The following is a 72,089-nucleotide window of genomic DNA, read 5'->3' as shown; positions in this document are numbered from 1 at the left end:
ATGAATGTCCAGCCCTGAGAAAGGGAAGCAGACACAAAGTCCTGCCCCTAAACAAGAACTCTTTTGAAACCGATTCCCACTAAGAAAAGGGAGGTCAGTTTTCTCCAGTAAAGTCTTGCTGTGTATGTCAGTCTCACCCAAAGGTAACCCACATGCTTAGGAGAAACAGGAAAGTGACCCATGTTTTTTGTTTGTTTGTTTGCTTGTTTGATTCTTCTAGGTATTTAATTTTTGTTTTTGTTTTGGTATAGTTGTTGTTTTTGTTTGTTTTTATTTTTTTCTCATTTATATTTCTTTCATATCTCTTGTCTTGAAATAGAGTTTGAGAGGAGAAAGAACATACAGTTAGGTGGGGAGGATCTGGGAGAAGTTGAGAAAGGGGAAGAAAATATTCAAAGTGTATTGTACAAAAACATTGTAAAGATATTTTTAATATTTCTGTATCTGATGTTAATACAATGTCAATGTCTTCAGAAACACCAGAAGAAGAATCAGATCCCATTATAGATGGCTGTGAGCCACCATGTGGCTGCTAGGAATTGAACTCAGGACCTCTGGAAGTACAGTCAGTGTCTAACTGCTGTGCCATCTCTCCAGCCCCTGAAAAACTTGTTTTAATTAAAAAAAAGACTGCATTGAAGAAGGAAAATTTAGAGGCAAGGGTTACAACAATACCAGAGGAGAGGATGGTCCCTTGACTTGGTTGAAAGAAAGGATGGCTGTGAGGATGATGAGCAGTAGACTAGTAAGGAGAGGTGATAGGGACACAGAAACTGGGGATGGCTCCAAGTTTTTTTCATGTTTCTCCCATTGAAAGCAACATTGTCTCACTGATTAGCATATAAGTGGCATCCTAGTTCAGATTTTTAAAGCAATGTTTGGAAATTTCCTTTACATGTCTCTCTTTGAGCATATGTTTGTATGTGCCTATGTGCATGCATATTGTTTCGGAATTATAGTTAATATTTGTATTACTTGGCAATGCATTGAATGTGTTCACCCTTATGGAGCACAGTCAAGCAGACACTAAAGGGCTCTTTTAAACTTTTTCCCTCATTGGATCTAGGCACACTTGTTAATACTAGACCTGTGTTACTGCAGCCATGCTGGTAGGTGTGTGAGGATGTGGGATTGAAAAGCAGAAGTGGGCATGGCTCTGTGCTGTGCTTCTGCAATGTCCAGACAAGTAATGGTGTGAGAGCCTCTTACCCTCATCAGTTCTTAACAGACAGCTGCTTCTGTGAAATGCCTTCAGTAGTGTTCTCTGTTCTCCTGCAGCATCTGGTGTCAGGTCTGTGCTTTATGAATCTTTGTATGAATACTTTGAGTGCTTCTTTTTTGGTTTTCTGGCTTGTCGTGGGTTTTTCTCTCCCCCCCCCCCAAAACTGGCCTATTAAAGCAATTTTACCTTGGCTTACCTTAGAGTTTATTGATCACGTTTGATTCTAAAAATTCAATTGTTTTAGATTTATCACTTGAATTTACAGTATATCCAGAATATTGGGGAGGAGGGTTGAGGGACCTGGAAGTAGAAAAGAAGGGAAGAACTTTCCTGCTTGAATACAGGATTCATCAGCATTCCCTGGGAAAACTCCAATATCTGTGCATATTACACACAAGCAAATGTTTCATTACTATTACAATTATATGTGTGTGGGCCTGTCTGACTGACATAACTTGGTACACTTCATCTGTTTGCTTACTCTCTTTTTTGCATATGTCTGATGTGTATGTGTGTGTGTGGTTGGTTGTGTGTTTACATTTTTGTGTGCACCACTGTGTGTATGTATGTGTGTCTGACTGTCTGTCTGTGTGAATTTGTACGTGAGTGTGCTTAGTGACTGACATTAGATTATCCCTCAATTGCTTGCACAGTATTCTTTGAAAAAGACTATCTCAATTAAACCCAGTATTCATAATTTCAGCAAGTGTCAATAGCCCTGTTGCTCTGGGATCCCCTGTCACTACCTTCCCACAGATGGATCCAGAGTGTGATACAGCATGTGACCTGTCATGTGTTATGTGGTGTTTTCAGGAGTTATATGAAATGTTTTAGATATTCAACATGATCCCACGCCATGACTGTCATCAGCCTCCCCTGACAGACGAAGACACTGAGGAACTGGGAGTTTCAATAACTTGAGAAGTGTGCACAGCAAATGACCACTGAGCTCAGAAGCCACATACCAACCTTCAGTTATTTTTGAATAAAAACTAATACTTTTCATATTATGTATATTGCTTTTGCCTATATGCATGCTTGTGCACCATGTGTGTTTCTGGCCTATGAAGGTAAGACCTGGGAGTCAGATTCCCCAGAACAGGGGATAGACATAGCTTTGAGCTATCTGGTCCTTTGGAGTAGCACTCAGTACTTCACCTTTGAGCCATCTCCTCAGCCTGTGTCTTCCCTTTCTGCCTCTATTTCTGGCACATGTCAGGTGGCACATAGAATGATATATTCTCTTACAGCCACCACCATGTGGATGACTCTAGGACACAACCAAAGTTACGTTTCTGAGTTCATACTGCTTGGCTTCTCCAGGGACTCCACAACCAACAGCATCCTCTTCATTGTCTTCCTTCTCATCTACCTGAGCTCAGTCCTGGGCAACGGGCTCATCATCATGCTGGTCTGCCTGGACACACAGCTGCACACTCCCATGTACTTCTTTCTCTGTACCCTCTCCCTGTTTGATATGACCTATGTCACCACCACTATTCCCCAGTTGTTGGTGCATCTTCTTGCTCACTCTCAGACCATCTCTTTTGCTGGCTGCTGGCTGCAGATGTATGTGTTTGGTGCCCTGGGTATAACTGAGTGCACCTTCTTTGTTGTGATGGCTTATGACAGGTATGTGGCCATTTGCTATCCACTGCATTATACTGTCATCCTCAAGTGGAGCCTATGCATACGGTTAGCAGCAGGGTCTTGGATCTGTGGTTTCTTTTCATCTTTATTGAATACTTTCTTCACTATGAGTCTGCCATATTGTGGGCCCAACAGGGTCAACCACTACTTGTGTGAAGGTCCTTCAGTGCGCAGCCTGGCTTGCATGGATACCCATCTTCTTGAGATGGTGGACTTGGTCTTGAGTGTCCTTTTGGTTCTTATTCCAATCTCCCTCATAGTGGCCTCCTACGTTCATATTGCCAAGGCAATTCTCAAGATCAAGTCCACCCAGGGCCGCTGCAAGGCTTTCTCTACCTGTGCCTCCCACCTGACTGTTGTTACACTTTTTTATATTCCTGCAACTTACATTTACATGAAGCCCAGCTCCAGCTACTCCTCTGAGCAAGACAAGCAGATCTCACTCTTTTATAGTGCTTTTACACCCTTGCTCAACCCTGTGGTCTACACTCTGAGAAACAAGGACATTAAAAGGGCATTTCTCAAGGTGATGGTTTATGGCAGGTGTACCAGTAGACCAAAATGGTGAGTCCTTAGATAGACGTTATATAAAGTGTTCGTTGTTTAACACAAAGACAGTGGCTTTGTTTTATGTGAGCAACATTTTTCATTTGATCCAACACAAAACTTAATAACTAGAGACAACATTAATGAAATAGAGTTTGCTGTATTGATAAAATGACTACACCACAGTTCAACAGAAAATATAAATATTAGTGCTTCTAAATTCAAAGACTCCTTGGTGGTCCACTTTTTTAGTGGTAGATTCAAGTCTCCATGTGTGATGAGTCTCAGATACATCCATCAAATACAGAAGTAAAGAAATAGTGGATAAAACCTATAACACCTAAGCTTCTCAATAGTGATCAGCCTCTCTTTGCACACATTCTTTTGCCAATAAAATCATCATGGTCTAACCTGACAGCAAGATGTTGGTGTTTATTTTACTTCCACAGAGAAGCAATGAAAGTCATGTAACAATTGTCTTATATTTATACTTCCTATAAAGAGAGATGAGAAATTAACAGAAGTTTTGTAGCCTGCTTTATTTTCCCAGGAGCTAACTGTATGCATGTAAGACAGCAGGAAACATGTTATTAGTGATGTTGGAATAGAAACTATAGAGGCTGAGTTGCTGTTGGCTTAGTACAGCACAGGTTGTCATTATTAAAATTGAGATAATAGTGTGTGAAAAAGAAGTATAGGCCAGAGACTAAACTTTCTGCCTAAATTCAATGTGGTCTCTGGCTAAACATGATGAAGTTTGAATTGTATGTTTAAAGGGAATTTGAAAAAGTTGCATTTTATTGCAGAAGTCTCAGCTTTTGTTGCAAGTTTTATGCATCTTCTGAGGCCACATCCCCCCTGTGTCTGCTTATGTTGGTCCTTTTGTATACTGAGGCGGTGGTATCCTTTGTCTTACAGCTCCAGAGAAGCTTTTTTTGTTCAATCAGTAAATTCCCCTGTGATTTATGGCCTGAACTATTTTTTCTAATGATGCCTCCTTTATTGATGATTTTCTTTTTAACCATATTTTGAGGGGCACTGAATACAATCTATTCATAGTTAGGATTTATTATTTATTTTTGGGTTTCTTTTATGAAGATCTTATACATCCCATCCAAGCTTGGAATCCTCAATGTATTTAAAAACAGTCTTGAATTTTGGATCTTTCTTTCTCTACCTCCCATTACTGTGATTATAGGCATATGACACAAGACATGCTGATATTTTAGTTTCTGGACAATGTTTTTTGTAACATAAAGGTCTCACGTTGGTAAAATCCCACTCATCCATTATACCTTTGTCTCTTTTCTTAAAAAAATTTTGGTTAATTTTCAGAAGTTTGTTTTACTGTTTTCTCTTTTTTTATTAGATACTCTGTATTTACATCTGAGATGTTATCCCTTTACTCTTCCCTGCTCCCATCTCCCCCCCTCCAGCTAATATCACAAAGGTGCACTCCCTTCTGATCCCCCTCTCCACCCCATTGCCTTGTTATTCCCCTACATTGGGAAAACATGCCCTCTCTGGAACAAAAGCCTCTTCTCACATTGATGCCAGGCACTTCTATCTTCAGCTACATATGCAACTGGATCAATAGGTCTCTCAAAGTGCACACAAAGGTTAGTGTTTTACTTTATGGGAGTTTTGGAAGGTTTGGTTGGTTGATAATGTTATCCTCCCATGAGGTTACAACCCCTTTCAGCTCCTTATGTCTCTTCTTTTGCAACTTCATTGGAATCCCAGAGTTTAGACTGATGGTTAGCTGCAAGCATGCTCAGCTGTATATGACTCTAGCATAGTCCCTGAGGGGGCATATACCTCTGTCTCTTAGAATATATTCCAGAAGACATTTCCTGATGCAAGGTCATAAAAAATTCTCTTATATTTTTAAACGTTCATTTACATTTTAACTCAGTTTGTGGTAATTTTGTGCCCAGGGTCCAATTTCATTCTTTTCTGTGTGTATATCCATTGTCTCAACATTGTCTGCTTTATTCTTGACTATTACTGGTTGACAATACATTTCAGTGCTTGTGTTGATATGACTAACATAATGCTATCCTGTTGTGACTCCATTTTGTGTTTGTTCACACATGTATCCACCCTCTACCTTCCTCAATACAACCATCACATCTGCCTTGCTCATACATTTGAGGTTTTAATGTCCTTGACTATAGTCCAGATGTATTGACCAAAATAATTGTCAATATATGTCTAAAATGCTTGAAATTCTCTTCAGGAACAAGAAATTCAAGGTTACTCTGACCATCATCTAACTCTGATCTATCTCAGTGGTTTTTGCTTTTAAGATCTGCACTCCTGAACTTGGGCACCAAGAAGTTCTTCAGAGGCTGGAGCCCACACTTGGTCTGATCATCAATACAGGAACCTTAAAACTCTTAACTGCTTAATCAACATGGTTGTCAACAACACTATGTGTGTGTGTCATTACAAGGTCTGGAGTGTCAGATTCATTTTATTAAATTCTATGTGAGCCTTTTGCTGATGTCATTCTCTTCTGGCTGCTGTGGCTTTGGAAATCAGAAGCACTCTAGTCTCCCTTTTTCTAATTTGTTTTGCCTCTTCTGAGGTGCTTGCAATTTCCATTGACATTTAGGATCCATTTGGCAATTTCAAAAGAGTAGGAGCTATAAAAAAGGAACATAGAATTTGAAAGGGAAATTTGGGATGTGTTGGCTTCTTAACAATAGGAAATTTAGTATTAAAGGAACAAGAAGGCATTACATAACATACAGTACACAGTTATGAACCACAGAACACCAGTGTGCACCCACAGTTAACTGTTTACATGAACACATAAATATTGCTTGAGGAAGTGGCCTAAGTGTCTTACTGCTACTACATCCACTGAACATTCCAAAGTGATGATCTTTATGGGTAGTTCTCTATGGTGAATTGAGGGGAGGCACAAACTCATGCTGGTTACATGGTTAAATATATACATCATTCTGTATGTTATGCCCAGTACACCTGAAAGTGAATAACTTGAGCACTGTGTTGTGTGTCTTGGATGTGTCTAAAGCCAGTCAAAAGATAAAGCCTTTCAGGGAACAGAACACTGTGTAGGACATTTTGATGTTCCTTTGATTTGGAGGGATAAAAGGCCAACATGTAAGACTTCATATTGCCTAAGTGCACTCTGATCCATGGGTTGGTTATATAATCATGGATGTCTATATAATCACAATTGGAAAAATGGAGTGAATGGTTATGGGCAGTGAGATATAGACAGTCTTCCTGGAAGTCATGGATGGGTGCTCATAGGCTCAGTTGTTAATCTACTAGGGTCACTGTACTAACTGGACATGTGTGAAACTGCCTTCTTGGATCTCTATGCCCATAGCTAAGTGCAGTTTCCAGGACTCCTCAGAGGAGATTCCTTGTGCAGTGGTTGCTGGTCAACACATAAAATCAATCAGTAAAAGTATAAAGAGGTGTCTGTGGAATGTTAGGTCCCAAGTGATAGATTTTTACCACCTTCTGCCAAAGCTGCCAAACTACTGTAAAGGAGACAGTAAGACTGAATTAAACAGAGATTGTGGAGGACTAAGGTAGAGCAATGTATTACGGACATTACAGGACACTGTACTCATATCTCAGAGCTCTAGTTGCCTACAAAAGACCTAGTTGGCCAACAATCCAGTGTGTTCTTTTGAGCCCCTCTATTAACTGATCTGTTCTAGATAATTTATAAGTTATAGAGGATAAAGAGTCAGATTTCTTCATTTGAATGACCCCTGGCACATTGTCAAGCTCCAATGTATGGCCCCCACACCATGCTAAATGTGCAGCACAAATTAGAGCAAATGGAGCTTTAAAAAGCATACAAAGTGTGAGGCAGTGTGTGGTGAGTACTGGTGAAATTAGGGAAATGTTGGCATGAAAAAGATCCAGCTACCTTGTAATGTGCAAGAAATACTCATGAAAGATAATAGGCAATACAATAAAGGAAGATATGGTAAACATATTCTCTCATACAAAAATGTTCCTCATTAGGTGTCCCCAATAGGACAGGGTTTGAACAGTCCAATGGGTGTGATGTCATTCTCTTCAGACACTTGCCTACCATTTTCTCCAGCCATCCTCTTATGGCTTTCCCTGGACATTTTCACTGTTAACTGGATTTAGAGTCAAGGTAGAAAGTATCTCTAGCCTAGTTTATGAGACTTTTCCTGAACTGTTTAACAGATGAGAGGTGGCCCATATTGATTGTGGGTATCACCATCAGTTCCAGAGAGATAAAAGACTATGATGGCAGAATAAACACATGGCAACTAGACGAGGATGGTAAGGGCTGACATCTTGAACCCCAATCAGATAACAATGAGTGTACAAAAAATGGTGACTGACTTGGAAAGTTCAATGCCTGCCCCTAGTGATACAATTCTTCCATCAAAGCACCAACTCCCAAAACCATCTTAACAGTGTTACTAACTGGAGGCAAAGCTTGCAAGTTCTTTAGAGCACAGGGACATCTCATTTAAACCACCAGAGCATCCTAGGCCTAGGGTCCTAGGCATTGTACTAAGGAGAATTGTACTAAGCATTGGAATTGGTCGGTCTGCTTCCTGGCTGAGAATGCAACATGACCAGTTTACTCACCCTTCTGTTGCATGACTTCCATGTCATCCTTACTACGCCCTTATCTTGGACACGTTTTGTGTTATAGACAGACATGATGACCACAGCAACTTACAGAAAAACACATTTAACGGGGGCTTCCAGTTTTAGAGTGTTAGCCCATCACCGCCATAGCAAGAGGCTTGTCAGCAGGCAGGCAAGCATGATGCTGAGAGTTTACATCTGATTCACAAGTATATGGTAGAGAGAAAAGGGGAAACTGGGATTAATTTGGACTTTTATATCGCAACAGCCCCATTCCAACTCACCAGGAACATACTCACTTTAAGAACCTTATATCTAATCCTTTCCAAAGAGTTTCATCAACTGTGAAACTGTTTGTTCTCTTGGGATTGTCCTTTGAAGTCCTCTAAGATGGACCATCTGCTGCATCCTTCACTCTGGGACCTTCAAAGGACTGAGAAACCTGGGGATTCACACATTGGAATATTAATCCAAGGATCTGGGCATTCTTTCAGTCATTCTGGACACCCTGTGAAAGGCTACGTTTAAGAAAAGTAATAGTAAGCTTTTTGGGGAGATGTAGGAGTGGATGAGACTTCTGTTTGTTAAGTCATGGATGCCTTTTTACCTTTCTGTGACATTTTCTGCCTGGTTTCTGGTTATGTAACTCCTTGATCTGGGAACAGGGAGGGTCTCTTTAGGTCTATGCATCTATCTTCAGGGAAAAGGCAGATGTCCCATGGCTCACTGGATATTTTTGGTTAATTGGTATTCATCCAGAGTCACCACTTTTTGTCTTCTGATCTGCCTTGCAACCCTGAGGATGCCCCGGTGACACCAGGAGTCAAAGTACTTACATAAGCCTTTCATCACATTGCTTGTCATCAGGGTCCCAATGCCTGAGAGAGAATGTGTGAAGCTCATGGGTTTATACACTGTGAAGAAAGGAGGAAGTGGTCGACAATACTGAGGAACAGGAGATAAGAGAAGTCTGGGCAAATACCTGAGACCATAGTGACGTCTGGACCCACACTGCTGCTGGGGACCTCATCCAGGTCAATGGTCCTAAGGCGGGGTTAAGTCTGTGTTAATATCAGAGGTTCATATAACCACAAAAGGCCATGGGCATGTCTAAGCACTGTGCTGAGATAGTCCTGCTCCTAGGTGGCTATCAGTTCTTAAAGCTGGTCCTACTTCTTTGCCTAGGGAGCTTGGAAGGGCTGGGTCTGGGTGAGTGGGTTCATAAGAACTCCCCTGAGGATGTCAGTGGGCAGTGAAGCCTTGCCCCACATCTGGACAGCACATTAGAGCTGGCCTTGGTGGTAGGGATATTTGTTAACCTGCCCAAAGTGGAGATGAGCAGGGGGGAAATCTGGCCCCACCTTTTGTCTGTGGTGCTCTGCCAGAAGCACAGTAAATATGTCCTCTCTTGCCCTTTCCCCTTTTCAACCTATGGCACATAGAGAGGTGTTCCCAAGGTTATGAGAGCAGGAAAGTGGACCCTGAACCTCGCCTGGGAAACACAGTAGATGTGGCCCTGGTGGCATGGGTATGGGAGATGTGGCATGCTGACCAGCTCAGCTACCACCCATCCCCAAATCCAGTAATGTGGGTTGGGCTACACCAACATCTCTCTATCAGGTCCCTTAGAAAAAGCCCAAAAGTACTCTGAGTGAACCCTAAATTTAGGAATTAAATTCTTTGCATTGTTGGAGCTTGGTTTTGTCTTAGGGTTATGCCCTGTATATTCATTCTTGAAATAAAAAAATATTTATTTTGATATTGCAGAGTACACAGCTGTGATGTTTTAGACTTTTAAAGAGGAAATTATGGAATTTTATGGAAAAATTAAATTTAAAAACTGGATAATTTTAAGTAAGACCTTTTGCAGATATTCAAATATATAAGGATAGGGGACATTTTATATTTTGGTATATATATATTTTGGTATATATATATATATAATGACATTCTTATTAGTATATAATCTTGAGGACAAGTAAAAGGCTGAAGATTTAGGGCCACAGCTATGAACACCAAACCCTCAATACCAGAGATTGCGATATTCCTATCTTATGATGCAGAAAGACAATATCCTACCTAAGAGATATGGCAAATGGTTTCTCATATAAGGTCTATTCAGGGTAGCAGAAACTGACTTAAGAATGTACAGCTAACAGCTTTGTTTTGGCTAACACTGCTGAGCTGCAGCTCTCTTTGTAAACTGAGTCATACAAGAAACAGTTATATTATGTAATGATGCACTGTGTAAGTAACAGTCAGGAAGAAAGTCTTGCCTGCCCTTTTACAGATGATATCCCACATTAAAAACAACTTTTTATATTTAAAAGAGCTTCAATTCAGAAGTTGTTATTAACATGTAAAAGATGATTAAGATTAATATGTTCAGAACTATTCTTGTAGGCATGCTGCGTATTAATATAATTAATTAGAGGAACAAACTTTATTTGACCCTCTGTATGTGTTTTCAAGGTATAACCTAAAGCAAGTAACTAAAACCAACAAGGGTTATTTAGTTCAGATACATCTTACAGGTAATGGGACAGAGACAGAGGCAGAGAGACAGAAAAAAAGGTGACACAAAGAGATAGGGAGATTTCTCAAAGGTGAATTGCTATCATAGAAGTCTCTAGCTCTTTCCCTACACCTTGGGCAGGCTGAGTCATGTCAGTGTCATGGTGGGAGGGGCTTCAAGCCAAGTTCATAGGGGTTGAACTCAACGCCACTCAGTTGACTTTGTTCTTAGTCATAGAGCCAGCACCACAAGCCTCTACCAAGCAGCTTGCTTTAAAATAGGCAGGGACTTTCCTTTCTTTAGCATTCTTATCTATCAAGACTTTTAGAGATACACCCAAACTGCATCTCTTTAGGACACACCCAATTGCTTTTGACATCGATTTAAGCTTTTATATTTCACTAACCATTGGGATCTCCCTGTACAATAATCAGATATTCTGTAACAGTATTGGGATTCCCCACTTACTAGAAATATGGGTCTGAAAGTTCCAAATGTAAAGTTTTACTTTAAGTGCTTAAACTATAACTTCTAATGTAGTCTACATCTGTCTTAGCAGATTTCCACTTGGCTGGCAGAAACCATCCAAGAATCAGCTGTGGACATCAATCTGCAGAGCTCTGGAATTGCTGAATGCTGATGTGAATCACATCAGCCAATGTGATTTCTCCATGTTCCTTCAGCTGGGTCATCCAAACAGATGCTTCTGGTGAATGCCCCATTGTCCAGCATTTGACTAGCCATCCAGCCTTACTGAGCCCTGAGAATGATGCCTTAGTTTTATCTGGAAGTAGTTACAAAACAGATCACATCATTCCTTGTCCCCACAACATGTGCAAATGCCATGTCAAAAGGAAACTTCCTGGTGCCAGGGGTAAATGGCATATAAGAACAGTGACCCAGATTTATCAACATGCAGATTCATTAACTGAAATAATGCTACAGTCTGATAGGGCACTTGTCCTATTCTATGAAGAATTAAAAAAGGTAATATATGGCACTAAAAGAAAATTTTCATTTCCATACAAACCATTCAGGATTATAACCTGGTTGTATTAAAATATTTTAAGAGGGGAACCTAATATGAAATAAATGACTCTCTCCCATTCTCATTTCCAGCTTCCTCCTACATAATAACTATTGTGGGCCATCACAGGGGCTTAGTTCCTTCTGTTCATGTCTAGGTACCAAAACTCTGATGATTATTAGTTCCCAGTATTCACATGTATCCACAATAGAGTCGAATATTTAACTAAGGATACAACTCATGGGGGCAATACATGGACCAGAGGTACCCTGTACTCCCTACCTGCCCAAGGACAAGGTAATGTCCTGGGATTCTGGGAGATGTAGTTCTTGAAAAGTAACAAGCCACATTTTTTTCTCCATAAAGGCATGTGTTTGACACATGTGCACTGGATGTGCTTGATCACATGTGAGTGAGAGATACAGAAGCAGGAAATAAATCAAAATGTATACTTTACCCTGATTGAACCTGATAGTAAGTGCGATGAGTTGTGGGTTTTACGTTTTTAAGCCCCTGAAAAACATGATTCAGCAGTCACATCCTGGAAACCCAGAGGTGGGCCTGGTCAGAGCTCTTTTTACCTGGCTAGTTTTTTAAAGCTTGTTTCAAATTTGGCTCAATGTTATGAAACTTGCTTTTCATGTATGAGTCTCAGGATTAAGAGTTTCAACTGCTCAGCATAATCATACTTAATTCTCCCAGCAATCCCATATATGAAGAGGTTAGTGTTGACAGTTTACAGAAAAGAAAGCAGAGGCAGGGCCACAGTGAGCTCATGTGAGAATGTTCCAGAACAAGATATATCTGGAAACCAAGTTTCGTATGTGCTTAAGGGCTACAATTCCCTGGGAAAGATCTCTCACTCGGGAGTTAGGGGACTGGCACTGCTGACCACCAGTGATGACTTGTCATGGAGGACTCTTAAATGTCCATGTAATTGTCCTGGCACAGGTCCTGGATACACAGTTGAGGAAGAAAATCAGGCGACACTTAAACATGGTGTGACCGGAGGTCAGGGAGGGTCTCGCAGTGAATGAGAATGTGAGGCTTTGTCTGTCCCAACTCCTTTGCCCTGAGCTCCACACCTTCCCCAATTAGGCCCAAAATGGAGGTCATCATTTTTATATTTGCCAGATATTTTCTCCTGCTCTGTCCCCCAAGAGATTTTTCCAAGGAGTGTGCTTGTTGAGAGCATTCAGGGAATCCCAACTGGGAACAGAAATGGTCCTTTCCCAACTCTCCTGGGAAGACTAAGAGAGAAGGCAGGATCCTAAAGTCACAGCAGCTGGCATGTCTGAGACTCAGTTTGTTGTGACAGTTCACCGCCCTCAGAAGCCCAGCCTAGCCTTTTTGGAGACTCAGCTAGCTGACCTGTCAGAAACCTTGGATATGTTCTGCATACTGGGCTGCCTACACTATCACATCTCTGGATCCAGTTGTTTAGGGTTTTTTCTGGTAGTCTCTGCGACAAGAGCAAGAAACAGCCATTCAGTGACACCTTGCTGGACCCATGAATGGTAAGTTGATCACTACTCCTGGGCTTTATTGTGGGATTCAGGTATCACATAGGAATGAAGATCAGAAGTAGCTGGACCACCCTTTTCGACTGTGTGCACATCATCATAGACCTACAGCCCTACCCCCATTGCCTGCTTTCCTTCCTTCACCCTGTTCTATCTCACCCTTGCACCCTATATTCCTTCCTCCTTACCCTCCTACCTCCTCTATGCATTAAATGTTTCCTGACAGTTTGTTTCCTGCCATGCTCTAGGTTGGTATTAGACACAATGATGCCATGTTGTTCTGAGCTCAAAGATCTTAAGTGAGGCTGAAAGCCATGGCCATGAATACAGTGGTGGTCTGTTAGAAACAGCCTTCCACCACACAGGGGGACACCTGGATATGCTCTTAATGCAGTTTGGTTTTGACCAGTAGATTGATCTCATGCTTCCAGCCTGGCTGTGTAGCTTTATGGGTGATGCTACACTTCATATTCTCATTTTCTGAACTCTGGGAGTCAAGCTGAAGTTGAGTATTGCCAGGTAGCCTTTTTTTTTTGCTCAGAATTCATAATCTGGTTGTCTTTGCTTTCATAATGCTGGAATGAATGATCTCTATCATCAGGCTTAGTTGGACATTATAAATGATGACACAGACTGGTAGACAGGCAAATCAATAAAGACAATATTTGACTAAATCATTTTCCTCTGTCTCTGTCTCTTTCTGTCTCTGTACGTAACTGTCTCTCTGTTTTTGTATTTTTGTCTGTCAGTCAGTCAGTCTGTCTGTCTCTCTATGTTTGATTCTTTGTGTCTCTTCCTGGTTTTGAGTCTCTGTTTTTCTGAGTCTGTCTTTCTCTTTGTCTCTGTTTCTGTCTCTTACTCTCTGTCTCTTTTACACACAGACACACAGACGCAGACACAGAGAATGAGAGACCCAGAGAGAGAAAGAGGGACCCAGAGAGAGAGAGAGAGAGAGAGAGAGAGAGAGAGAGAGAGAGAGAGAGAGAGAGAGAGAGAGAGAGAGAGAGAAAGAAGGAGGAGGAGGAGGAGGAGGAGGAGGAGGAGAAGAAGAAGAGGGGCTTTTACCAAAATGTTCTTAGCTCCAGAATACTTCAGTTTACCAAATTTCCTCCCATTGTTTCCTTCTGACTTTCAGTACATCCCCCAGAGGCTCCCGCACTCAGACATAAGGGAAATTGCATCAAGTGAGCTGGTCTGTGGCTAGCGATCCACCTCTGTCCTAGGAGCTCTGTCCAATTAGATGGACACTTTGAAGACTTTGCCTTCACCTCCCACTTGAGATCCTGTGTGCCAGAGCAGAGAAGGTAGTGACAGAGAGCCAGGCTCTGAGACTACACCATGCAAACTCCAACTTCTCCAATGGCAAGCTTATAATCTAGAACAAATTGTCCTCTCCAGGCCTTAAGTTTTTTCATATAGCACTTGGGTAAAATCCTTCCTTCAGTGAATTGATGTGAAGTTAGCCTAAAGCTAGTGGAACAATGACTGGAAAATACAAATTACCCCAAATAAATATTAGTTGTTTAATTATTACAAAAAATAGGGAAGCATGCATGCTGCCCTAACATAGATAATTTGTTGTTACTTGTCTGGGAATTCAGTAACTAGAAGATGATGTAAGACTCCTCTAGGATTCTTCCAATTTCAACTGGCTAACACACAAGAACTCCAGGAGTTTGGGCTGGGAGGTGGCAGCACAGCAGGAAAGGCTTCCTGGCCACGTTGATTCCTGCTGTGTGGGCTTCATTGTGCAGGTGTTGGTCCCCACTCCATAGTGAGATGCTAGGCATGTGCCTTCAGTTTGAGAGATGCAGAGGTGTCCAGGGTACCAGGAGCTTTTGCACAGAGACTTGAGAGAAGAGAGAGAGGGGGATGGAGGAGACAGCTGTGTGCTGAGGCTAGTCTTCAGTGAGCAGACCATTGGGTTCTACTCTTGTCATCTTGGTAGGTGAGAGTGATGGAGGGAGCCTCATGGATGACAGCAGCCTGTGTGGCTGTTCATACTGAGGTCTCACAGATTCCTTGGTGCTTATTGAGACAGCCACATCGCAGAAGTACCCTTTACATTAAATAAATTAATACATACATACATACATAAATGCATTGTTCTGTTGGGAAGCCTGTTTTCTTGTAAGAGTCCTCCTCAAATAATTTGTTGTAAGAATTTTTGAGTATTTCTTTTTTTTTTTTCATATTGTCTTGTTTGTTCGTTTTTTTTTAACTTGGGAAAAGTAATTATTGTCCCTTCTTAAAGAAATCTTTGCTCATCCTCTAAGGATAAAAATATTCCTTTGGTTTTGATTCTAAACTTGGTTCTTGTGAGTGCAGAGGAAGGAGGGTGTGATACAGAAAGGAGAGTTTTCGTGCATGAATACACACACCATCCACCAGCAACTGGATACACTATCGTGTCTCCAGTCCACTGTTGAATGGTTTCCACCAAAAACCATTTGACTGTGTGTGGGGGGGATCTGTGCCTGAATTTTTTCTGTTCGGTTGTTCTTTGTTGATTCTTTGTTTTGAAAATGGTGTGTGTGTGTGTTTGTGTGTGTGTGTGTGTGTGTGTGTGTGTGTGTCTGTACTTGCATGCTGACAACTTTGCACATCACATGAGGGAATCAATATTCTCCTTCCAGCTCGTGGCTTAACAGATTACACTGGGGCCATCAGGCTTGGCCTCAGTCCAACTTTTCTGATGAGCCGGGTGGTTGTTCCTCAGTGATTCTGGAAGACTTAGAAAGTGACTGATTTATGGTCATATCTCAGTTTATATTTCTTCATGTGTGCATTTCAAGTTTACAGTGTTTGGCATAAATTCAATACACATGACTTTTTAGAGTTTTGAATCTGGAGAAGCCCTATGTCTATATTCTATGACACTATTAAATATGACCATCGAAAGACACTGTCCAATCCCCTAACTCTCTATTAGCTGTTCCTTAATGATGTGTAAGTGATAAAAGTGCTTAGGAGTTAGGTAGATTACAGGTCTATAAGAATTTCTATGTTATATTTTAAATACATTTTCATAGATTGTTCATTTGTATCATTCACCATTAAGGAAGAACACAGGAAGAACCCTAATTTGAACGGGGAGAATTTAATATAAAAACTTCCTAATTGATAAAAGGTACACTGGAAAAAAATTGCTAAGAGTCTAAAAACATACAGAAATAACAAGATAGAAAAGCAAACAGAACCACCAGCCTCTACCAGTAGACTGCAGGAGTGTGCACAATGAAGGCTGCAGGGGTGGGAACAGTGAAATCTACAGGAGTGTGCACAATGAAGGCTGCAGGGGCGGGAACAGTGAATGCTGCAGGAGTGTGCACAATGAAGGCTGCAGGGGTGTGCACAATGAAGGCTGCAGGGGTGTGCACAATGAAGGCTGCAGGGGTGTGCACAATGAAGGCTGCAGGGGTGTGCACAATGAAGGCTGCAGGGGTGGGAACAGTGAAATCTACAGGAGTGTGCACAATGAAGGCTGCAGGGGTGGGAACAGTGAATGCTGCAGGGGTGTGCACAGTGGAGGCCGCAGGGATGGGAACAGTGAATGCTGCAGGAGTGTGCACAATGAAGGCTGCAGGAGTGTGCACAATGAAGGCTGCAGGAGTGTGCACAATGAAGGCTGCAGGGGTGGAAACAGTGAATGCGACAAGGGTGGCACAGTGGAGGCTTCAGGAAAGTGCATAGTGAAAGGTCTACAAATTCAGAAGTTTGCATTCTTTTTTTTTTTTTTTTTTTTTTGGCTTACCCAAGACAAAAATTCTAGATATTAGGGAACTGTGTGGTTGGAGAAGGAACAGAATAGATGAGGCATACTTTTATTTATTTTTCAAAATGCAGTGCCTCATGAAGGTTAGGCTAACTTCAGACTCCTTATGTAGCTTAGACTTTACAAGAACTCCTGATTGTCGTTCCTCTGCCTCTCAAGTGCTAGGATGATTAATGCATCACCACCTTATAGAGCCGGTGCAATCTGGACAGAGATCCAGAAGCTAACAAGGGGACTGTTGAATAAAGAATGTGCAGCCTGTTACTGGCTACCACCTGGAAAAGTGTGCACAAAGTGTCTACCATGTGTGGAAAACATTGCCTGGAGTGTGTCCAGGGCTGGTCTATAGACAAAGCTGAAGGGAGCTATAGCTAGCTTTCTGAAAGTACAAAGAATATAGTTGCTGTTGTGTGTGGGGGGGCAATGAATGACAGTGTGGCACTTCTCATGCCAGGTGTTGGTCCAGTGACACCATGAAGGTGAACACTGCCGATCCTGACATATCCAATGGCTTTTGAGACCAGAGAGGGAGGACTCGAGACCAGAGAGGGAGCACTCAAGACCAGGGAGGGAGCACTCAAAGCAGCATCTGCAGAAGGATCATCCTGTACTTGTTGAAGCAGAGAGCCTTCCACTGCCCTCTGCTGATGCAGCCTCACGTTGCACTAGCCAGTCAGAGAGTAAGGAATCCATGGTGTGAGGAGAGACACCTGTTGGACATAGGCTCTACAAGGTTGATGGCAATTTCAGGGATTCTGAGGCAACTATTGCAGGGTTGATGAGAGAATGACATATACTATGGGGAGGAATGAGAGTATGAGACAGTCTAGGACATGTCATGTGTTATGTGGTATTTCCAGAGTTATGTGAGAAACTTTAAATGTTCGCAATACTTCGGGCTATGTGATCAGTTATTTTTATAGATGAAGAGACTGAGGCATTGAGGGTTAAGCAACTTGGAAAGAGCAGAGACACTGAGAAGTGTGCTCAGAATAACCATCCCAGCCTTCCTGTCTCTGTAGATGCCATCTTTCTGAGCTACTATATTTCAGGTGTTACATAGGTGGCTGGGATTCTCTTACAGACACCATACTTTTAATGATTCCAGGGCAGAACCAAAGTTGGGTTTCAGAGTTCATCCTGCTTGGCTTCTCCAGTGACCCCACAACCAACAGCATCCTCTTCATTGTCTTCCTTCTCATCTACCTAAGCTCAGTCCTGGGCAACGGGCTCATCATCATGCTGGTCTGCCTGGAAACACAGCTGCACACTCCCATGTACTTCTTCCTCTGTACCCTCTCCCTGTTGGATATGGGCTATGTCACCACCACCATGCCCCAGATGTTGGTGCATCTTCTTGCTCACTCTCATACCATCTCGTTTGCTGGCTGCTGGCTGCAGATGTTTGTGTTTGGTGCCCTGGGTACTTCTGAGAGCATCCTCTTTGTTGTGATGGCTTATGACCGGTATGTAGCCATTTGCTATCCACTGCGCTATACTGTCATCCTCAACTGGAACCTGTGTATATGGTTAGCATCTGGGACCTGTGTCTGTGGTTTCCTCTCTGCTTTGTTACATACATTCTTTACTATGAGACTGCCATACTGTGGACCCAACAGGGTCAACCACTATTTCTGTGAAGGTCCTTCAGTGCGCAGCCTGGCTTGCATGGATACCCACCTCATTGAGATGGTGGACCTAGTCTTGAGTGTTTTTGTGGTTCTCACTCCAATTTCTCTCATTGTGGCCTCCTACGTTCATATTGCCAAGGCAATTCTCAAGATCAAGTCCACCCAGGGCCGCTGCAAGGCTTTCTCTACCTGTGCCTCCCACCTGACTGTGGTCACATCCTTCTATGCTCCAGCCACTTACATCTACATGAGGCCCAACTCCAGCTACTCTCCTGAGCGAGACAAGCAGATCTCACTCTTTTACAATGTCTTCACAGCCTTGCTCAACCCTGTGGTCTACAGTCTGAGAAACAAGGACATCAAGAGGGCATTTCTCAGGTTGTTGGGACATGGTAGGGTGGATTCATGAACCAGTAATTTGAGAAACTGTAGTTAAAGAATTTTCTATTTAAGGAAAATTTAAGTGTCTTTATTATCTAAAGCTGATCTGTACATTTGAACCCATGTAGGACTTAGTAATTGCAACAAAAGTTAATGAAACCTTGATGAGTCTCTTGATGGACAAACGATATAACGTACAATTCCAAACACCTCAGTGATCTTGCTGGATTATAAGTGCCACGGCTCATCTGTTGTGCGCCCCACGTCCCACTGGCAGAAACAGGTGTGCAACAACACAAGATTCTTCTGTGGACAACCTTTATTATACAGCACTCTGAGCAGGGGACTTCCTGAGCAGGAAACTTCTCTCTGAGCAGGCGATCTCTCTTGGTGCTTGCCTGGTGGGATCTCCCTGGACAGGCGATCTCCCACGTGCTTGCCTATATAGAGATCTCCTAAACCCGTGATCTCTCCTGGTCAGGGCATCTCCCCTACCTGGTCTTCTCTCCCGAATCTCTCTTACCGAGTCTCTCTCCACATGGAAGAGAAATGCACTGCTATATATGCCTAAGAGACTTGTGTTGCTACCTGATTGGTGCATCCTCCAGTAGCTCATTTACGTGCCCCAAGATTGGGCTATGACTTATGTGGTTGCCAAGCAACACGAGGGAAAAGGTTTTTGTAGGCTGAATAATGGGCGGGAAGCTGGCGCCATCTATTGGCGCCAACGGCTTCCTACACTCATCCATTGTTTATGTTTGTAGTTGTAAAGTGTAAATGACCTACTGGATTATCACCTCTACCCTGACCATAATATCGATCCTGTCATTGTGGACCAGAAGAAAAGAACAGTGGACAGACTTCCAATGACTCAGATTCTCAAGAGTGGTTTGATTCTCTTTCCACAGAACTTTTTACCCACAGCAAGTAGTATGGTCCAACTTGATAGCAAGAGGGGAAAGACTTTTGTCTATAGATGTGTAATTCAAGTTATTGGTGTTAGGGGACAGTGTGTAAAGTTGTGTTTCTGTATATCCAATTGTTAATTCTGTACAAGCAGAGAGCTAAGTACTTGAATGATCTTGGCATTGTTATTTGTATGGCTCATGACTGGTCTCACATTTTGTAAATGTTTGTTCTTCCTCATCTGCCTAAGGCAATCTACAGTAATAAGTATCTGATGGTCAATATCTAGACAGAGAGACAGGGATTCTCAGCCAAGGAACTTGAATGTGACAGAAAGGATCAGAATGGAGCAGAGAGATAGAGCTAGCCACTTTTTTATTATAAAAGCCAGGATTATTTGGGTTAAGTTTAGAGTAGTCAAGTGACTGCCAAGCAAAAGGCCTAAACTTTCAAATATTCAAAATTCTATGTGTCATTACTTATATCTCCAGGAGATCCAAGATTGTCACAGTATAATTTGGCTATGGTGTGATATATATTGTTTTCTCTACCTAGAAGGCACCATGTAGCATGGTACAGTTCACAGACCCAACACAAAATGTGAACTATGGGTAGCATGATACTAGAGACTGTAGAAGGCTATAGACTATGTGTAAGTGGCAGAGCATGTGCTGTTATGACAAAATTAAACTGAGAGTTTGTGGAAAGGAACCTGTACAGAAGTAATAAAATACAAATTTCACATATGAGTTCAGTGTGGTTTATAGGTAACCATAGTGACCTCTCCTGTTAAATGATGCACTGCTGAAAGAGAAGGAGCTGAGTTATCATCAGACCCTCCCAATACCTTCACTAAGTTGTAGGTACCATCCAAGGGCATGTCTCCCCTTTGGCTATTCACTGCTGTTTTCCTTTCTTCCCTGTGATGGTGGTAGTTCTGAACAGCCTATCATTTTCAGAGGAGTTCTTCCCTTACCAATCAGCAACTCCTCTCTAATTCAGTGCCTGAACTATTCTCTTCCTGATGAGGAAGGTTCTTCTGGTTACTGGCTAAAGTACATGCTATTTTGGTATAACAGTTTTGTCTCTGTGTTTTTAAAAAGGTCATTAGGCTCTGGACATCATTCAGATCTATATGGATCTGATTCTATAGGAGCAGACCACCCAAAGAACTAGTTTTAAGAAAATAAGACAAAAAAGAACAGAACAAAATTTCATCCTAACCAGTCTGTACACCCTGCATAGAATGGATACAATCCATACAGATGTCTTGCTGATACTAAAATTTTGTTTTGAGATTTATATATTATGGAATGTACAGTTGTGGAGAGTCTTGCTGTCAGATATGCTGAACTGGCCTGTTTGAACTCCTAATCTCCAGGACATTAAGCCAGATCCAGTCAGGACAGACAACAAAGAGTACAAACCTCATTGGTGTGGACTTATTAAGGCCAAACAACTCTTTCATTTTCTATACAGCCCACTTCAAGATCTTAATGTCCACATTCACTGTGAAGAAGTTAGAAAGAATCATCAACCCAATGTCCCAAACTTTGGGAGACTAGAGTTGTTTATTCTAAGGTTGTCTTTCTGGGAATTTAGAAATAGTTATAATTTAACAGGTAGAAATTAGATAAACTTATACATCCATAATCTCATTTGGTAGATATTCTCATACTTGTTACTAAGCTGAAGTTATTACCTTTTACATTGCTATAGCATGTATTTGAAATAAAATTTAGGTTTTCATTGGTATGAATTTTTTTTGACTTTATTTTAAAAAACAAAGATAAAATTTTTTTAAACATTTTTGCATAAATGTATACAAATACAACTGTGTCAGTGCTTGGCATTTTTTTCTTTTCTTTTTTACAATGACCAAAAAAGTACATGTACTACAGGGTGTAACCCGGAATTTGTCAATGTGTTCTTGGTGTGTAAGGATTGAGCATGACTATTTTTTGTTTTCTTTTCTTTTTTTTTTCTTGAACTTCACATAGTCTGTGAGTTGTTTCTGGGGAAGTCCAAGCCTCTGGGGCTAGCATCCCACTATCAGTGACTGCATATTATGTCTGTTCTTTTGTGACTGGGTTATCTCACTCAGAATGGTATTCTCTAGATGCAGCAATTTTCTTAAGAATTTGGTTAAGTCATTGTTTCTGGTGGATGTGTAGTATTCCATTGTGTAAATGTACCACAATTTTTGTATCCATTCATCTTCTGAAGGACATCTGGGTTCTTTCCAGCTTCTGGCTACTATAAATAGAGCTGCTATGAACATTGTGGTGCATGTCTCTTTGTGGCATATTAAAGTGTCTCTGGGGTATATGCCCAGAAGTGGAATAGCTGGGTCTTCAGGTAGTACTGTGTCCAACTTTCTGAGGAATCGCCAGACTGATTTCCAGAGTAGTTCTATTAGTTTACAGTAGAGAAGTGTTCCTCTTTCTACACAACCTCGCCAGCATCTGCTGTCATCTGAGTTTTGGATCTTGGCCAATCTGACTGGTGTGAGGTGAAATCTCAGGGTTGTTTTGATTTGCATTTCCGTGATGGCTAAGAATGTTGAACAATTCCGTAGATGTTTCTCAGCCATTCCATATTCCTTGATTGAGAACTTTTTGTTTAAGTCTGTACCCCATTTTTAATAGGGTTGTTTGATTCACTGGTATCTAGCTTTTTGAGTTCTTTGTATACCTTGGATATTAGGTGTCTATCTGATGTGGAGTTGGTAAAGAGCTTTTCCCATTCTGTTGGCTGCCGTTTTGTTTTCTTGACAATGTCCTTAGCCTTACAGAAACTTTGCAATCTCATTAAGTCCCATTTGTTAATCTTTGACCTTAGAGCTTGAGCCATTAGTGTTTTGTTCAGAAAAGTTTCTCCTGTGCCTATGTGTTCTAAAGTTTTCCCTACTTTCTCATCTAATAGTTTCAGTGTATTTGGTTTCATGTGGAGATCTTTGATCCACTTACACTTGAGCTTTGTACAAGGAGAAAAAAAAAGGGTCTATTATCATTCTTTTGCATGATGAGTGCCAGTTGGACCAGCACCATTTGTTGAATAGGCTGTCGTTTTTTTATTGAATGTTTACATTACCTTTGTCAAAAATAGGTGACCATACACGTGAGGGCTCATTTCTGGATCTTCTATTCTATTCCATTGATCCACGTGCCTATTTCTGTACCAGTACCATGCAGTTTACAACAAAATTGCCTTGTAATATAGCTTGAGGTCAGGGATAGTGATTGCCACAGATGTTTTCTTGTTGTTGAGGATAAATTTCGCTATTCTAGGTCTTTTGTTACTCCATATGAAATTGCACATTGATCTTTCCAACTCAATGAAGAACTGGGTTGGAATTTTGATGGCGATTGCATTTAATCTGTAAATTGCTTTTGGGAGGATGGCCATTGTTAGAATGTTCATCCTTCCAATCCATGAGCATGGGAGATCTTTCCATTTTCTGAAATCTTCCTCGATTTCCATCTTTAGAGGTTTGAATTTCTTATCATACAAGTCCTTCACTTGCTTAGTTAGAGTCACACCAAGGTATTTCATAGTTTTTGTAACGATTATGAAGGGTACCTTTTCCCTAATTCCTTTCTCCACATGTTTGTCCTTTGAGTATAGGAAGGCTACTGATTTGTTCGAGTTAATTTTGTATCCATTACTTTGCTGAACTTGTTTATCAGCTGTAGGAGTTCTCTGGTGGAATTTTTGGGGTCACTTAAGTACACTATTATGTCATCTGCAAAGAGTGATGTTTTTATCTCTTCCTTTCCGATTTGTATCCCCTTGATCTCCTTTTGCTGTCTAATTGTTCCAGCAAGGACTTCCAGTACTATGTTGAATAGGTAGGGGGAGAGTGGGCAGCCTTGTCTAGTCCCTGATTTTAGTGGGATTGCTTCAAGTTTCCTGCCATTAAGTTTAATGTTGGCCGTTGGTTTGCTGTATATCGCTTTTATTATGTTTAAGTATGGACCTTGAATTGCTGTTCTTTTCAGGACTTTTAAAATGAAGGGGTGTTGAATTTTGTCAAATGCTTTCTCAGCATCTAGTGAGATGACCATGTGATTTAGTTCTTTCAGTTTGTTTATATGGTGGATTACATTCATGGATTTCCTTATATTAAACCATCCCTGCATCACAGGGATGTAGTCTACTTGGTCATAATGAATGATCATTTTGATGTGTTCTTGGATTCGGTTTGCAAGGATTTTGTTGAGTATTTTTGCATCGATGTTCATTAGTGAGACTGGTCTGAAGTTCTCTTTCCTTGTAGGGTCTTTGTGTGGTTTAAGAACAATGGTTATTGTAGCCTCAAAAAATGAGTTGGGTAATATTCCATCTGATTCTATCTTGAGGAATAATTTGGAGAGTATTGGTGTTATGTCCGAAATAAATGTCTGATAAAATTCTGCACTGAACCACTCTGGACCTGGGCTTTTTTTTGGTTGGGAGGCTTTTGATGAATTCTTCTATTTCTTTAGGTGTTATGGGATTATTTAGATGGTTTACTTGGTCCTGGTTTAACTTTAGGATCTTGTACCTGTCTAGGAATTCATCCATTTCCTCCAGATTTTCCAACTTTGTGGAGTATAGGTTTTGTAGTAGGATCTGATGATTTCTTGAATTTCCTACTTTCAGTTTTTATGTCTCCACTTTCATTTCTGATTTTGTTAATTTGTATACTCTCTTTGTCCTCTAGTTAGTTAGGCTAGGGGTTTATCAATCTTGTTGACTTTCTAAAAGAACCAGCTCTTGGTTTTGTTGATTTTTTCAATGGTTCTTTTTGTTTGTATTTGGTCTATTTCTGCCATAAGTTTGATTATTTCTTTCTTTCTACTCTTCTTGGGTGTATCTGCTTCCTTTTGTTCTAGGGCTTTTAGCTGTGCTGTCAAGTTGCTGATGTATGCTCTCTCCAGTTTATTTTTGGAAGCACTGATGGCTATGAGTTTTCCTCTAAGTACTGCTTTCATTGCATCCCATAGGTTTTGGTATGTTGTGTTTTTGTTTTCATTGAATTCTAGAAAATCCTTAATTTCTTTCTTTATTTCTTCTTTGACCCTGCTGTCGTTTTAAAGAGCATTGTCTTGTTTCCATATGTATGTGGGCTTTTTGTTGTCTTTGTTGTTGTTAAAGACCAGCCGTAGACCATGGTAATCTGAGAGGATGCATAGGAGTATTTCAATCTTCTTATATAAATGAGGCTCGTTCTGTGTCCAATTATGTGGTCAATTTTCGAAAAGGTGCCATTGGGTGCTGAGAAGAAGGTGTATTCTTTTACTTTAGGATGATATGTTCTGTATATATCTATTAATTCTAGTTGGTTCAAAGTCTCTGCTAGTTTTACACTGTCCTTGTTCAGTTTCTGTTTCAATGATCTGTCCATTGGAGAGAGTGGGGTATTAAAGTCTCCCACTATTATTGTGTCGGGTGAAATGTATTTTTTGGGCTTTAGTAGTGTTTCTTTTATGAATGTGGGTGCTTTTGTATTTGGAGTATATATGTTAAGGATTGAGAGTTCCTCCTGACAGATTTCCCCAGTAATGAGTAAAAGGTGTTCTTCTTTATCTTTTTTGATATCTTTTGGTTGGAAATTTACTTTATTCAATATTATAATAGCCACTCCAGCTTGCTTCTTGGGGCTGTTTGCTTGGAAGTTTTTTTCCCACCCTTTTACTCTGAGATAGTGTCTGTCTTTGTCTCTGAGTTTCCTGTACTCAGCAAAATGCTGGATTTTATTTATGTATCCAGTCTGATAGCCTATGTCTATTTATTGGGGAGGTGAGTCCATTTATGTTAATAGATATCAAGGAATAGTGGTTGCTGTATCCTGGTATTATTGCTTTTGTATGTTGAATTGTGTCCATGTGTTTTTCTTCTTTCAGTTTTCTTGCTTACGAGTTTTCTTGTTTTTACTAGGATGTAGTTCCTCTCATTGTATTGAGTTTTCCACCTATAATTCGTTGTAGTGCTGGGTTTGTGGTCAGATATTGTGTAAATTTAGATTTGTCTTGAAATTTCTTCATCTCTCCATCTATGGTGATTGATAGTTTTGCTGGGTATAACAGCATGGGCTGGCACTTGTGCTCTCTTAGGGTGTGCATGATGTCTGTCCAGGCTCTTCTAGCTTTCATAATCTCTGTTGAGAATTCAGGTGTGATTCTGATTGGTCTGCCTTTATTTGTTACCTGACCTTTTTCCCTTACTGCTTTTAGTATTCTTTCTTTGCTTTGGGCACTTGGTGTTTTGACTATTATGTGTCGGGAGGTATTTCGTTTCTGGTCCAACCTATTTGGAGTTCTGAAGGCTTCTTTTATGCTCGTGGTCATCTCATTTAAGGGTAGGGAAGTTTTCTTCTATGATTTTGTTGAAGATATTTACTGTGCCTCTTAGTTGATACTCTTCTCCCTCTTCTATTCCTATTATCCTTAGCTTAGGTCTTCTCATTGTGTCCTGTATCTCCTGGACATTTTGGGTTAGGAGCTTTTTGTTTTTTGCATCTTCTCTGGCTGTTTTTTCTATGTTTACAATGTTGTCTTCTGCCCCTGAGGTTCTCTCTCCCATCTCTTGTAGTCTATTGGAAATGCTTGCTTCTGTGACTCCTGATTTCTTTCTTAGGTGTTCTACCTCTAGGATTATCTCTCTAGTGTTTTCTTTATTGTGTCAATTTCTGTTTTAAATTCCCTCTTCCATTCCTTCATGTCTTTGGTTCTGTTTCCTCCAGTTCTTTAAGTTCTTTGAGTGTTTTTCTTGTTTCCTCTTTAAAAGCTTCTGATTCTTTTTGCTTTTCCTCCCATTCTTTTTTATCTCCATCAGCGTCTTGAGGTATGATTTCAGGTCTGCGTCCTCTTTTTCTGGAGTGTTTGGCATTCCAATGTTTGCTGTTATGGAAGAGCTGGGTTCTGGTGTTGCCAGGTTGTCTAGGTTTCCTTGGGATATACGCTTTCTCTTTCCTCTTGCCATCTTGTTGTCAGTGATATGTTCTTGCCTTTCCCTTGTATGTGGTCTGTGTCCCTGGATATCCCTTGGTCCAGGTGGCAGATGGGCCAAGCCTTGTTCTGCGCCCCAAATTCTCAGGGTAGAATCAGAGGTTCCAATGCTGTGTTCCTGGTCCCTGGATCAGGCAGGGCGGGGGTGTGCTTTCCGTGCACACTTTGCAGAGATCTCTCTGCTCCATGGCTGCCCAGATCTCCTACTCACCAGTCTTTAAAACTTTAGGAACTTGGTATGAATCTTTTATTGATTTAAAAGTGAGATTGATATTGTTACTCTCAAATAGCATTGTGACTATACAACACATTGAAGAATACAAAACCTAGATCCAGTCCTATAACTGCTATTATAAACTAATCTGAGATGATTAAACATATGAGTTAAGAGCCAGATAATGAGTTTATGGCTCTGGGTTTACTGTAAGGATGTTTACAAGATATTTTATTAAGAGGAATTAAGGAACAACAGTCCAGAGTACTTTACACTAATGTAAAGATGGTTTTCAAAAACATCAGAAATTCACAAATTGTGACATTTCGTGTTACTTATCATTTGTTGAAGCATATCTACTCCTAACAGCTCCCCTTTGCCAATTCAAAGAAGAAATTGAGCATCTCTACCTCCAGATGGGGTAATATATTGTGGCTTTGTAGCCACTAGACAGAAACTGCCTATTTCTCCTACAGACCTATACTGTTCTTGGGAGGACACAATTTACAGGTTGGGATAGCTTAGTTATGTTGAGACAGAATAAGTTAGTTCTTAATAATTACTGTTTCATTAAGGTCTGTCAGATTCCTGGGCCAGAAGGCTGAAGAATGATCCTCTTATGTGTTGCTAACAAAGGACTGTAAATGTAGGCATTTGTTGCTACAACATGTCTCAGTTCTGGAAGTCATGTTAGTCTTCCTATATTTTTAGATAGACTTGTTAGTGCTCACATTTCAGACAGGTTTAAAGACTAATTATAGTCTCATAGCTTTCACAGGCTATTTAACTTTGAGAGAACATATTTATTTAGATGTTTGTCAGATAGTATACAAGTTAGCCATGACACAACATATAGATTTTAAGCCTTTCATAAATTAGAATAAATAATGTTGTATTCTATTTAATTGACATATTGATGGACTCGGTGTTAGGTATATTTTATACTTTGTAAATTACAGAACAGTAGTAATTGAGCTCATCTTACATTTGGAGAAAAGTTTTGTTTTCAATTAGACAGAAAGAATGAATTTTGGTTGGTGTTTATATGCAGGTGAGGCCAGGCACAAGATAAGACAAGGCCTGTGATTGGGAAGTGAAAAAATAGGCAGGGGCAGAGTTTTGGAAAGGCAAAACAGATAGAAGGAGAAGGGAGAAGAAGAGAAGATCAAGAAGGAGAATGACCCAGACTTGTGTGGCTTTAATTAGTCACAGGTGGTAGCTATGAATACCTTATAAGGGATGGATTATTACAGGACAATTCAGCTTATCTAGGAGGGCAGTTTGTATCAATATCAATTGGCTCTGAGTTTATTGTATGGACATTTTATGGAGTGAAAATTTACAAATATAAATTTTATTGATAAATTACAAGCTTTTAGACTATTGATCTAGTTGGGTAACTGGGAATTGTGATTATAACCACAGGGGGCAGACACTGGAAATGTGTGGAAAATCCACAGTGGAGAGGCCACACGGCACAGAGAATCACAAGAGGGTAATTGCTCCTTGGGACTGGGAGTAGCAGGAGGTAGTATGACATGATGCTTGGAACAAATCACCATTTCTAATATTTACCGGTATATATGTCTTAACAATATAGTCTTCTGAGACATGAACCCCACATCTTCAAATGACTATGTAAACTCATTGCTCTTTTGTGTGTGAATGTGTGTATGTTTATGTGTATATATGCATATGTGTGTGTTAAATCTATTACAGGTATACATATTTAAACACACATATTTTATTGAACAAAATGCTTTGTTTCTTTTTATCATGTTTTGATTGATGTCTATAATTAACTGGGCATCCATATACTGGGTCACAACTGGAATCATCAAATGTCAAGGTGCACACAGATATATATGTAGCAGTGTATGAGGTACAAGTGAGTTACATGTGGAAGGGCCACAAGTTGTCTACTTCTGCTATACTCCTTCTATATCCTGAACCTGTGAATCCCATGGGCAATTCTCTTTGATGGATGAAAAGGAGAAAAGTTATCCTGATTACACATGACCTTGTGTGACATGCCTGCCCTACCTAAAACCAGACAGTGGAGCACTGTGTCCTGTTTCAGGGATGTGCCTGAAAACAGAGGAGGGATGACAACATTTCATGTGACAGAACACTGTGCAAGACATTTGGTTGTTTCTTTGGTTTAGAAGGAGAAATATCTTCCAGGAAAGGGTCTACATTAATGAGGTCATTGTGGCCCACGGGTTGGTTACAGGGTCCTGAACATCCATGGAGTAGGTAGCCTTCTTAGAAATGGGAAAGCAGAGATCGGCGGCTCATAGAGGCTGAGCAACTGCGATTGGAAACAGAAAATTAGAACTTCTGTTTCCACCCGGAGGCGACTTCCGGACGCAGAGCGGAGCCTGGCCTACCTGCCATCCGGATCGGCGGCTCATAAAGGCTGAGCAACTGGTGGGTGGGAGACCTGGGCTGCAGGGGAGGAGAAAGATCTCTGTGGAGTACACGAGGAAAGTGCACCCCCTGCCTTTCCCTGTCCTGCCGTGCCTGATCCAGCAAACAGAAACAGAACATTGGAACTTCTGCTCACACCCGACGACTCTGAGGCATAAAACAGGGCTCGACCCATCTGACACCTCAACCAGTGGAGAACCAGGGACACAGACCAGATACAAGGGAAAGGTAAGAACATATCACTGACAACAAAATGGCAAGAGGAAAGAGAAAGAGTATATCCCAAGGGAACCAAGACAATCTAGCAACACCAGAGCCAAGCTCTCCCATAACAGCAAACATCGGAACTGCAAACACTCCAGAAAAAGAAGACACAGACCTGAAATCATGCCTCAAGACGCTGATAGAGTTACTTAAACAAGAAAGGGAGGAAAAGCAAAAAGATTCAGAAGCTTTTAAAGAAGAAACAAGAAAAACACTCAAAGAACTCAAAGAACTACAGGAAAACAGAACCAAAGAAATACAGGAATGGAAGAGGGAAATTAAAACAAAGATTGACACAATAAAGAAAACACTAAAAGAGATAATCCTAGAGTCAGAACACCAAAAAAAGAAATCAGGAGTCACAGAAGCAAGCATTTCCAATAGATTACAAGAGATCGAAGAGAGAATCTCGGGCCAGAAGACAACATTGCAAACATAGAAAAAACAGCCAAAGAAGATGCAAAAACCAAAAAGCTCCTAACCCAAAATGTCCAGAAAATCCAAGACACAATGAGAAGACCGAACCTAAGGATAATAGGAATAGAAGAGGGAGAAGAGTATCAACTAAGGGGCACAGTAAATATCTTCAACAAAATCATAGAAGAAAACTTCCCTACCCTCAAGAATGAGATGACCACGAGCATAAAAGAAGCCTTCAGAACTCCAAATAGGTTGGACCAGAAAAGAAATACCTCCCGACACATAATAGTAAAAACATCAAGCGCCCAAAGTAAAGAAAGAATACTAAAAGCAGTAAGGGAAAAAGGTCAGGTAACATATAAAGGCAGACCAATCAGACTCACACCCGATTTTTCAACAGAGACTATGAAAGCTAGAAGAGTCTGGACAGACATCATGCACTCCTTAAGAGAGCACAAGTGCCAGCCCAAGCTGCTATACCCAGCAAAACTATCAATCACCATCGATGGAGAGACGAAGATATTTCAAGACAAATCAAAATTCACACAATATCTGACCACAAACCCAGCACTACAACGAATTATAGGTGGAAAACCCAATACAATGAGGGAAAATACAGCCTAGTAAGAACAAGAAAACTCCTAAACAAGAAAACTAAAAGATGAAAAAAACACAGACACAACTCAACCCAAAAAAGCAATAATGGCAGGAAACAGAAACAATTATTTCTTGATATCTATTAACATAAATGGTCTCAACTCCCCAATAAAGAGACATAGACTATCAGACTGGATACATAAACAAAATCGAGCCTTTTGCTGCATACAGGAAACTCATCTCAGAGACAAAGACAGACACTTTCTCAGAGTAAAAGGGTGGAAAAAAAACTTCCAAGCAAACAGCTCCAAGAAGCAAGCTGGAGTGGCTATTCTAATATCGAATAAAGTAAATTTCCAACCAAAAGTTATCAAAAAAGATAAGGAATAACACTTTTTACTTATTACCGGGGAAATCTGTCAGGAGAAACACTCAATCCTTAACTTATATGCTCCAAATAAAAAATCACCCACATTCATAAAAGAAACCCTACTAAAGCTCAAAAAATACATTTCACCCCACACAATAATAGTGGGAGACTTTAACACCCCACTCTCACCAATGGACAGATCAGGGAAACAGAAACTGAACAAGGACACTGCAAAACTAGCAGAGACTTTGAACCAACTAGAATTAATAGATATATACAGAACATACTATCCCAAAGTAAAAGAATACACCTTCTTCTCACCACCCCATGGCACCTTCTCAAAAATTGACCACATAATTGGACACAGAACGAGCCTCCATCGATATAAGAAGATTGAAATACTCCCATGCATCCTCTCAGAACACCATGGGCTACGGCTGGTCTTTAACAAAAACAAAGACAACAAAAAGCCCACATACACATGGAAACTAAACAATGCTTTGTTAAAGGATAGCAGGGTCAAAGAAGAAATAAAGAAAGAAATTAAAAAATTTCTAGAATTCAACGAAAACGAAAACACAACATACCCAAACCTATGGGATGCAATGAAAGCAGTATTGAGAGGAAAACTCATAGCCCTAAGTGCTTCCAAAAAGAAACTGGAGAGAGCATACATCAGCAACCTGACAGCACAGCTAAAAGCCCAAGAACAAAAGGAAGCAGATATACCCAAAAAGAGTAGACGGCAAGAAATAGTCAAAATTAGGGCAGAAATAGACCAAATAGAAACAAAAAGAACCATTGAAAAAATCAACAAAACCAAGAGTTGGTTCTTTGAGAAAATCAACAAGATTGATAAACCCCTAGCCAGACTAACTAGAGGGCAAAGAGAGAGTATACAAATTAACAAAATCAGAAAGGAAAGTGGGAACATAAAAACTGAAACTGAGGAAATTCAAGAAATCATCAGATCCTACTACAAAAACTTATACTCCACAAAATTGGAAAATCTGGAGAAAATGGATGAATTCCTAGACAGATACAAGGTCCCAAAGTTAAACCAAGACCAAGTAAACCATCTAAATAACCCTATAACACCTAAAGAAATAGAAGAAGTCATCAAAAGCCTCCCAACCAAAAAAAGCCCAGGTCCAGACGGGTTCAGTGCAGAATTTTATCAGACTTTTATTGAGGATATAACACCAATACTCGCCAAACTATTCCAAAAGATAGAATCAGATGGAATATTACCCAACTCATTTTTTGAGGCTACAATAACTCTCTTACCTAAACCACACAAAGACCCTACAAGGAAAGAGAACTTCAGACCAATCTCACTTATGAACATTGATGCAAAAATACTCAACAAAATCCTTGCAAACCGAATCCAAGAACACATCAAAACGATCATTCATCATGACCAAGTAGGCTTCATCCCTGGGATGCAGGGATGGTTTAACATAAGGAAATCCATCAACGTAATCCACCATATAAACAAACTTAAAGACCAAAATCACATGGTCATCTCACTAGACGCTGAGAAAGCATTCAACAAAATCCAACACCCCTTCATGTTAAAAGTCCGGGAAAGAACAGGAATCCATGGCCCATACTTAAACATAATAAAAGCAATATACAGCAAACCAACAGCCAACATCAAACTTAATGGTGAGAAACTTGAAGCAATCCCACAAAAATCAGGGACTCGACAAGGCTGCCCACTCTCCCCCTACCTATTCAACATAGTACTGGAAGTCCTGGCTGGAGCAATTAGACAGCAAAAGGAGATCAAGGGGATACAAATCAGAAAGGAAGAGATAAAAACATCACTCTTTGCGGATGACATAATAGTGTACTTGAGTGACCCCAAAAATTCCACCAGAGAACTCCTACAGCTGATAAACCAGTTCAGAAAAGTGGCTGGATACAAAATTAACTCAAACAAATCAGTAGCCTTTTTATACTCAAAGGACAAACATGTGGAGAAAGAAATTAGGGAAAAAATACCCTTCACAATCGTTACAAAAACTATGAAATACCTTGGTGTGACTCTAACTAAGCAAGGGAAGGACCTGTATGACAAGAACTTCAAACCTCTAAAGAAGGAAATTGAGGAGGATCTCAGAAAATAAAAAGATCTCGCATGCTCATGGATTGGAAAAATCAACATCTTAAAAATGGCCATCCTACCAAAAGCAATCTACAGATTCAATGCAATCCCCATCAAAATTCCAACCCAGTTCTTCATGGAATTGGAAAGATCAATGTGCAATTTCATATGGAATAACAAAAGACCTAGAATAGCGAAATCCATCCTCAACAACAAAAAAACATCTGCGGGAATCACTATCCCTGACCTCAAGCTATATTACAAGGCAATTGTGCTGAAAACTGCATGGTACTGGTACAGAAATAGGCATGTGGATCAATGGAATAGAATAGAAGATCCAGAAATGAGCCCTCATGTATATGGTCACCTGATTTTTGACAAAGGAGCAGTAAATATTCAATGGAAAAAGGACAGCCTATTCAACAAATGGTGCTGATCCAACTGGCACTTAGCATGCAAAAGAATGAAAATAGACCCGTTCTTATCTCCTTGTACAAAGCTCAATTGTAAGTGGATCAAAGATCTCCACATTAAACCAGATACACTGAAACTATTAGATGAGAAAGTAGGGAAAACCTTAGAACACATAGGTACAGGAGAAAATTTCCTGAACAAAACACCAATGGCTCAAGCTCTAAGATCAAAGATTAACAAATGGGACTTAATGAGATTGCAAAATTTCTGTAAGGCTAAAGACATCGTCAAGAAAACAAAACAGCAACCAACAGAATGGGAAAAGATCTTTACCAACACCACATCAGATAGAGGCCTAATATCCAAGGTGTACAAGGAACTCAAAAAGCTAGATACCAGAGAATCAAATAACCCTATTAAAAATGGGGTACAGAGCTAAACAAAACTTTTTCAGTTGAGGAACACCAAATGGCCAAGAAACACCTGAGGAAGTGCTGGACATCCTTAGCCATCAGGGAAATGCAAATCAAAACAACCCTGAGATACCACCTCACACCAGTCAGATTGACCAAGATCCAAAACTCAGATGACAGCAGATGCTGGCGAGGCTGCGGAGAAAGAGGAACACTTCACTGTGGGTGGGGTTGCAAGCTAATACAACCACTCTGGAAATCTGTCTGGCGATACCTCAGAAAATTGGATATATTACTACCTGAAGACCCAGCTATTCCACTTCTGGGCATATACCCCAGAGACACTTCAATACACAACAAAGATATATGCACCACAATGTTCATAGCGGCTCTATTTATAATAGCCAGAAGCTGGAAGGAACCCAGATGTCCTTCAGAAGATGAATGGATACAAAAATTGTGGTACATATACACAATGGAATACTACTCAGCCACCAGAATCAATGACTTAACCAAATTCTTAAGAAAATGGCTGCATTTAGAGAATATCATCCTGAGTGAGATAACCCAGTCACAAAAGAACAGACATAATATGCAGTCACTGATAGTGGGATGCTAACCCCAGAGGCTTGCACTCCCGCAGAAACAACTCACAGACTGTATGAAGTCCAAGAAATAAAGAAAACAAAAAAAATATACATATATTTACAAAACAAGAAGACTTTGACTATTTCCATGTTGCGTTTTGTTTTGCATGTACTTTACACTTATTGTAACTATTAGGTTTTCAATGCATACTGTCAAGCCCTTGAAAAAAATCAAGTTCTGACGAAAAAAATATGTTCACATGGTTTTATGTAAAAATTATTTCAATGTTTGAAAAAACAGTACTGACAAAAATGTATAATTTTAAGCAAAAAATTTTTAAAATCTGTACATTTATCTTTGTTTTGTAAAATAAAGTCGTTTAAAAAAAAAGAAATGGGAAAGCATGCTAAGATGTTTCTGCCTTACATGCATCAACATCAAAGGTGTCCTCAACAGGAGAGGATGTAAAGAACTAAGTAGATAGGATGCATCCTCTGCAGACACCTCTCAGCCTTTCCCTGATCATCTATTCTCTCTCTACCTGTCATGATCATCATCAATTCCTTCTCTAGACACCAAAACAGAAAACTTTGTGAAGTACTCATCTTCGTACATCAATGGCATATTGCCAGCTGGGGGACAATGAAGCAGGCTCTGGTTGTAAAAGCTGTGGATCTGGTGGCTTCTCCTTTTTCGAAGGTAACCATTTTCTCCTTCAGCACTGTTAGTCCCCCTGGTACAGAGTGAAACCTCGAGAGTTTGACATTTTTCTCATGCTGATGACCTTGGGGTGTTTCCATGACCACTGTATGTAAGACCCAGCTCCGAGTCACAGGAGAGATTTTGGTTAGAGCCCAGGTCCAGCCATCATTAGTGATGATTGCCAACTACTGAGGTGAAAATATACCCATCATAGTCAATGTCATGGTTGCCAACATGCCACTGAACAGCAGTTGAGATCACATATGATTACAAAGTAATTCAATGAGAAAATGAACCACACTAATTAACTGCTAGAAAACAGACCACAGGAAAATGTGGTTGATCATCAGGATGTGAAGAGTTTTGGAGCTTTTGTTGCATTTATTAATTCTATGAATCAAACTTCAGACCCAAGCATTCTATTCACTTAGGTGCTATATAGCTGAAGTACATTCTCAGACACCCTGTCTATGCTTCAATACAATTTACTTAATTGTCATTCTATAATGAACTTTTAATATCAGTTTCATTTAAGGATCAGTTCACAGGAATTCTAAGTTGTATCAAATAACCACTGTGACCAAGAAAGTCTTAGAGTGCAGTCTTCTCCTTCTGGATACTTAGGAAATCAAGACACAGAAAGAAGGCAGGGATGGAGATTCAAGGTTATAGACCATAGGCTATACTTGTGGCATGTGCAGAGCATCATCACATCTTAGTCTACCAAGCCCAGAAGGGAAGAGGTTGTTATTGAACGTCTACAGAAGGCAAAAGTGCGTCAGAATAGTAGCAAGTTAATAAGAACATGCTCTAGAGCTTGACATATTTGGTCACCAATTCTTATTTGCACCCAAGAGCCCCTGCAAGAGATTCCTCACTCCACTGGTATGGGCATATCAATGCTAACTTCTGTGATGCTATACCACTTCTGACACTTTTTCTTCTTTTTCTCTGTTGATGTGTATGAGTGTCTTGTCTCCATGTGTATATGTACACCACATGCATGCCTGGTACCTAGGAAGGTCACAACAGGTGTAAGATTCTGTAGAACTGAAGATGTAGATAGTTGTGAGATGCCACATAGATGCTGAAAACCATACTTGGTCCTCTGCAAGAGCAGCAAATGGACTTTTTCTTAAACTGATTCCAGCCTCCATTGTAGTTGTCTTTTTATTAGCAACAGAGTGGCTGGGTAACTTGCTCAGATTTTATACAGAAGGAAAGGGAGGACTTTGGTTTACTCCAAGGTAGTGGAGGAAGAAGGAGAAATGTGACCCAAACATGGTCTTATCACTGATTGTCTGGGTTCAGGATTTGAATAGCAAAAGGAATCACAATGAGAACTGTGTTCTTGACCTGTGTAACAGGTAACCAGGCTCCATTTCTCTGAGCTGCTCTTACTCTTCAGTTAGTCTAGAAAAGAGAACAGGTCACCCATCTGTTGGTGGCTTCCTCCTGCTCAGCCCCCAAGGTATCACTTGTAGTGCTCTTGTTGACAGCATCCTGGGAATCATCTTAGAATTCCCTACTCAGAACAGAAATGAGCCTTTCTGAGCTCTCAGGGGAAGGCTCAGAGAAGAGGCAGGATCATAAATCCTCAGTTGCTGGTCCCACTTAGAAGAGGTGAAGATGTCTGAGTTTGCCTTTGTTGAGCAGGATTTTATAGGCAATTTCTTCATGAACCAAGGATGCCTGGTTCTTGCAGAGGAATTGATAAATCCATACCCTCAAATTTTATAACACCTTATAATTTTTCTGGATATTGGACTGCCTATAAACCCAACTAGGTTGATTTAGTTCCTTTATGGAGCTTCTTTTTGAGAGCAAGAAACAGCCACTCAAGACACATTCCCTGGATTTTCAAGTGGTAAGATGGTCACTGGTGTTTGGCTTGTGGGTGGGTTCAGAAGTACAATTGACAGTTGAGTAGCAGTCCAGCCATCTATCTCCTCATCCTCTGTGTGTACATCTCAAACTCCCAGTTCTCTTCCCCCATTGCCTGTTCTTTCTTCTCTGTCTCAACTTTGTTTCCTTCTTCCCTTCCTCCTCCCTTTATTAACTTAATAAGTATTTAAAGAGAGTTTGTGTGTTTCAAATCATGTTGATAAATAATGGAAACCTGTGCTTAAATATCTTAAGTGAAGAGCAGAAAGCCCTATCCATGAAAGTGCACTAATGGTCATTGTCACTGAAGGCATTTTCCCACACCACCTAGACATAGCTTGATGCACTTGTGGGCAGAGGCTTTAGGTTTTTCTTTCTTGGGAGTGAGGCATGTAAGTCTACTGTAGCCTAACCTAGCCTCAAGCTTATTATGTAGTCCAGCATTTTTGACTCCTAATTCTAAGCCTTCTAGATGCTGGCTTCGTAGATTTGAGCTACCATGTGCAGCAGCATCTGGCCTGGATTTCATTGTTATGTCTTCTTTTGTAGTGACAGGATCACAATCTTGGTTTAGCAGGTCTGGTGGGACATTGTAAACCAAACCAGAAGCCACTGGGCTTGGAAACCATTGGCTGGAGATGACTCAATGGTGTTCCTATGCTGTCAAATCGCACCTAAAATACTATTTTTTGAATCTGTCTGTAAAACTACATTCCAGAGCCTCCCATATTCAGACATGAGGGAAATTTCTTCAGGAGAGTTCCTCTGTAGTTAGCCATCCAGTTCAGTCCAAGGATCTCTGTTCTGTGCAGAATCTTAATGAGCTCAACTTCAGGACATTGTGATGACTGCGTTCTTCACCTCCCACTTGAGAGCCTGTATAACAGAGCAGAAAAGGCAGTGACTGAGAGCCAGGCTCTGAGGTTGAACCAGCTCACTTCCTATTTACTTCTCTCATGCCTGTCTTATAATCTGGAACTAACTGCCTTCTCTATGCCTTAGGTTTCCAACTATAACACATGAGAAGAAATATTTCCTTCAGTGAATCATAATGTTGCCTAAAATTAGGGCAACAATATCTGGAATATGCAAATTTCTCAATAAATATTAGCTTTTCTAATTATTGTACAGGTCATAAAAACACCCAAACTACAATATAACATAATAGATAACTTTTTTTCTGATTGTGTGGAGATTCAGTTAGCAGGACAAGAAGAAGGGGTTGTCCAAGTTATTGTTCAAGATTTTAGCAGACCCACCTAGGATTCTTCATACCATAACCAGCCAATGAAGAAAAAATGTAGTGTGTATTCTACCTAGGTTGGGGATGGGGAGAGTGGTAGCACCATCCAAAGGCTTCCTAACAGAGCTGGGTCATGCTTAGTTCACCTTGTGGACAACACAGCACAGGTGGTGGTCTCCCCCATCCCCTGGAAGAGGCTAGACAGGTGCCCTAATGTGTGAAAGAGGTAGAGGTGTGTAGAGCAGCAATGGTGGTCCATGGACCTTTGTGTATGAGAGGAGAGGTAGAGGAGGTAGCTGAATACAGAAGCTTAGTCTTCTTAGAGCAGACATGTTAGGAATGACCTGCACATCTGCCTCAAATGACGGCTTCAGAGCTCATAAAAATCACTCACCAAGGACCTAATAGAACCCATGTGAATTTTTCCAGAAACCTCAGCAGTAGTCCTATGAAGAAGGTGTTGATGCAGACAAATGGCCAGCACGGAGGAGGGGTAGAGGACACAAAGTCATCCCCTAAGCAAGAAGCAGGTTGCAGTTGATTTTCAACTGATATCTGCTATGAGAGGGAAAATTGGTTTTCTCCACTAGAGTCTAGCCCTGTTTATCAGTTACACTCCAGGGTAAGCCACAGGAGTATCTGGCCAACAGAAAAATGACCCCGTGGTCTTGTTTTTTTTTTTTTTTTTTTTCTAATTTTTGTTGTTTCGTTTTGTCTTGGTTGAGAGAGTGGGAGGAGAAAGAACATGAAGTTGAGTGGGGAGGATCTAGGAGAAGTTGGGGGAAGGGAAGAATATGGTCAAAGTATATTGTTCAAATAATTTCTACAAAATAAAATTTAAAAAAAAGACTGCTTTAAAGAAGAAATATTTGGAGGGAAGTGTGCATGGAGACTCTGATAAAGAAATGTTATGAGAGATCATAGACTCCTGATATGGTTTGAAGGAAAGAATGGCTGTGAGGGTGATGAGCAGTGACTAGTCAGGAGGGAGGATGGGGAGAGGAGACGTGAAGACTGAGATGGCTTCAAGTCTCTTTCATGTTTCTACTCCCATCAAATCAACTCCTGCCTTAACCATTATCTCGATCATTGGCATATGAGTGTAAGCCTAGTTAAGACTATCTAGAGTAGCGTTTGGAAATCTCCTTTACACGTCTTTCCTTGAGCATATGTTTGTATGTGTCTATGTGCTTACATATTGTTTCAGAATTATACTTAATATTTGTATTGCTGGGCAATGCATTGAATGTGTTCAACCATAAGGAGCTCAGTCAAGCACACACTGAAGGACTCATTTTAATTTTTCCCTCATTGAATTTAGTCACACTTGTTACTACTAGACATGTGTTATTGCCACCGTGCTGGTAGGTATGTGGGGATGTGGGACCAAGAAGCAGAGGTGGGTGTGGCTCAGTGGCAATGTCCAGATGAGTAATAGCGTGAGAACCTCTTACCCTTGTGAGTGCTTGAGAGAGAGCTGCCTCTGTGAAATGCCTTCAGCAGTGTTCTTTGTTCTGCAGAGTTAGATGTTGTGTTTGTGCTTTTCTAAGTTTTTGAATAAATATTTTGAGTACTTCTTTTCTTGGTTTTGTTTATTCTCATTATTTTTTTCTTCCATAGAAAGTGCTCTTTTAAAGAAATTCTTTGCTTACCCAAAAATAATAAATATATGTATCAGGTTTAATTATAAAACTTGGTGCTGTATATTTACCACTCAAATGTACAATACACCTGGAACTGATTGTGTGTGTGTGTATGTGTGTGTCTGTGTGTCTGTGTGTGTGTGTGTCTGTGTGTACAGCAGGATCTAGGATTAAGAAAGATATTCCCTGCTCACATATTCACCGAATCCATCAACATCCCCTGGGACATACTTGAACTATATCATTACTTATATGGCTGTGTGTGTGTGTGTGTGTGTGTGTGTGAGAGAGAGAGAGAGAGAGAGAGAGAGAGAGAGAGAGAGAGAAAGAGAGAGAGTACATGTGTGAGTGTGTGTGCATGTATGTGACCCTGTGTGTGTGTGACCATGTGTTTGTGTGAGTTTGTGTGGATGTGTAGATGTATGTGTGTGTGATCAAACACTGACCTGGAATTCTTTCTCAATTTTTCTCACCTTATTCATAGAGGTAGGGTCCCAGTTGAACCCAGTACCCAGTATGCACCATTTTAGCAAGTGTCACTAGCCCTGTTGCTGTGGGGATTTCTGTGTCTCTGCCATTCCACAAATGGATTCAGAGTATGAGAGGTCATGTGACCTGTCATGTGTTATGTGGTGTTTCCAGAAGTTATGTGAGATGATTTAGCATGATCCAAAACCATGATTATCATGAGCCTCACTTGATGGACCAAATGTCTGAGGCACTAAGAGGTTTGGTAACTTGAGAAGAATACACAGGATCTGACCACTGAGCTCAGAATCCACATTCCAGAACCAACACACACTTTATATATATATATATATATATATTTGTATAAATAATATTTATGTATAAATAATATTTATGTATAAATAATATTTGTGTATAGATATTTATATATAACTATATATATTGCAGATTTTATACAAAATATTATTTTAATTTTATATATGTGTGTTTTTTGTCTATATGCATTTTGTGCACTGTGTGTGTGTGTGTGTGTGTGTCCTATGGAGATGAGAGTAGGGAGTCAAATCCGATGGAACTGGGGTTAGACACAACTTTTAGGTGTCTAGTCTCCTGGAACAACATCACTCCTTCACCTTTGAATCATCTCTGCAGCTTGTATCTTCTCTCTCTACCTCTATTGCTAGCATGTGTCAGGTGACACATAGAAAAATGGATTCTCTTATAGCCTCAACCATGTGGATGATTCCAGTGCACAACCAAAGTTGGGTTTCAAAGTTCATCCTGCTTGGCTTCTCCAGTGACCCCACAACCAACAGCATCCTCTTCACTGTCTTCCTTCTCATCTACCTGAGCTCAGTCCTGGGCAATGGGCTCATCATCATGCTGGTCTGCCTGGACACACAGCTGCACACTCCCATGTACTTCTTCCTCTGTACCCTCTCCCTGTTGGATATGAGCTATGTCACCACTAACATGCCCCAGATGTTGGTGCATCTTCTTGCTCACACTCAGACCATCTCCTTCACTGGCTGCTGGCTGCAGATGTATGTGTTTGGTGCTCTGGGTATGACTGAGAGCATCCTCTTTATTGTCATGGCTTATGACCGGTATGTGGCCATTTGCTTCCCACTGCGTTACACTTCCATCCTCAACTGGGACCTGTGCATACGGTTGGCAGCAGGGTCTTGGATCTGTGGTTTCTTTTCCTCTTTGTTGCATACTTTCTTCACTATGAGTCTGCCATATTGTGGGCCCAACAAGGTCAACCACTACTTCTGTGAAGGTCCTTCAGTGCGCAGCCTGGCTTGCATGGATACCCACCTCATTGAGATGGTGGACTTTGTGTTGAGTGTCTTTGTAGTTGTTACTCCAATATCCCTCATTGTGACCTCCTACATTCATATTGCCAAGGCAATTCTCAAGATCAAGTCCACCCAGGGCCGCTGCAAGGCTTTCTCTACCTGTGCCTCCCACCTGACTGTGGTCACATTGTTCTATGCTCCAGCCACTTACGTCTACATGAGGCCCAACTCCAGCTACTCTCCTGAGCAAGACAAGCAGATCTCACTCTTTTACAATGTCTTCACAGCCTTGCTCAACCCTGTGGTCTACAGTCTGAGAAACAAGGACATCAAGAGGGCATTTATCAAGTGTATGGGACACATTAGGGTGGACCAGTGAGTCAGCATCCTGGGAAGCTAGAGTTAGAGTATTCATTATTTAAGAAGGCAACAGTGTCTATATTGTATGTAACTCATCTCTCCATTTTCACCAACATAGTACTTGGCAGGTAGACAAACTAAATTAAAACCAAGATGTCTGTCTTGTTGAGCAGGCTACACTAAGACACCAAAAACCTGAACAATCTCTGTGGATTATTATCTACAGACTTTCATTTGTAACTCGTGATTTGGTTAACTCGAGGTTGAGAGTGACCTTCTCTTCTCACACATCCATCCTGAACCTTTAGCTATTCTTTGGACTACAGATATCTATAGCAGAAGAAAGGAGCTGTTTACGAAGCTTATAATGTCTCAAAGCTTCTCAAAAGTAACATATTGTTAACATACATTGCATTAATCGAAGCAAGTTATATGGTCAGTCACAGTGTCAAACTCTTCAATGTTATTTTCTTCCTACAATGAATTGTGATCACGTGGAATGGTTTGGTACATATGGTTTCTCTATCAAGGTCAGTAACTAAAAGATATGATGTAACCTCTCATTGTAATACAGAAATCAATAGCATACATGAAAACAATGAGAAAATATCTACTGTGTTTCATGTAGCTGACATGGTAATCTAAACCAGTGAGTGTCAATATAAACAATGTAGTACCCATATATAATCAGTATATGTTGCCAGTAGTAAAATTAGGACAATAGTATGCCTAGCCTGTTCAGCTTAGAGATGTGACTTTGTGCATTAAATCAGTGTGGTTTATGGGTAAATATGGTGAACTGTATATTGTGTTGTCAAAGATACATTTGACATTAATGGATCTGGGTTCTCATCTTCACTTTGGTCACTTGCTTAATATATAAAAATGACTTTGGTCAATTTACTTCTTTCTGGATCTCACTTAATTACTTAATAAAATTAACACCTTGACTTTGTTTCCAAAGCTTGTTTGGACACTGAAGTTCTCTCTCTGTCCTCTCCTCTCCCATGTGGGAATGCAGCAGGAAGGTAATTATCAATGAACTAGGAGAGAGGAGAAAATGCTCAGTAGATCCTGACCATGCTGCTACCTGACCTCAAAGGTGATGGCCAATCTTGCCTGTCAATGTCACTGGGTTAAGAGACACTTGGAAAATTTGTAAGCACATTTCGCAGAGTAACTGTGAGGTGTTTCCACAGATGTCAATCATGTTGGTCAGTCAACCAAGGGGGAGGGGAAGTGTCTTCCCCTTAAAGATCTGTGATGCCTGTAGAACACCTAGGAAAGACTCTGGGTTGAGGATCCTGGGAGGAGTGATCTTTGCTGATTATGCTGCTGGAGTTTAGATGACACAGAGAAAACTTGAAAAAAGCAGAGTTGGAGTGGAGCAAAAGAGCAGAGAGATTTAATAAGATGGTCCTGGGAAATATATAAGTGGGAAGTTCCTGACTAGTGCTTAGAAATGCACTCTAGCTTGCAACTTCAGATGTCATCATGGAAATTAGCAGTCTAGCATATCTAGTGACCTGCTGGGCACCCTCAAGTCCTACAGTGCAGTTAGCTATCAGATGGACTCATTCACAAGACTCCCTGTTTGCCACATACACAAGCTATTCTTGTACAAACCCTACCCAGAGAGAAGGTCTCTGCTTCCAGAGGCATGGTCTGAGCATTCATTGTTGGCTGACATACCCACTCCTTGTGTGTAAGTTTGCCTGTCAAATCCAGAGTGGTATGGACTGACTAATTACCAAATTTCTCTGTCAACTAGACACTATCTAGTTGTGAGGCACACACCTATCAGAGATTTTTAGTTACACTGAAGGCCAGCTGAGACACCCAGGCTTGTGGACTGAAACAACTACTGGATTCTTGGACTTTCCATTGGGAAACAAACACTGTTGGATTAACTGGACCATAGCATATACCATCTTTGGAAATACCTTCCCTACCCTTCAGCATCCTGCCATCCTATAGGTATTTTAACTGTGTCAAGAGGCCATTCCATCTGTCAGACTAGCTGCTTCAGGGTGGTGGGTAACATGCTGAGACTAGTGGATTCCATGAGTATAGGCCCACAGTTGCACTTCTCTTGCTGTTAAGCGAGTTCCTTCTTGGTAAGCCATGATGTGGAATACCATGATGGCAGACAAAACATTTTGTAAGTCCACAGGTGGTAGTTTTCCCGGAAGCATTTATTTATTGGAAAGGCAAATCCATTACCAATGTAATCACTTGCCACAGGGTATTAACTGGGTTCAGTGGCCCTGTCTCCGAATAACTGTACTTGCTAACTGAAACATATCAACTCAAAATATGGTGTTTGTGCTTAAAAGCTTACCCAGAGAAAGGCTTGGTGCTACACTGGGATTCTGAATACCCAGTATAGTTACTGGCTGACTAAATAAGACTTTCTATTGCCTTAAGCCCCATGCCCCAGGTCTTCTCTGGTGGATATTGTACAACAATATCTGGGGCTCAATGTTGATCTCTGCTCTTGGTAGATCTGGCACTCAGCAGGAGCTGTAGCTGGGTCACAATATGAAAGTTTCTATTATAGTCTTTGAGCTTCTACTTCCTGGTCCTTGGGTACCATTGATTATTCATATATATTCATATGTGTGGTTTATTATTCATTTACTTAACATATATTCATATATGTATATATTAATATGTATATTTATATATCTATCTGTATCTACATCTACATCTCTATATACTTTTTTTTGAGATAGATCCTCATATAGTTTAGGCTGGCCTGGATCTTGCTATGCTGTCAAGGCTGGCCTTGAACCCTTGAGTCTTCCTGACTCTTTCTCTCAGGTTTTTGACTACAGGCATGCATCACTGATGCCTAGATGTTTAATACCTACCCAACAGACTGGGCAGTTTCTTCTTGATTGGCACAGAAAGGCACAGTTTCTCAAACAATTGAAAGCATTTTCTTTATGTTACTGAAGGGAGACTGGAGCTTATTAAACTAGTTCCCACGGAGGTTATGAACACTTAACTAAAGCCCTACAGCTACTATGCAAAGGAAATTGGATTTTAACTTTGTTGTATACTCATCACCTCTTCCCATTACCACACAAATTGTTTAACCCCAGGGTACCCCTTGCACTATGCTTTCACTCTCAGCCTGGCCTTCATCTTGATCTAAAGTCTTCTCAAAGCTTCTATTCGAAGTCCCTTTTTCTAAATGTATGGTTTATTCCAAATGTCTTTATTTCACTTTGCTGAAGGAAAAGCCTAAACAAACTCTAACCTTGATAGCTAGGCTGACTTAATTCGCTGATTTTGAAGACCACACAGCTGGGCACTACATTGTTAGCTTCCCACTAACTTAGGAGTAGGTGGTGTTTCTGCCATGTGAGTTAGGGATAATGGATAGCACAGAGTTGGGAATACTGTTAGCACAAACAGCTTCTCTAGTTTTTCTACCACATTTCTCCTGTCTTTTAGATTTGGTGCCAGGCTGTATTAACCAGTTTTTCTATGTGGTCCCTGCCAGCTCTCTCCCACTGTTCTTGCATCTCTCTTCCAGCCCATTTTCTTACTGCATTCCAAAACATGTCTCCTGTCACCATCTTCAGTGACATCTAATTGGACAGAATCAGTATTATCTTTACTGAAGTCTTCACTGATTTTTCTAAAAATACTATTGACTAATAGATATTTGATAATTCTAATTGAACATAGAAATCTGACAGTATCTCACTGAGGCATTTGTTTTTAAGAACCTGCCAATGAATTGATGCTTCAAGTTCTCAAAGCCACAGCTAATGGGGCAGAAAAAGTCTCATGTTCTAGTATGAATTAAGGGATGCAAAGGATTAACAAATGCTGGGAACACCTTTGCCTCCTGCCCTCAGCTCCCTGGCCCCTGCCTCCTTTGAGAAGTGGGTAAAGTGTCCTGAAAACTTTCTGCAAATCCAGCCTGTCTCCCTGAGTATGACTCAAGACTCTATAGAGCAAACTTGGATGTGCCTTCTTTAAGGTACTAGGGACTCCATGGAACCATAAGCTGAGCTTTTCTACTGCTAAAAAGCACCCAGCTGTCTTCCTTCCCTAGCCTTCTCAGTGCTGGGATTACAAGCATACCCAACCATGCCTGCTGCCTCAGCAACTTCTAAAATTAAATAATAATATGACTATTATTACTACTGACTAATAATACTACTCAGTTCAGATTTGAGCAAAGGTTTATTAGAAACTGTATCACACGGGGTACTAATGGCAAAACATTTTGAGCAGTTCTAGCTGATTGTCATTAGTGTGTCTTCAGGCAACATCTTGAAGGACTGTCATGTTTTCTTCAGGGCTCCATAGACTGAGTTGCCACATTTCTAACTAAACCCATAGCATCCTGAAATACAATCAAATGCTTTATCATGGGCAGAATGTCTGCTCTCCCTGGGCTGAGACAGCCTCGGATGTTGCTTGACAACTGGGATGTTAGGAACAGAATAGAATAGTGATGTTTATATAGAGATTCAATGAGCCAAGCATCTTTTAGAGACCTTTACCTATTTTAACTTCTCTTAACAATCAGCAAGGTGGTTTGCTATAATTATTATGATCAGCCCAATTTTACAGGCAAGGCACCAGCCTGCAAAGTACTGGCTTGTAATCATGATATATCATTGAGATGATGTATCATCTGTGAACTGAGAAACACCACAGCTGGGCATCTGCTAAGGGATATGGCGAGTCACATATCCTGAGGCCCTGGACAGTGACACATTGACATTGACAATGACAAACCCATATATATTTTTCCTAATGTTATGTTTAATATTGTCAACTTCATGGGATCTAAAATCACACAGGAGAAAGCCTCTGAGCATTCTTGGGAGGGCTTATCTAAATTGGTAGGAAAAGACACACCTTAACTGTAGGTAGCACTCTGTAGACCAAGGTTCGCAGAAATATCAGGCTGAGTTTGAGCATTTCCTCTTGCTTCTTGACTGTGCCTACAATGTGAGCAGCTGTCTCAGATTCCTACCACCATCGTTTATTTCCCTACCATGACAGATCATATCCTAGAACTGAAAGTCAATATAACCCTGCCTTCCTTTGATTATTTCTGTCTGGGAATTTTGTCTGACAGAAGTACTTATTTTCCCTTTCTGTGAGGATTGTTCTTGCTCCTAATAGCAATGAAATAAAGTCATCGATTTCAAGTCCTCTGATTTATATTGTCTTAGAATCTTGAGTAGATTTAATTATGCCCAGTAATCATTCAACAACAGATGCTAATGACACTTCACTTGTGTCTGAGCCTCTTCTGGCCCAGGAAACAAAAATGAATCAGACATTTGACTGTCTCCAGATAGATCCCTTGGTGCTTGAGAATATCCCACCTTCTGGAACATCAGCAGGCCATAATAGGAATCTGCCTTTGCAATTGTCTCCTTTAACCCTCAGTGAGTGGTTCTTGCCCATCATCATTTTGAGGAGTAGTAATAGGGGGAGGGCCACAGACTGTTCTTTCAGGTACTGTTGTGGCCTTCTGTGTTTGAAAGGCCTCACTCTGTGGCTCCTCCCCAGCCTGTTACTTTGAGGAAAGCTCTCTTCACATCTTTGTTTCTGAGGCTGTAGATTATAGGGTTGAGGAAGGCAGAGATGACATTATAAAACAGAGCCAGTTTCTTGTCCCTCTCTGGGGAGGCATTGGCTCCAGGGTTCATGTACATAAACATGGCAGGTCCACAGAACATGGTGACCACGGTGATATGAGAGGCACAGGTGGAAAAGGCCTTCAGTCGACCTTGGGCTGAGCGAATTCTCAGAATGGTGGCAAAGATGCAGACATAAGAGGCCAGAATAAAAGAAAGAGGTACCAGGAGAAGGATAAATCCTAGGATAAAATCTATCCGGTCATTGAGGGATGTGTCTGCACAGGCAAGCTTCAGAACAGCAGGAACCTCACAGAAGAAGTGATTAATCTCATTGGGGCCACAGTAGGGCAGCCTCATAGTGAAGACAGTGTAGATCAGAGAACAGCTGACACCCCATAGTCCACAAAAGACTACCATTGCCACGCAAAGCCAAGGTCTCATGATAATCTTATATCTGAGAGGGTGGCAAATGGCTACATATCTATCATAGGCCATGACAGAGAACAACCAGCCCTCAGTGATGCCTAATACCAGAAAGATGTACATTTGGGCCACACACCCAGAATAGGAGATTGTTTTCTTCTGGCAGACAAGATGCACCAACATCTGGGGCACCGTGGTGGTGACATAGCTCATATCAAGCATGGAAAGGACACTGAGGAAGAAGTACATGGGTGTATGGAGACGGGAGTCCAGGTGGATCAAGGTGACAATGAGCCCATTGCCCATGAGTGTAGAGAGGTAGAGGAAGAAGAATATGTTGAATAGGATGATATTAAGTTGGAAATTCCTGGAGAAACCCAGAAGGATGAACTCTGACACGGAACTACGGTTCTCATAGGAGAAGCCTCGCATTCTTCCACTGCTGAAAGAGAAACGGACTGGTGGCGCAGCTTAGAATTCACAGTTAGGTACTTTGCTCAGCCTTAATCTTCCTTGGGATTGATGTCAGTTCAGAGACTGAGGTCTAAGTTCTGGATGCTTAGTGTCTCAAGCCAGAGCTTCCAGGACATCTTTTTCTTTCATTCTTCCCCCTGAATGTCCCCTGCCTTCCCCTCTGTTTGGATCTACCCTTACAAGTTCCACTGTTTCTCATCTCCCTGGTATAGGCTACAGAGAGTGAAGAAGAGAGAGACACTCTACCCCTCCTGTCTGAAGTCATATGTCCAGAACCCTTTCTATGAACAGCTGAGAGAGTTGGAGCTGTGGGGAGAATATACAACTTCAAAAACAGCATAAGTTCTTAGTAAATTTTACTTATATCTGTGTTTGTTGATCCTCTGGAACGTTTTGACACTCTCTTTTAGGTGGAGTTACTCAACAGTACTGCCTCTTTCTCCCCTTACTCACCTCCAAGCAAGAGCCTTCCTGCTTGACTTTATAGGTTGACTTCTACTTAAGACAGAATGGTAGCTACTTTTCATGCTTTGAGGCAGATGTCAGACTGCACTGGGTTGAGAGGTGAAAGTGGACTGGAAATAAGTGAGATTAGATGCCAGGAGCAGGACATGGGACCGGAGGAGGTTTAACTAAGGTGGAAATTGGTCAGAGTGTAATACACCAGAGGAAGGAGAGAAGTGATGTATCAAGAGCTAAGAACAAGCTCCAGTAGTGCCAGGTCCAGTAGGGCAAAGATGAAGGGACAGAGAGGAGTATGAGGCAGATGCAGATGCATGCAACTTTGCCTGTTATAAAGCTCAAGTCCATATTCCAACAGACTGGACTCAAAGACTCTTTCTTCATGGCAGCTTGCATATAAAGGGGGGAAAATCTAACCCAGGGGTTGATAATCAGATGCCCAGTCTCAGCTGGATTAAATAACTGGCTGACACCAGCAACATAGATGTGACAGCACACATTTAAAAACCTCTGTTCACATCTGAATAAAATATCCAACTATATGGGGTCATGGTGGTGGCCCACATCTGTGGTCTTAAAATTCAGAAGCCTGAGACAAGAAGATCTTGAGTTTAAGGTCAGGCAGAGTTTGCAGAGAACCCAAGAGCAGGCTGAGCTACATACTGAATCCTTGACTCAATAAAAAGAAGTGTTGAACTATAGGAAGCTCAGATGAGACAGTGGGTTATGGGGAAAGAGCTGAGGACTTACACTGTGTGAGTCTAAAGAGGATCCTAAAGGTCAGAATGAAGCTACATTCTTGAGACAGGATCCTGGTATATCTGGGCTGGTGGTCTGTGTCTGCAGTAGCCAGACCATGTGCTGAACAGCATGCTCATTCCTGGACTGTACCCTAAGGGGGCTGTGAACAAATTAAAACAGGCTATGAAGAAGGATTAGGTGGTCATGTTGAGTGGGGAAGAGTTGAAACAAAGAGGGTCATTTCTTCTATAGAACCAAGAGGGAAGAGAAGAGGACTTTGCCACATTTGTCTTTTCTCTTGTCCTCCAGCTTCCCCTAAACTTGGTGCCTGAGCTACTGCAGAAAGTCCTAGTAGACATCTTATTGCCAGTCCCTGCTAAGAACTGACCAGAATGTGAAGCAGAGTGAAGAATGTGAGAGGGTGATACAGAAGGGCCAGGAATAGCTAAAGGAGGAGTCAGTCCAATTATAATCACCTGGGCTGGAGGCATTCTGGAGAAAATGGTAAGATATCAAGCTCTACTCTGCTATTGTTCATCTCTAATGACAGTGCATGCCTGTCTCAAGCTTTCTGACTCTCATAGAGCCTCAAACAGCATTCTGGAGCCATCACTGTAACTTGCCATCTCCATCTTTACCCTCAGTACTAATCCTCTTGTCCTTTACCTCCTAAGTATCCAAAGCTGGAATGCAGAAGAGAACCCACTTCCTTATCTCCACAAAAACAAGCCCCCTGTCCCTCCAGTTTTCTCTGTCACAACTAAATAGCATAACAACAAATACAGAGATGAAAAGCAGAGAGAGTCACACTGAGACATCAGTGACCAGAGGAAGATAGAGATCCAGGGGTGAAGATGGGAGATAGGATGCGAGTAATGGGATCAGGTGGATCGCATCAGGTAGGACTATGAGAACTGTGTGTCTCGGGCAACCTTTGGGGCTCCCTTCCTTACCTGATCCAAGCTCTGTGTGGAAGTTGAACTATGAGTGGGTGAGGTTTTTTCTTTAACAATCTGCTCCAAGTCTTCAGAGAGAATGAATCTAAGGCTTCTTAATGAGCCTTCTGGGCCTTTGGGTCCTCTGGGGCCCACTGTAGCCCTCCAGACCCTGAGCACACATTTCAACTCTTCTGTTTGGTACAGAAGATCTCCATAGCCAACACTCTTGATCCTCTCAACCCCAAGTCCTCTCCCTGTTCCTGAGTCCTTTCTTTTTCTCCTTTGCTCTCAGTGGAGATGAATGTGTGAAGATCAAGTGGAGTAAATACATAGGTTAAAAGATGGAGAGGTGGGATCTGGGGAGGTGGCTCAGCTGGTAAGTAACTTGTTGCTCAAGCATGAGAACCTAAGTTCAATGCACAGAGCCATCCACGTGAAAGTTAGACATGGTAAAGCAATCACAAAGACCAGGAAACAGAGATTACAGGATCTATAGAATTTGCTTACTAACTTGCCTACCCTAATTGGTGAGCTCCAGGCTGATGAGAGACACTGTCTCCAAATAAGGTGGACCTGGGTAATGACCTAAGGTTAATGTCTGGACTCTTTATGTATGCACACATGCACCTGTGTATACATTTGGACATGTCTCTGCATATACATATGGACATGCACCTGCATATACATGTGTACATGTACCTGCATATACATGTGCATATGTACACATACACAGTGAAGAGCTATAAGTATTAAGACTGTACCAGTATGTTGGGGAAGCTTTTCGTGGATCATGAAAAAAAAAAAACACATTCATTGGGGTATGCAGGGTCAAGCTAGAGCTCTCTGTGCCCAGGCCCTCAAGTTTCTCATTCTCCCTTTCATGCTCTGCTGGGAACTAGGCTATGTTGTGTGCTGAAATTTTGAAGCCCTGAAATACTTTGATTTTCTAGAGGGAAAGGAATATGATTCAAGCAATAGTGGGGCCCTCCATGGAGCTTAGGCCAAGATGAGGTAATGATAAATACTCTACATGAGAGCAAAACCTAGGAAGACATGAAATCTAGTTTTAGTTCTCCAGAGATTCCACCTCACACCAGTCAAAATGGCTAAGATCAAAAATTCAGATGACAGCAGATGCTGTCGAGGATGCAGAGAAACAGGAACACTCCTCCACTGTTGGTGGGGTTGTAAACTGGTACAACTACTCTGGAAATCAGTCTAGCGGTTCCTCAGAAAATTGGACATAGTACAACCTGAAGAACTAGTTATTCCACTTCTGGGCATATACCCCAAAGATGCTCCAACATATAATAAGGACACATGCTCCACCATGTTCATAGAAGCTTTATTTATAATAGCTAGAAGCTGGAAAGAACCCAGATTTCCTTCAATAGATGAATGGATACAAAAATTGTGGTACATTTACACAATGTAGTACTACTCAGCTATTAGAAACAATGACTTTACAAAATTCCTAGGCAAATGGATGGATCTAGAGAATATCATCCTGAGTGAGGTAACCCAGTCACAAAAGAACAGACATAATACTGAAATACTGAATACTAGCCCCAGAAAGCTCTGAATACTCAAGAAACAACCCACAGACCATATGAAGCTCAAAAAAAAAAGAAAGAAAGAAAGAAAGAAAGAAAAAGAAAAAAGGCCAAAAAGTGGAAGCCTCAGTCCTTTTTAGAAAAAAATAAGTGTATAGCATCCTCTCAGAGTATGGCACACCCCGGCCTTAAATCATTAATAATTCAGGAGCTAAGAATATAGCCTTGTGGCAATTCTTGGTATTTAAAAATCATTGTGTTTAATCTTTACACACCAAGAAAACTTTGACTGTTTCCATGTTACATTTTGTATTACATCTACTTTATGCTCATTATAACTAGTAAGATTTCAATGCATACTACCAAACCTTTAAAAAAATCAAATACTGACAAAAATATATCCATGTAGTTTTATGCAAAAATGCTTTTAAAATCTGTACATTATCTCTGCTTTTTAAAATAAAGTTGTTTAATAATAAAAATTCTAGTTCTACCACTTAATAATAGTGTAAGAGTTGACAAGAAGCCAACTCTCTGTACCTCAGTTTTCACAAGAGCAAAATAAAGCAATAATAGAACAGGACAGTTTATAGGGCTAAATATGAGCATATGTAAAACAGGTGTGGTAAATATGCATATAACTTAGGCTGGATCTGATGTTCTGGTTTACTTATTCCAGTGGGTGCTCATAAATCTGTTCATACTGGATTTCAAGGTAGAATAAGGAGCTGATGCTGTGTGTTGCTATGAACCTTGGATTGGGAAAGTCAGGAATTTTGGGTGTGGTGACATTGGGTACCAGGATAAGGTGATGAAAGTTATGCTCAGGGCTTAAGAAGGTTATGGTAGGACCTGGAGAACTCCAAGCACAGATGGCATATAAAATATTAAAATAGAGACTGGGAGATGGTTCAGTTTAAGTTTCTGATGAGCAAATATGATAACCTGACTTTAAATTCCCAGAACCCATGTAAAATCCCGGTAATACATTTATAACCTTAATGCGAAGAGGTTGGGGGCAAAGACGAACAAATCCCTGGTGAGTCATCTGAGCCAAGTGGTGAGCATCAAGTTAAGTGAGAGATACTACTCCCCCCCCCCCCAGAAAAATAGTGGTAAGGGGAGCCATGACATTGCAGTATCATGGGTGAAGCTTCCCTGTCAATGCCCTGAGGCACAATTATACAGCAAGTTCCTAATCATCTGGTTCTTACAATCATTCTGACCCCTCTTCCATAATGGCCCCAAGCTGTGGGTGTAAAGTTTATATTGTAGATATACTAACTGGGACTCAATATGTCACAGTTAGTCTCCCTCTGTACATTTTGACCAGTTGTGTTTTTCTGTAATGGTCTCCATCTGCTGCAAAGAGACACTTCTTTGATAAGAGGTGGGATCTACATTTATCTGTGAATAAATCACAATTGCTGTGATTTAAGTCTGACTAATGACACTCACATGTCCATTATATAACCTTGGACAATTTTCTTGGCAATATTTATTGCATTGTTATATACAATTATTTTACATGTTTTTGAGAATCACTTTTTGATCAACATTTTCAACAGATGTCAATTGATAGTTGTCTTTTCTTGTGACATCTCTATTTTGTTATGAGAAGAATGTATTGGAAAATTCTACCTTCTTTTTTTCTGCTTTGAAATTTGAAAAGATTGGTGTTGAACTTTATAAGTTGGACAGATTTGTCAGTAACACTACCTGGTTCTTTAGCTCTTTTGCAAAATGGATAAATTACTAATTAAATCATGCAATGTGCTGGGTTTTGATTTTATGTTCCCTTTTGAAACAGTTCTAATACTTTTATCTTTCTAAATGTGACACACTTTAAGGCCTGACCTATTGAATTACATTATTAGTAGTAGAGGCCTATAATCTTTGTGTGGGGTACATCATGACAGTCCTTCTTCCATTGTAAACTGTAGTAATTTATCTCTTCTCCCTTTTTTTCTATAACTAGTCTCATGTTTGTTATTTCATTAATCATTTAAAGAAACATTTTTTTAAATTTTCATTCATTTCCTTATGTGTTTTCTTTTCCCCATTATATTTGTCTCAACTTGAACCCTTGCCTCCATGCTAGCTTGCTTCTTGTTTGTTCCATTTTGTTTGACTGATGAACCAGATTCTCACACTGTATCCAGGATGAGCCTCAGATTCCAGAAAATTCTACTGCTTCAGGACCCATGGTGCTGAACTTCCACACATGAACTACCACACCTTAAGGGTATTGAACTGAGGTTTTCATCATCACCATCTTCTTCCTGTCCCTCCTCAATATAATATTTTACAATTTAAAATTTTTCTGTAATCATCACTTTTGCTGAAATGGGTATTATTCACATCTAGCAACATTTTACTAATTAAAAAATAGTTCTAGGAGGTTTTATCTTTAATTTTTACAAATTTGTATATCATATGTAAATGGTTGTTTTATCTACATGTACATGTGAACACCAGAAGAAGGCATTATATACAATAGAACTATAATGATAGATGGTTTTGAGATGCCATGTGCTGAAAATTAAAGAACAACCAGTGACCTTAACCATTGACGCATCTCTATATCCCCCATTAAAAAGTTTGACTCCTTCCTTCCTTCCTTTCTTCCTTTCTTCATTTTTTCTTTCTTTCTTCCATTCTTCATTCTGTCTAGAGGGGGTCTCCATATAGCCCTGACTGTGCTTCAACTCACTCTATAGATCAGACTGTCCTCAAACTCATAGAGATTTTGCCTATCTGAGTGCTGAGATTAAAGGCGTGTGCCACCAATGTCCGGCTGGGCTGTGGTTTTTTTTTTTTTTTTTTTTTTTTTTTTTTTTAGTAATAATTTTGCTTTGTTGTTGTTGCTTAGATCTATTTTGTTTTACCATGAACTAGAGGAAAGACGTACCATACTAGAGAAAAGAAAAGCCATTTGCATTTAAGATAACTTTATGCAAACGTATTTGAATATGCAAACATATTGAATAGCATTTATTTCTTTTTAAGGGATTCAAGGCCAAGATGCAGGTTATACTCTGTAAGATTTCTTTTCTTTTTTTAAATTTTTATTGAAAGCAGATTCTTCTCCCATACAATATATTCCAACCACAGGGGATATATTGTATAAGAGAAAAATCTAATTTCAATAAAAGTATATTTTTTTTCTTTCCACTCCTACCAACTCTCCATCCCTCCCTCTAGATCCGTTCCCCTTCTTCAGAAAAGGGTAGGCCTCCAAGAAATGAAAGTCAAATATAACTAAACAAAATACAATAAGACAAGACAATAGCCCTAATATTGAGTCTGAACAAGGTGACCCAGTAGGAGGAAAAGAGTCCAAAGAATGGTCAAAATAGTCAGAGATACACCTGCTCCCACTGGCAGGAGTCCGACAGAAACACCAAGAAAACAACCATAACATACATGAATAGGTAAGAAATTAGTAGGGAAGTGAGAGTGGCTATCTATCTGGTCTAACCTATGCAGATATCTGAGAAGTTGTTAGTACTAGAACAGAGGTGTCATTCTGGGAGTTGAAGAAGTTGGGTGGGCCTGTTGTGGGTTTTCGGTGTCTTGAGACCTCTAAGAAGAAAACCCCTGCCATCTCCACATATGTCCCACATGACCTTCTAATGACCCCAAAGCATTTTTTCTTAACAAGTCCCCAAGAAAATGAACATGCATCGCTGGCAACTCTATTCCTATCTACAGATGCCGAAGCTCCTCTTCCCCAGGGTTTTTCTCCTTCAAAGCTGAGTCTTTCAAGCAGCAAACCCACCCTGGAGACTTCCCTTCAACCTGTCACCATGAGAGCCAGTGTTCCTTAATGCTTCAGGGACATTAACAGCCTTGTAAGCCACAATTGTTTTCTATTCTGGAAAAAGTTGCTAATGAGCAAATCACACTTTCAGCATTTATTGGTCTTTGGGGATTTTTTTGTAACATTTCAGCCATTCTTAGTCTGTAGTTAAAACTTTATTTTTAGTTTTCTTTACTAAATATTTTTTATTGTTTTAAAAAATTATACAATATTTTTTATCCTATTCTTTCTCCTCGCCCAACTCTCTACCCACCTAACTTCATGTTTTTTCTCTCTCAAAAAGATCAAAACAAACAAACTATATTAATTAAGACAGAAAAGAAACACACATACAACCATAAAACTTCCTTCAAACCAGTTAAGGGCATCTGGGATGTTTTAAAACTTAATCTTGTGTTTATGTGACAAATAGTGATTTAAAAGATTTTGCTTGTGTTTCTTTCTGCTAAGCAAATTAATGTTTTTCCCAAAACTAGAATGATAGGGAAAAAAAAGCTAAATGAGAATGGATTTTTTTAAAGAACAGATTTAATTCATTTTATTTTCTATATATGAATGCCTTACTTTCCTGCATGTTTATGCAATGTATGCCTGCCTGGTGCCCTCAGAGGCCAAAAGAGGGCATCTGATCCCCTGAAATTGAGTTACAGATGATCATGAGTCACCATGTGAATACTGGAAATTGAATGTAGCTCTTCTTGCAAGAACAGCAAGTGTTCCAAACCACTGACTATCAAGCATGACTCTGTATCTGCAGTCAGTTGCTACCATAACTATTCCCATAATGCCTAACCAGACAATGAATTTGACTTTCACATCTGAGGTTGAGAAACACAAGCTTCTGTCCATAGTTGAATGGCACGCATTGTTTAAATTTTAAGCCCCACTCTCATTTGAGATCTAAAACAATTTATAGTAAGGCCAACAGAACATGGTTACCACTCCCACTTGAGTTCAAAGAGGACTGGGTTCTGGAGAGTGTAATTGGTTTTTCTTAAGATCTCAACAAATTAAGCCAAGATGAAAGCCCAGGGTCCTTCTGCCTGACTCATGTCTATCTAGCAGTAGAGGTTATCAAGGGAAAATCAGCTGCTGAAAGTAGAAGTCACAACTGGAACAGACACAATGGAAACAGGAGAAGCCCATAACAGTGAATATCTGAACGCAGGGCTATCCAACTCAAAACAAAAAATGGAGCAAGGCAAGGAAGGAACTCTCCCACCAAACATATATTGAGACATTGGTTTGGACCATACATGGTCTATTCACTCAGGATGCAGAATGCTAATATGGAAGAGCTGGAAGGGCTGATTTCTCAACAGAGCTCCAGATTCCAGGGATCTGCTCCTGCAGTTATGACATTAGAATAAGTACCTTTAAGAAGCTTTTTCTTTTTTGAGATAGGGTCTCACCATATAATTCCAGCTGTTCCTGAACTTGAAGTAGACCAGGTGTGCCCTCAATTTCATGGATATATGCTTTCCTCTGCCTCCAGAATGCTGGGATCAAAGATGTATACCATCACTACTACAGCTAGAGTTCTTTTTAGCCTTCCACAGTTGTAGCTTTTCATTGTCTCAGCTAAACCTCAAAATTCTCTCTGGGATATTTCAGAGTAATGTAGTATAATATATCAGAGCCTGGGCCTTGGAGCTAGGCCCTGAGTTCCAATCTCTGCCATCTTACTTTTAGCTTGAAGACATTAAGAAAATTAATGTTTTTGTGTTACAGTGTCTTTATTTTGAGAAGGAGGTATTACACACCTCTAGCATTAACATGTGAATTAAAGCAATAAATACATATCAGTAAGATATCAAGGAGGGAAGATACATCTGTATTTTCAGATATTTAGGAGGCTTATTATTTAATTTCAAAACCAGCCTAGGCAATATAGTAAAACACCCCCCCACACACACAAACCTCAAAATGAAGAAAAGGAAAAAGGGAGGAGGTGGAGGAAGAGGAGGAGGAGAAGAAAGAGGAGGAGTAGAAGGAAAGAAAATGAAAAGTGGAAACCACATCAGAGAAAAATAGATAGGAAAAAAAAGGCCACCTAAATCATTGAGTGACTGATGTGCAAATGTAACCTTAGTTACCTTTTGGGCATAATGAATCTCACAAAACACATTTGCCAACTGGAAATTTCACCCCAAGAAGTGAGGTGAATGTTCCAAACCAATGTGACTTTTTCAAAGCCATAGAAGGTCAATGACATGGCTAATTCTTGGACATAATTCTTTGAGTTCTTTCTTAATGTATCCATTAGTAAATTCAGGTGAAATGCTCTTTTTCTTGTGTCTCCCTCGTCCCAAAAATCCTCTCTCATTCCCTCCAAGAACCTCGATGAAATTGTGAGTGGAACACTCAAGAGGCCAGAGGCACTGCAGACAGCCTCACTTCTCCTACTGGGTGTCCTCACCTCTTCCGATTAACTTGAGAAAAGCCCTCTTCACATCCTTGTTACGGAGACTGTAAATAATGGGGTTAAGGAAGGCAGAAATGACATTATAGAATAAGGCCAACTTCTTGTCATCTTCTGGGGAGGCTTCAGAGCCAGGTCTCATGTACATGATCATGCATGGAACACAGAACATGGTGACCACAGTGATGTGTGAAGCACAGGTGGAGAAGGCCTTCATTCGTCCTTGGGTGGAGCGAATCCTTAGAATGGCTATGAAGATCCGAACATACGAGGCCAGAATGAGGGATAATGGAATCAGAAGCAGGATAAAACCCAGAATGAAGTCCACTTGGTCATTGAGGGATGTGTCTGCACAGGCCAACTTCAAGACAGCGGGTATTTCACAAAAGAAGTGGTTGATCTCATTGGGGCCACAGTAAGGAAGATTCATTGCAAAGACTGTGTAGACAAGGGCACAGATGAGCCCACAAAGGGCAGAGCTGACCACCAGGGCTATGCATAAGGTTTGGCTCATCTTGACTCCATAGTGGAGTGGATAACATATAGCAACATATCTGTCATAGGCCATAGCTGCAAAAATCCAGGTCTCAGTGATGCCTAGTGTCAAGAAAATGTACATCTGTATCACACATCCAGTGTAAGAGATGGCCTTATTTTTGCTTACTAGATGAGCCAACATTTGGGGCACCGTTGTGGTGGCATAACTTAGATCCAGGAAGGAGAGGATGCTGAGGAAGAAGTACATGGGTGTGTGGAGACGAGCATCTGTTCTAATCAGGGTAACAATGAGTCCATTACCCAGGACTGTAAATAAGTAGAGGAAGAGGAAGAGGAAGAAAAGGATCCAATTGGTCCTGAGGTTTCTAGAGAAACCCAAGAGGATAAACTCAGTTACAGAGCTGTGATTTCTCCAGTCTCGATTTTGCATAGCCTTCCTTCTGAGGAGAGAAGAGGACATATGACTGTCCTGCATGCTAGAATTTGCAATATTCATGATAGAATTATTTCTAAAACCCACAGATGGGGAATTAAAAGTAAAATATTTACCTCCGTGCCCTAGAAGTAATCTATCCAAATTGGCCTCTAGGTACTTAGTAAAAATTCCTCTAAGTACTTTTGAGGTTGTCTAACTAACTACCCCCAGTAAACACCAAGGTTCCTGAGAGAATCAATAAAACTAGAATGACCCACTTTGAGGTTTCATGAATGTTGACTGAGTTTTTGAGAGTATGTGGCACTATAGCATTAAACACCCATTACTATTACTGCTATTGTTTAGCTACTTATATTGTTAAAAATACTTTTCTTGCTTCTTCCACTTTGCAAAATTCTAATTATGAAAGTCCTTCATGATTCCTACCCTGATTCTTTCTTGGGACTCTGGTTGGACCTTTGAATGTACTTCTATTACTGTTTGTAGCCACATTGACACACACATTTATCTGGAGAGTTCCTTATATAAGAAAAATCTCAATGCCCTAACCCTGTCTCTGATTCTAACCACACAGCATGGGCAGGGCTAATAGATCTTAGATAGATTACTATGAAATTATGCCCATGGCACAATAGTGAGTTATGTTGTCCCAACAACTGGAGAATCTCTACCAGGTTATCAACATTCCCCATAATTGGATTCCCATTCTTGGCTATTTGTTAATAAGCATGAACACATTTTTGTGGAAATTAGAAGAAAATTATTAAGAACACGTTGATAGTTTTTTCCTCCTCAAATGAGCTTCTCCAATATTAGTGAGATGGAATTAAGGCAAGAGATAGACAAGGGCAGAGGCAACTTTTCTCTGAGCATGACCTAGTTACCTTACATCAAAAGCAAGATACTATCAAGAGCATGTACACTAGAATAAGACCTGGGTGCTGTCCTGAATCCTTTGACAATAAACCCAGTAGCCTGGGACAAACTATCTAAATTTCCTGTGTTTCCATCTTCATCTAGAAATTAGAATCTATCTCAAAGGATGTTAATAATAATTAGCTAAAGTGCTAGACAGAGATTTGTTTAATGTGATGCCTGACTCTGAGTGCTCAAAGTAGCATTTATTACTTTTGTATTGGTTTGTAATTACAAGTTCTTTTTATCTTGGAGGTTTAGAAAAGGAAACCGAGACAGTTACTTGCCTGATGGTGCACAGTTACTGAAAGACACAGTCCATCTCTGTCATCATCAAAGACCTTCTTTTCATGGACTCTGTTATTCCATCCTGATACATCATGGCATTGGACTGGTGGCTCACAATGAACTGATGGGAGCTGCCTTCTCAAGGACTTATCCTTCAAGCTCCTTACCTATCTTCCCTTCCTGATTCCAACTGTGATGTACACCCCTGCTTCATATTCATGTCTCACACCTGCCTTAGGCAGTTCCAGAATACAGGTACTAGGCTGTAAACGGGCCCTACTTCAGCCACTTTGCAGAGCTACTGAGTCTAAGCAGCTTCCTTGAAGATACCCTGACTGGTGTATTAATGAGGCTCATGGGTATCAGGGATCAAGGAGTCCCTGTGGGGTCAGCCCATGCTAGATCTAGTGTTACCTCAAAGGGTCTTTCAGTCCTGTGGGATCCTTTTACTTTTAAAAAGGTTCTACAGAGGTAAAAATCATCATGCAGAGAAGGGATAAATGCATCCCAAAGGAAACCCTAGGTTGGAGGGGAGACCAGAATTCCTGGAGGGATGTAGAAACTGATTCTTAAACTCAACTCTCCATTTTGGCCCCTAGAGATAAGGACAGCAAGAGTGAGAACACCAGGACCCAATTTTCAGTTACTCTTACGGTCCTATTTCGGTCCTTCACAGGGAGGGAAATGTTGGCATTAGATATTGCTTCCCAGAATCAGTCTTAAAGGTAGGAAAACTGAGGATCATTTTCCAGAAATAATTGCAGAAACATAACACAAAGAGAATTTGAACTAGAAATCAGGCATCCTGATACCATGATGTAACTTTTCCTCACTTCTCCCTATATTGTGCCATGCTGTGGGCTCAGATGGTTTCCAGCCTGCCCCTGAAAAATTTCAGGTTGGTTTGTTTTTTATTTTCTGAGACTTGGATAAGCATAATTAAGCTGTTTATTTGAAATCTGTTTACTTGAAGTAGGTACTCAGTTGTCTAAGCTTTCTTAACACTATCTTTGATATAACAGAAAAGTTTCTGTATTTTGTGTTTCCATTTTTATTTATAACAAGGAGTTTTTTTTAAGTTCCATTCTGACTTCCACAAAGCTTACTGTTCACTCAAAATATGTTGTGCAATCTTCATGAAGATTTGTGTGTGTGTGTGTGTGTGTGTGTGTTGTGTTGTGTGTGTGTGTGTTTGTGTGTGTGTGTGTTAAGACTTGCTTTGTGGTCCTTTCTGGTCTGAACTGATGCCTGAGAAGACCTTGGGTGATGGTTCTGAACCCAATCCCACAACACCCAGAGGAATTCTGTCAACCAAGTGCTCTAACAAGCCAGGAATCACATATGAGGAGGACATGACATCTGTCCCAATGTCCAGAGTAACTTCCCCTGGGATTCAGGAACTCAGAAATCCTTGTCCAGTCAGTGGTGCAGGTCCCTTCCTGTCTGAACCGGTGTCCTGAGCAGACCTTGGGTACTGGTTCTACACCCAATACCACAACACTCAGAGAAAGCCTGTCACCCAGGTCCTCTAACACACCCAGGATTACAGGAACACAGGATCACGGAATCACAGGAGTGCTAACAGGCCCAGGATCACAATGCCACAGAGAAAGCTTGACTCCCAGGAACTCTGACACACACAGAATTCCAGGATCACTGGATCCAAAGATCACAGGATTTCAGAATCACAGCATCACAGAGACATCTGGAGTCTGAGGAGTTCTGACACAATCATGATCACAAAAAGGACAGGCTCCAGTCAGAGACAGCAAGAGCAGGTAGCACTAGAGATAACTGGATGTTGAGAAGCAAGCACAAGAACATAAGCAACAGAAACCAAGGCTACTTAGAGTTATCAAAACCCCCACTACAGCAAGTCCTGGATACCCCCAACACACCTGGAAAGCAAGATTCAGATTTAAAATCATATCTCATGATGATGATAGAAGACATGAACAACTCCCTTAAGGAACTACAGGAGAACACTACCAAACAGGAGAAGGAATGAAACAAAACTATCCAGGATCTAAAAATGGAACTAGAAACAATAATCACAAAAGAAGACAATCCTAGAGATAGAAAATCTAGGAAAGATCAAGAATCATAGATACAAGCATCACCAACAGAATGTAAGAGATAGAAGAGAAAATCTCAGGGACAGAAGATACCATAAAAAATCCTTGATACAACAGTCAAAGAAAATGCAAAATTCAATAATCTCCTAACACAAAACATCCAGGAAATATAGGACACAATGAAAAGACCAAACCTAAGAATAACAAGGTATAGAAGAGAGCGAAGGTTCCCAACTTAAAGTGTCAGTAAATATGTTCAATAAAATTATAGAAGAAAACTTCCATACCTAAAGAAAGAAATGACCATGAACATATAAGAAGCCTATAGTACTCCAACTAGACTGGACCAAAAAAGAAATTCTTCCCATCATATAATAGTCAAAACAACAAATGCACAAAAAAAAAAAAAAAAGAAAAAATATTGAAAGTAGTAAGTGGAAAAAGCCAAGTAACATTTAAAGGACGACCTCTCTGAATTACACCAGACTTTTCAACACGGGCCATAAAAGTTAGAAGATCCTCAACAGATGTTATTCAGACCCGAAAAGAACACAAATGCCAGGCTAGGCTACTATACTCAGCAAATCTCTCAGTTGCCATGAATGGAGAAACAAATACATTCCATGACAAAAATAAATTTACACACTGTTTTTCCACAAATCCAGCCCTACAAAGGGTAATAGATGGAAATCTCCAACACAAGGAGGAAATCACACACTAGGAAATGCAAGAAAATAATGTTCTTGCAACTAAACCAAAAGAAGATAGCCACATAAACATAATTCCACCTCTAACATCAAAAATAACAATCACTATTCCTTAACATCAATGTTATTCTTCTTAACATCAATGGACTCAATTTTCAAATAAAAAGACATAGACTAACAAATCAGATATGTAAACAGGATCCAGCATTTTTCTGCACACAGGAAATACACCTCAGTGATAAGACAGGCACTACCTCAGAGTTAAAGGCTGTAAAAAAAATTCCAAGCAAATGGTCCCAAGAAACAAGCTGGAGTAGTCATTCTAATATCAAATAAAATTGATTTTTAACCAAAAGTTATCAAAAACGACAAGGAAGGATACTTCATACTCACCAAAACAAACAACAACAAAAAAGAAATCTACCAAGATGAACTCTCAATTCTGAACATCTGTGCTCCAAATGCAAGAGCACCCACATTCATAAAATAAACTTTACTAAATAAGATTGAAATAATCCCATGCATCCTATCAGATCACCATGGACTAATGCTGGTCTTTAATAACAACAAAAACAAAAGGAAGGCCACATACACATGGAAGCTGAACATGCTCTGCTGAATGGTAACGTGGTCAAGGAAGTAATAAAAAAAAGAAATTAAAGACTTTTTAAAATTTGCTGAAAATGAAGGCAAACATACCTAAATTTATGAGACACTCATAGCACTGAGTGCCTCCAAAAGCACTGGAGAGAGCATACACTAACAGCTCTACAGTGTACCTAAAAGCTCTAGAACAAAAAGAATAAAATACACCTAAGAGGAGTAGACAACTGGAAATAATTAAACTCAGGGCCAAAATCAACCAAGTAGAAACAAAAAGAGCTATACAAAGAATCAACAAAACCAGGAGCTGGTTCTTTGAAAAAAATCAACAAGATAGATAAACTCCTAGCCAACTAAACAGAAGGCACAGGGACAGTATCCAAATTAACAAAATCAGAAATGAAAGGGAAGACATAACATAACAACAGAAACTGAGGAAATTAAAGAAATCTTCAGATCCTACTACAAAAGCCTATACTCAATAAAACTGGAAACTCTAGAGGAAATGGACAATTTTCTAGATAGATATCAGGTGCCAAAGTTAAATCAGGATCAGATAAACTATCTAAAGAATCCCATAAATCCTAAAGAAATAGAAGCAGTTATTAAAAGTTTCCCAACACCCCCCCCCAAAAAAAAGCCTAGGACCAGATGGATTTAGTGCAGAATTCTATCAGAACTTCAAAGAAAACCTAATATCAATACTTTCCAAACTATTCCCTAAAATAAAAACAGAAAGAACATTACCCAATTCATTCTATGAAGCCACAATTACATTTATACCTAAACCACACAAAGACCCAACAAAGAAAGAAAACTTCAGACCAATCTCCCTTATGAACATCAATGCAAAAACACTCAAAATTCTTGCAAACTGAATCTAAGAACACATAAAAATGATCATCCATCACAATCAAGTAGGCTTTATCCCAGGGATGCAGGGATGATTCAATATATGGAAATTCATCAATGTAATCCACTATATAAGCAAACAGAAAGAAAGAAATCACATGATCATCTCATTAGATGCTGAGAAAGAATTTGACGAAATTCAACACCCATTCATATTAAAAGTCTTAGAAAGATCACAAATTCAAGGCCCATACCTAAACAGAGTAAAAACAATTTCAAAAATAGAGGAAAACTCATAGCACTGAATGTTTCCAAAATGAACATGGAGAGAGCATACACTAGCAGCTTGACAGCACACCGGAATAGAGGGAGAAAAGACTGTCAGAGTCAAATGGGATAGAGGACACTAAAAGAACATGACCCACTGAGTTAACTAAACAGAGCTCACATGGGCCCACAGAGACATGAAACAGAAAGAGGTCTGCATAAGATTCTCTGTGTATATATTATGGCTTTTAACTTGGTAGGAGCTCTCTGTGTGTCTGTCTCATCTCTCTCTCTCTCTCTCTCTCTCTCTCTCTCTCTCTCTCTCTCTCTCTCTCTCTCTCTCTCTGTGTGTGTGTGTGTGTGTGTGTGTGTGTGTGTGTGTGTGTCCTAACAGCAAATCAGCAAATGTGGGTGTCTCTGACTCTTTTGCTGCTCTTAAGACTCTTTCCCTCCCATTGGGTAGCCTTGTTCAGCTTTTGCCTTGTGTTATTGCATCTTGCTTTGTCCTATTTGGGCTGTCATCTTTTGGAGACCTGAAGAGTAAACAGAGAAGTGAATTTGGTAAATAGGAAAGGTGATGGGATCTAGGAGGAATAAAGGCAGGGAAAACTGTGGTTCAGATGTATTTACTGTATGAGAGAAAAATCTATTCTAAATTTTTTTATTAAAGAAAAGAAAATAGTGGTTCAGGCAGCCTGTGTGGTCAGGACAGACTTCTAGGAAGTCAGACATGATAAAGTCATTTGAGAAGAACTATTCAGATAAGAGTAGAGAGAACAAACATGTGGATGGCAGACTAAGAGTATTGCAAAAGGCCTATGAGCATATTCTTCATCACAAGAGCAGCAAATGGTTCAAGAAGACAGAAGACAATGGGATCAGGGAAGACCACTCTAGAAGATTAGTGGACAATTGCTCATAGGAGGAGATTTTCACAGGCATGACGGCATGCAGCGTTTCACAGGCACAGGAGCAAGCAGCGTTTCAGAAAGTGTGTTGAGTTTTGTTGAAACACCAAAGACTCATTCTGCATAAATTCCATAACTAAGCAGAGCTGAAAGAAATAAGTCAAGCTGGTGCCAAGCGTGATGGCCAGGATAAGACGCTGAGTGTTGTAAAGGGCATGGAGCATAGAAGATATGTAGAAATACGCCATAAATGCAGTGCCCAGGATTCCATGATTGCTGAGAAAAGGCATGGCAGTCTTTGAACACTCCAGACCAGAGTTGATCCACTTGGAGTCTGTTTATTCTGATGTGTAGTCAAAGTCTTGCAGATACTTCAAGGTATATTATTTCTCTCTAGCTTGCTATAGCTACCAAAAAGTAGAGCTCAGATTCCATATTCACAAATTCAACAAAATCATTAACTGTTTCATAGAACCAGTTTCTTTGTGACAGTTATTAATAATAACAACTTTGTAAATTGTTTAAACAGCTGAGTAAACTGTAAAACTACCATTATATAGATGAAATAATTCTTATGTACTATTTGGTCCAGGGATTCATGGTCATTATTGTTGACAGAGCAATACAGAAGGCAAATACATATTTCAGTCTGTTTTATTACTGATATATAATGAAGATATTTCTACACGTATATATATGTGTGTGTATATATATATACATATATACATATACACATACACATACACATACACATACACATATACATATACATACATACATTTTGTTCTTCACCTTTCAGGGTACAAGATAAAAATCAAGGGAAATTCATTGTTCAAAAGATAAATGATAAATTCAGTTGGCATTCTTAATTGATTTATCGGTTATGATATAAAAATGAAAATTTGAAATCTGGAAATGCAACCGGGTGAGCGCGCATTTCCACCATGAATGGGCCATGGGGCTTGGAGGTGCCTTAAAGGGCTCCTCTCCTGAGTGACTCAGAATCACGCCACAGACTGAGTCATGTGGAGACATGAGTGACACTGGAGGCAACTGCACTATCCCAGGCTCCCAGTGGGTGGTGGAGGATCACCAGGAGGTTCTGCCTTTCATAGGTTCGAAGCATCTTCCTCACAGTAATATAAGTATTTTACATTTTGACTCCCACCCAGACCTCCTTATTCCTGTGAATATGCCAGCAGACACTGTTTGATAAGGAAATACTCTTTGGAGAACAAAGTATTGAAAATTGAATTATGCCTGCAGTTTGTGCTGGCCATTTTTCTCATGTAATATGGCTTCATCCCACATGGGCCGAGGAAATCAGAGAAGGCAAACACCACTTCTTAGTAGGCAAAGACACTGCTACCACAACCATCAGCCCAATCTGGCAATGGGAGGAGGAGAGAAAACTGTTTCTGCTGAGAAGCTCTTGCTCAGAAGGATATCCAGGGAATGCAGTGACACCAAGAAGTGATCATGCTAGCCAAGAACCGTCCTGCTCATGTTCTGGAAGCCAGGACACAGCCAGCACTGGAGACTAGAGATGAGTTTTTTTTTTTTTTTTTTTTTTTTTAGATATTGACTTGGATATTTTTTCTGTCAAAAACCCCTTCAAAGACATGTTCAATTGGGATGAGTACAAAATTCTACAGGAGCTTTACCAGCTTTAAAAGCCTGACAGTAAGTAACCTTACTGGGGAAGGTTTGGTAGCTATTGTTGATGCTCAGACTCATCAGTTAGATGATTTAAAAGCAATTTTTGCTGATTTGTATGACAGTGATAGTGAAGAAACTGTAAGGAAATGGGCTTCAAACCCTGAAAAGGCATCACTAGTCCTACTTGTACAGAGTTTGAAAAGACGGATGGAAGTACCAGTCTATGACATGGTTCACCAGGCTGGGTTAACCTGCGATTATTTAGAACTTCCTCATCACATTGGCACAGAAGAAGAAATCGAGCATCTTATTCGATCTGTAATTTTTATTAAAAAGTCGGCCAAAGCCTACTCTTGTGACGATTGCAAGGTCGAGTTTGGATGATTACTGTCCTCCAGAGCAAGTTGACATCATTCAGGGAAACGTGCTCCGTGTGTTTCACTCTCTCTAAGGGACCCTGGACACTCACCTGGAGTACTCAGAAGAGTCCCCTCCGTGTTGAGCCAGAGTGCTGGCCTCCTGTGTGTTTTGGCTTTTGTTTGTGAGCTTCCCAAGTGCACTTTTTATGTTAACTGTCAGTTGGAATCAGTCAAATATTTTGACTCTCCAAGCAAATATCAGTGAACAATACAGCATTGGGATAGAGGCAGGGGCTCTTGTTTGGGTTGATTGTTTGCACCAAATCTGTTACCCTGGTTGATGGAGACTGTCGGATGTCTTCCTTGTTAACCATCACTGCCTTTGATTCTGTAAGTTTTTCTTTTCTTTCCTTTTTTTTTTTTTTTTTTTTTTTTTTTTTTGGTTTTTGGTTTTGAGTTTTTGGGGTTTTTTTTCTCTCTCTCTTTCCCCAACAGGATTTTGGATTATATAAGGTTTACTTATTTATTCATTCAGCTGATGTTTATCTAGCACTTCCATGTGCCAGACACTAGTAAAGGCAAGATTCCCTGCCCTCCTGTGGGAGCCATGAGAAGCAAATAATGGCCCGCGGTCTTGGGGAGAAAGGGAGAGCCATGGCTATGTCTGGCATACTGCCAGCTCTCAGGGCACCCCAGCCTTATGAGAAAGTAGCATTTGCAAAACTCTTGTTAAAAGATCCTTGCCAGGCCGTGACAGTATCTTCAACAAGTCTGCCATGGATGTTAGAATTGTACCCAAGCTTTTGCTACATGGTCTCCAAACTTGGTTTGAGTGAACCTAATCAAACAAAATTGTAGGGAGTTTTGTTTTGTTTTGGTTTTTTGTTGTTGTTGTTTTGTTTTGTTTTTGATTAGTTGGTTGGTTTTGGTTTTCTGAGACTGGGGTCTCTCTGCGTAGCCCTGACAGTCCTGGAACTCACTCGATAGTCTAGACTGATCTAGAACTCAAAGGTCAGACTGCCTCTGCCTCCCAAGTGCTGAGATTCAAAGAGTGCTACTACCCAGCTGCTTACAGTGTTTGATAACTGGAAATGCCTTTTGGTAGTTTTTTACTTGGTGGTCATTTGGGGTCTCAGTTGGCATTTAAGCACTAAGTGTCATTTTCTTGACAATTTCTCAAACAGCTAGAAAGTTGCTATGCAGTTAAAAGAACTTGCTGCTCTTCCAAAGGACTGGAGTCAGTTCCAGTACCCTCATGGCAGCTCATGACCTCATAACTCTAACATTCTCTTGTGGCCTCTCAGCACCACACCTGTATGTGTACATACCTACACATAAACTCATAAATAAGAAATATTTTTTTAAAAACACCAAGATCAATAAACTTTTTCTGATGAATCAACTTTTTATGAAAAAAAAATTATACCCTTTTTACCTGACGAATACCCAAGCTGCCTTCCTGCCTTCTCACAGTGTAACTGAGCACAGTGGGGCCTCCCTTAGGTGATCGTAAAGGGATGACTAATCGAAAGAGAAAAGGACACTTGATTGCTTGAAGCAGTGAGAAGAGCACTAGGGACATAGTTCATAATATGAAGAAAGGAAGGGAAGATGTGCAAGGTTTTACAAGAAAGGAGAGAATATTTTCTGCTGCTTGCTTTGGAGATCGTGCTTCAGATATTTAGTGAGCGAAGCTTGCCCTTAGTGACCCAAAAGAATGGCTGCGGACATCACTATTTAACCCCAAGTTCCCTCCCAGCCAGCAGTCATAGGACATCTTTATCATGAAGGTTAGTTTCTCCGTTTGTTCCCCCCACCGCTCGAGTGCATTTTTGTTCAGTAATTACTTTTTAACTGCTTAATTTCTTTAAGGGGTAAGATGATGTGTAAAGAAAAAGAAAAAAGAAACATCTGTCACTCTTTCCTGAGCCCAGCAGTTTTCGTGTTTAAAGATTGCTGTCACCCTCTGCCTATACAGGTGCCTGTAGTGTCGAGTAGCCAAAATGAGAGCTACCTCACTGGCTGGTGCTCCAGAACACATTACCCTTGTCATGTGGGACATGGAGCCATATTCCATTCTGACAGTGGTCATGTTTCCCTCTGGTGAATGCTCTTAGCACTGAGGAGATTGCCAAAATCTAGCACTATAAAAGCTTGCTTGCACTGCGGAAACATAACCAACTGATTTAGCCTTCCATCCTAATACCCAGAAGGTTTGAGTTCTTACAAACTCAGAGTTGTAAAAAGGCTTCTAAGTTTTGAAATTTTCTTAAGAGTTCTGTAAATAGGCATTTCTATAAATAAACTATGTGTTAAATGAAAATCTGAAAGCTAATTATGTTTGTTATAAAATTAGTATTTCTTCTGTTGTGTTTTTTTTAATAAATTTACACAGAAGTCTTTGAAACACAAAAGAAAAATGTTTGGGCTGAGAAAGGTTTGGTTTCTGCTATTAAAAAATTATCCAAATAATTAGCATCTGAACAAAAAGGGAAAATTCTTTGAAGAGTATTTTAGGAATTCGTCAAATGCCACTCATATAGGCTCATGACTAAATAGACTTAGTCAAAAGACTTTTCCTTGAGAAACAAGTATCCTGGGGTACTCAGTTTTCACAGGACCATTTAAGGAAGGGTTCCTTGTGTTTAGCAACTCTTGAATGCAAAGGTTGCTAGAACTGTTTCCAAGGGAGACTGAATACTGCTTGAGTGGGTGCCTGGCATTATCTTACCATGAGTGGGTGCCAGGCATTATCTTACCATGAGTGGGTGCCAGGCATTATCTTACCATGAGTGGGTGCCAGGCATTATCTTACCATGAGTGGGTGCCAGGCATTATCTTATCATGGTGATTTTGCTTACACGCACATGGCCATGGCCAGTATATTCTTAGAGTTGTAAGCTCCATTACATGTTTAGAAAACATAGAAGGATTTCTGCAGTTTACCTGCCCTTCTTACTAATTCAACTATAAAACCATACTTTATTTTTAAATAAACTAAAAGTATATGCTAACTTCATTATAAACAAAAATATAGTTTCATATGTCATCATGGTCCTAACAGCATCCTTACATACCAAGGCTAATTCTAGCTTGAGTAAAATCAAGTTTCTATTTTAAAAATAAATCTAGGTCTTGTAAATCTGGATATAACTTTCATTCCATGCTCATCCCAGAGGCCATAGTTTTCAGAACAAGTGTTTGCTGCTATTATCCCCGTTAAACCACCCGGCTCCAGCAGTGTATCCAGGAAAGTCCAGCCAAAGAAAGCAACTGCTACTATACTTTCCTTCGTGTCTAAGGACACCACACCTGAGAAAAAAGCTCAGAGAGAGTTTGGGCTGTTTCCACCACAGTCTTCTTCAGACTCCATCCCTGGAGGAATTTGTCCCTTCTTCATTCCGAATAACCAGGAAAACTCATTGCCTTGGCTCTGCTCCCACAGAAAAGCCCCCATTCGCTATGGGACTTTGAGAAACCAAAGGGTGAGATTTTGAAAGGTCTGGTAAAAGGTAAGATTGACCTGATTCATGGGAAAAGCAAAGATAGAGTTCTGCCTGAGAGCTCAGAAAGGACCAGCAGCCGAGGGCCAAAGTGAGAGGCCATGGTGAAGGTTAAGATTACTTTGCTTGGTCTCAGTGAGCACACCTGTTTTCTGGTTCAGCAGACTGCCGACTGAAATCTGCCTGCTATGCTTCTTAACATGACTTGTCTTTCTCTCTTCTAGTGGCATTGGGATAGAGCTGAAGCCATAAGAAGCATGGTGTCTGTGTTTAAAGGAACAGACATATGAGAATGTAGGAATCACTTCCAGAGCCAAGAAATGGATTGAAACTAACTGAGATGGCTG

General features: G+C 40.4%; 5 protein-coding genes and 1 pseudogene across 6 annotated transcripts; 4 read left to right on the top strand and 2 right to left on the bottom strand.

The window, feature by feature from the left end:
• Window positions 1-2,480: 2,480 nt before the first annotated feature.
• Window positions 2,481-3,440, top strand: LOC308423973 (olfactory receptor 2G3-like; the record flags this gene model as incomplete). The annotated part of the gene is made up of 1 exon (XM_080920798.1): window positions 2,481-3,440. The coding sequence occupies one exon, from the start codon at window positions 2,481-2,483 to the stop codon at window positions 3,438-3,440; it is 960 nt and encodes a 319-aa protein (XP_080776924.1).
• A 14,542-nt stretch (window positions 3,441-17,982) lies between these two features.
• On the top strand, window positions 17,983-18,924 carry LOC308423974 (olfactory receptor 2A12-like; the record flags this gene model as incomplete). Its single annotated transcript, XM_080920799.1, has 1 exon — window positions 17,983-18,924. The coding sequence occupies one exon, from the start codon at window positions 17,983-17,985 to the stop codon at window positions 18,922-18,924; it is 942 nt and encodes a 313-aa protein (XP_080776925.1).
• A 22,314-nt stretch (window positions 18,925-41,238) lies between these two features.
• Window positions 41,239-42,234, top strand: LOC308424290 (olfactory receptor 2A12-like; the record flags this gene model as incomplete). The annotated part of the gene is made up of 1 exon (XM_080921233.1): window positions 41,239-42,234. The coding sequence occupies one exon, from the start codon at window positions 41,239-41,241 to the stop codon at window positions 42,232-42,234; it is 996 nt and encodes a 331-aa protein (XP_080777359.1).
• A 5,509-nt stretch (window positions 42,235-47,743) lies between these two features.
• Window positions 47,744-48,691, bottom strand: LOC308423826 (putative olfactory receptor 2B3; the record flags this gene model as incomplete). Its single annotated transcript, XM_080920600.1, has 1 exon — window positions 47,744-48,691. One exon carries the CDS (start codon window positions 48,689-48,691, stop codon window positions 47,744-47,746), a length of 948 nt encoding a protein of 315 aa, XP_080776726.1.
• Window positions 48,692-58,652: 9,961 nt separating this feature from the next.
• Window positions 58,653-59,600, bottom strand: LOC308423827 (olfactory receptor 2A5-like; the record flags this gene model as incomplete). Its single annotated transcript, XM_080920601.1, has 1 exon — window positions 58,653-59,600. One exon carries the CDS (start codon window positions 59,598-59,600, stop codon window positions 58,653-58,655), a length of 948 nt encoding a protein of 315 aa, XP_080776727.1.
• A 7,654-nt stretch (window positions 59,601-67,254) lies between these two features.
• LOC308424288 (UPF0489 protein C5orf22 homolog) lies at window positions 67,255-68,382 on the top strand (annotated as a pseudogene). The gene is made up of 2 exons: window positions 67,255-67,336; window positions 67,800-68,382. The product of its transcript is annotated as a UPF0489 protein C5orf22 homolog (transcript).
• The last annotated feature ends 3,707 nt before the right edge of the window (window positions 68,383-72,089 follow it).

The sequence above is a fragment of the Micromys minutus genome (genome assembly GCF_963924665.1).
Source record: "Micromys minutus genome assembly, chromosome: 9".
Taxonomy (NCBI): Eukaryota; Metazoa; Chordata; class Mammalia; order Rodentia; family Muridae; genus Micromys; species Micromys minutus.
Note: the sequence above shows the minus strand (reverse complement) of the source record. Positions and strands in the feature narration are given on the sequence as shown.